At 40.7% G+C, this 53,766-nt stretch overlaps 2 protein-coding genes across 3 annotated transcripts; one reads left to right on the forward strand and one right to left on the reverse strand.

Annotated features, from left to right (window-relative positions):
- Positions 1–16,937: 16,937 nt before the first annotated feature.
- Positions 16,938–27,970, forward strand: C10H16orf46 (chromosome 10 C16orf46 homolog). Of its 2 annotated transcripts, none has more exons than XM_075187575.1 (3): positions 16,938–17,014; positions 24,943–25,155; positions 26,834–27,970. In XM_075187575.1, exons 2-3 carry the CDS (start codon positions 24,961–24,963, stop codon positions 27,800–27,802), a joined length of 1,164 nt encoding a protein of 387 aa, XP_075043676.1. In that variant the 5' UTR covers positions 16,938–17,014; positions 24,943–24,960; the 3' UTR covers positions 27,803–27,970. The 2 variants fall into 2 exon arrangements, with proteins under 2 accessions (XP_075043676.1, XP_075043675.1); XM_075187574.1 differs by lacking the exon at positions 16,938–17,014 and adding an exon at positions 17,025–17,096.
- A 4,835-nt stretch (positions 27,971–32,805) lies between these two features.
- ATMIN (ATM interactor) lies at positions 32,806–44,227 on the reverse strand. Its single transcript, XM_075188960.1, has 4 exons — positions 43,953–44,227; positions 37,352–37,477; positions 35,090–35,289; positions 32,806–34,966 (listed from the first exon to the last, which is right to left on the reverse strand). The coding sequence occupies exons 1-4, from the start codon at positions 44,148–44,150 to the stop codon at positions 33,196–33,198; spliced, it is 2,295 nt and encodes a 764-aa protein (XP_075045061.1). The 5' UTR covers positions 44,151–44,227; the 3' UTR covers positions 32,806–33,195.
- Positions 44,228–53,766: the final 9,539 nt, after the last annotated feature.

Genomic DNA, 53,766 nt, shown 5'->3' on the forward strand with positions numbered 1-53,766 from the left:
TATAGGATATGTGAATCTTTACACCTGCTCAAGGGGACATGAATGTGTTAATCTTGCAGGCATCACATCTCATTGCCATCAATGTTAAGCCAGGTTTTCTTAGCTCTCAAATCTCTTCTGTTTATCCAATTCCACATGAGTTTTATAGACCTACGCAGACTGAATACCCACTCCTCTAAGCATAAATATTTGTACTTAGCATTAGCAACCTGTTAGCATAAGGGAATTGCTCTGCTTTACAGAAAATTCCAATGCATGAATAAACTTATGTAACACTCAACGCAGCAGATTTTAAACATTAAGGCTACATATTTTTCCTTTTATCATTATACATAGGAAAGGTGGGGGGGAGGGGGGGGGGTACCGAAATCCAGGGTTTCATTTGGTGGCACAGGGGCAAACACAGGATTTTTAAGGGGGAACCCCAAAAAATAGAGAGAGAGCTGCTGCGCATGCGGCCGCGCATGCGCAGCAGCTCCATTTTGGCGATTATGTACTGTACTACTGTACAGCAGCCGCAGCGCTGTCAAAGAAGCACTGCCGCGGTCACTTCTGTGACAGCGCCGGGGCTGCTGTCGACACAGTGCTGCTGTGTAGGGGCAATGTTTAGTGTCCGTTCGTTCGCGGAGAGGAGGGGCTTCCCCTCTGCGTGCGCCCCTGGGGCACACCTCTCCTATGCTGGATGCACAGCCTGGTGTGGGTCCATATTGTCACACCCCCTTAGGATATACATACAACCCAAGCAGGGGGTGTGTGTGGCCCCGTTGTGGCCTGATATTTCTCCTGGCGGGTGTGTAAATACCATAGGTGCTGGTTTTTGTTTTTTACCACACACCCAGTCCAAGAGCTTGGAAAACCAGGTCCTTGGAAAGCGCATTGTCTCTCATAGGATCAGCACCCTCATCCTTTAAGTTACAGTCTTCTGCTGTGAGCATTCTGATGATTTGATTGGCTACAGATTGTGCTGTCCACACCCACTTCACAACTGAAGATATCTTAGATGAGCAGGATATGAAGTCTGAATGCAATAAGGTGCTCAAAACAAGCACATACACCTTCAAATTGTTTTCTTTTTCCTTTTTTTTTCTATGACGTCTAATGGAATCTATAGGGCTGCACAATAAGAGTAGTTTATTACTAATATGTGTAGTTTATTAGTTTGCTCTACTTGTGCACGACATAATAAAGTGTATACACATTTACAGGTAGTGGACAAAAATGGAAACACCTGGATAAATGAGGGACTCCAAGCATATTGAAAGCAGTGGCTTCCATACAGGTGTGAGCATTAATTAAGCAAATAACATCTTAGCATGGTCAGGGTCATGTATAAAAGTGTTATACACCCGGTGATGCCTGTAATTATGGCTAGCATGGCTGCAGGAAGAGACCTCTCTTGGAAAGAGTGGTGATTCTTGGGTGCATGTTTGGCAGAGTCTTCAATGCTAATATTTAACGATCAACGATGGCTAAGGTGATGTCAGCAGGGAAGTTTGCGGGATAAACATCAACAGCAAAGGACAACAGTAGGAGAAAGCAGATGCTACGGGATCCAGATATCAAAGCATCAGTTCAAAGTTCTTAGCAAAACAGGTGACTGTACAGCAACTGCCTGTAAACTTTAATCTGTGATGCAAGCACTTGATTTAATAAAAAAAAAATGATCCATTGAGAATCGGGATATCATAGTCTGGTTGCAGTGCATAAACCATTCATTACACCTAGTAATACACGTTTGTATGTTCAGTGATGCACGCAGCGCAGGCAGTGGAATACAAAGCAGAGTAGAAAGATGATATGGTCTGATGAATCATCTTTCACCATGTTCTCTACAAACAGATGAGTCCTATAGAATTCTAAAGAACTAAAGAACCCTACAGCACTGAGCTCTTATTTCCAACATGAAAGGCTGTGATGGTTCTGTAAAGTTGCATTATTATTATTATTATCTTTTATCTGTAAAGTGGCAACAAATTATGCCGAACTGTACATTGAGAGGATCATGGTACAAATAAATGACATACAACAACCTGAATCAAAAGGTAAAGATGACCCTGCTCAAACACGCTTACAATATAATGTGGGGTACACTTGATATATAAGGTAGAAGGATAACAATTGTAGCTGTTGAAGGGGATACATCTCCCTTGATTAATGCACTGTGCTAGATCCTGTCTCCAGGAAGTTGCACAGGTAAAGTGCTAGTTTGTGGATCTGAGCTGTTGGCGATTACTTGCACTGTGCTCGTACCTGGCTCCAGAGAGTTGATAACACAAGTCCAGTGCTATTTCCTGGCTCCAGGCAGTTGATAATCGCAGGCACTGTGCTAGTTCCTGAGTACAGGTACTTGATAATTAAAGGAACAGTGCTACAACCTGGCTCTGGCCTGTTGGTGATCAGAGGCACTATACCTGTTGATAATTACCCAGGTACAACATTAATTCATCGCTTTAGGCTGTTGTTAGCGATTAATGGCACTTTGCCAGTTCTTTGCTCCAGCCAGTTGATAACAACAGGTACAGCGGTAGTGCCTGGCTCTGGGCTGTCAGACGCCAATCTCAGCATTCCTCTTCCTGCTCGAGGATGGCTGCAGCGTCGGTGCTAGGGTCCTTGGCGCCCTAGGCACGCTGTGAAAATCGGCGCTCCCCCCTCCAGCACAGAAACCAGCGAAGCATAGAAGAATGGTCAGGTGATTCGGGTCAAACCAAGTGGACTAAGCGGTACCAAATCGAAAACCAGAGGAGACGTCAGGAACAAGCCAAGGTCAGAATTCATGGAGATAACAGCAGGGGTCAGGAACAAGCCATGGGTCAAAAGCAGGAGAAGAGCAATACACTGGAATGCTGGAGCAGAGGTAAGACTTGATACTCTGGCACCCTAAGGGTGCCAGAGAACTCTTTAAATAGCTGAGGACATAGTCACGTTATCGGCAGTGGTGACGTCACCCGCCGCCGCCGGGAACCAGGGTAGCATCCCGTTGCCTGGCAACAGGGCACGCATGCGCCCGAAGAGCCGGCCCGGCGGTCTGGAAGTTTGGCGTCTGGAGTGCGGCTAACCTCGAATTCCTCACCAAATTCAGTGGTCACAGGCGTAGGTCCAGTGGGTATCAAGGGTTCAAGGGTTTTCAAGAGCGAAATGTGAAAGGAGTTATGAACTCTTATGGAGGGCGGCAGGCGGAGCTTATAGGTGACCGGGTTGAGGACTTGTAAATTGGTGAATGGTCCAATAAACCTTTGTGCAAATTTCGTAGACGGAACTTTAACTTTCAAATTTTGCGTGGAAAGCCAAACTCTGTCTCCCACAAAGGGAGCATGGAACATCTTGTGACGACGATCAGCTGGCACCTTGTAACGGGAGGAGGATTCAAGGAGTTTGGCTCTTGTCTTTGTCCAAATGAGGGAGAAATCTCACACAACCGAATCTGTGACGGGAACAGCAGAAACGGGGTTAGGAAACAACGTGGGTAATAAAGGATCTTGACCGAATACTACAAAAAACGGTGAGACCCAGAGGACTCATGCACATGATAGTTGTGGGCGAACTTGGCCCAAGGCAGCAGAGAGCTCCAATTGGAAGGTTCATCGGATGAAAAACATCGTAAAAACAGTTCCAAATCCTGATTGATGCGTTCCGTCTGCCCGTTCGTCTGCGAGTGGTTCCCTGAAAAAAACTTTAGCTCAAAGCCCAAATTCTTACAGAATGATCTCCAAAAGGCAGATACAAACTGCACCCCCCATCAGACACATTGTCCAGTATCCCCACAGTAAATACAAAGCTTGTTCTTGAATCGCCTTTCTCTCTCCTCTGGAGAAAGGCCAGAGTGGCCAATTTGCATCAGTTCTTCCGAAGGGATGACTGGGTTTTGGAACTGAGGGGCTAGACGCGTAGCAGTGCGCCGTGACCGATCCTTCTCCAGAACATGTTCTCTAAACCGGAGATCGACTCAAATGCATAGAGAAATGAGGGAATCCAGATCTGAAGGGAGTTCCCTGGATGCCAGCTCGTCCTTAATTCAGACGGTGAGACCCTGTCAAAAGGTATCGACCAAAGCCTCGTTGTTTCGCTTCAGCTCAGACGCCGAAATGCAGAACTGCACAGCATATTGTCCTACAGGAAGGAGACCCTGTTGTAGGTTCAAAAGACTCGAAGCGGCCAAAGAAACTCATCCAGGCTCATCAAAAACCTTTCGAAAAGTCTCTATGAACCTAGTGGAATTCTGCAGAACATGATCATCACGCTCCCAAAGAGGCGAGGCCCAGGCCAAAGCTTGACCTGAGAGCAGGGAGATGATATAGGCTACCTTCGCCCTCTCAGAAGAGAAACTTTCAGCGTTTAGCTCAATTTGTATAGCACACCGGCTAAGGAGACCTCTACATTTCTTGGGGTCCTCATCATACTTTTCGGGAGCAGGGATCCGGATAGTCTTAGGAGTACCAGAGACCAGAGCAGAAGGGGAAACAGAAACCAGAGGTGGCGGAGTATAGGCCTGCGAGGAGGCTGCCAAGGAGTGCTGTAGAGTATCCAGATGAGAGACAACTGTTTGGAAACATTTCAGTAGCTGGTCCTGGTCCGTCTCATGTTGTTCAACCCGGCGAGCCAGATGGAGATGCAGATCCTGGGCAGAGGGTTCACCTGTACCGTTGGACATGGACAGAGTATACTGTCACACACAAGGGTGCTACTGCCTGCTGGTATTTGCGAAACTGAAACTGGGGGCGCAGAGTCCAATGCGCCCCTGGTCTTCACGAGGGACCCCCGAAAGAAGGTATGGACTTGGCCGCGAGGGACGCGCAGGTCGCGGTTCTCCAATACAGAAACCTGCGAAGCAGAGAAGAATGGTCAGGTGATTCGGGTCAAACCAAGTGGACTAAGCAGTACCAAATCAAAAACCAGAAGAACAAGCCAAGGTCAGAACCAGGGGTCAGCCAAAGGAATAGTCAGGAACAAGTCACGGGTCAATAACAGGAGAAGAGCAATACACTGGAACGCTAGAGCAGAGGTAAGACCTGATAATCTGGCACCCTAAGGATGCAAGAGGATTCTTTAAATAGCTGAGGACATATCACGTTATTGACGGCGGTGACGTCACCCGTCGCCGCCATTTACCAGGGTAACGTCCTGTTACCTAGCAATGGGGCACTCATGCGCCGAGAGCCGGCCCGGCCTACGGAAGTTCAGCAGCAACCAGACATAGTGGGAGTGGAAGCAGGCGACCATCCCAGAGGAGTAACGAAGGGACGGCGCCTTACAATTACCTTGGCTTCTGACCCAGACTCTGATTTTCTACCACGATGCCTCCTGGTATTGATCTTTGGCTCGCCTGACCACCCTTCGATTATCAATTCTCTACTTCACTGCCCGGCTGGTTTGATCCCGGACTGTCTGACTACTCTCTGTTCACCACTACTTCACATGGCGACTCTCTTGAAGAACCGCGACCTGCACGTCCCTTGCAGCGAAGAACATACCTCCTTGCGGTGGTCCCTGGTGAAAACCAGGGGCGCAATAGACTCCACACCTCCAAGTTCACTTTAGTAAATACCGGCAAGTAACCTCCATCCAGCATCCCTTTGTGACATGGGCAGTTGGTGATTACTATCATGGATTGGGTGAATCCATTCCTTTAGAGGGCACGATCAAAGAAAAGTGCTACTTAATGGTGTTGAGTGATCATATTCACCCCATGATGCAGCATTTTGTTTTAGACAGGAGGAGAGTCTTCCATGATGACAATACCTCTACCCACAGAGCATGTTTGATGAGCATGATAGTGATATTATCCATATGTCATGGCCTTTTCCTTCACCAGAGCTGAACCATACAAGCATGTATGGGAAATTGCGGCATGAAACCTTAGACAGCATTCTCTACCACTATAAACAAGGTGATATTTTAGTGACTTTCTTGGTGGAAAATGCCGCTGCATCCTTGCATGTAATTCCAGACATGGTATATACAGGCTGTACCGCACGCATTTCTCCACTATGTGTGTGCGTGTGTGTGTGTATGTGTTTTTTCTCCACCGTTTTACTATTTAAAACAAACAAACTTTGTATTAAACTTTATGTTAAAGAACCTACAATCCACTTACTTATTTTTATTATCATAATATAACCTATGATAATTAATAATATATATGTTTTTTTTATAAGAGCCTGTGACATATCAGCTTATGTTATAACATGTTAACACATACCCTATCATTAAGGGCACTGCACTGAGAGCGAATCTATATTTTACTAGACATGATAAAGCTTGGTGATAATGTCATGTGGTATAGAAACTTGGCTACAGCTACACTTGCCCACTCTCCTACATAGAGTGCTGCGCACTGGAGATCTAAGCTAGAAACTGCTACTAATGGTTCACATATATTCACTGGTTGGACGGAAACAGTGTAAGGGTCACTACATTGCGAATGTACTTACTTTAAGGCAATATATAGTATGTGGTTTGCTGCTTAGAAAAATGAGTATAATCATATCCTTAATCTAATTTATAGCTTGGCAATGCAGCAAACGGATTGCACCATATTCCATAAGGTGTTGGCTACAAAGCGGCACTATTTTTTTTGCTGTGTCTAAAAAATATTTAATCTTGAATGAGCTAAGAAGTATGGCATGTACTTACATTACACTAGGCTTCCACTGAGGAAGTTATTTATAGGAACACTAAGGAGCCTTTATATGGAAGAAGGAACAATCTCCACTTCTACGGCAATTAGATAAAGTACAGTGCAGATTGAATGTAGGTATATAGGTAGCATCACAAGATGTACACACAGCCTTACATAGCAAACGGCTACACGACATTACATAAATGTAATAGAAAATGTTAATATTTACAATCTTTATTAAATGGTAGCTATAAAAGGATTTGATCTACACCAATGATATGCTTCCCAATACATTTTACACACCTGTGACTAAGGACACGCACAGGAAAGAATGCATTATATACAGTGCTACACTCTAAAATGCTCATGGGAATAATTAACATTATTACCACTTCTTTTGGTTGACCGTAAAATTCACTGCAGACAACCAATTTTATTGCAACATTTCCATCTATCTTTTGAAAAAACAAAAGTCTGGCAGAATTATTTTGTAAGGGTCACTCAACCAACACTCTCCAACCTTTGTCCCGGGAGACAAATTAAATTCTCAGTCTAGCTTATATGTTCATGCAGAAATAATTATTCTAAATATATATTTATAGGTTTTATATACAGTTGGTTGCTTAGTAACCCTCTCCCTTGTGTATAGTTTGTGATATTTTTTTAACTCTATAGTAATAGGCTTATATCTAAGATTAGAAAAGGGTTTTAAATAATAAAAAAAAGCTTTCAGAGATATTTAAAGCATGTGGGCCCTGCGTCATTATGGAAAACAAATCATAAGAAGGAGTAACTTTGTACCTGGGCAAAACCATGTTGCATTGGAGGGGGGGTAAATTTAAAATGTGCGGACAGATTTATATTTGGGGTAGGGCGTGTCCTAGATCAACTTTAAATTTCAGTGTAAAAATAAATTAATCAAGTATTTGTGTTCTAGATGAAAAAACAGCCAGTATTTTCCTTACATGCAAAATAATAAACTAATTTGCACCCCTTGCATTGTAAAATGGTTTGTCCAGGAGCAAACTTACTTCTTTTTTTGCCTTGCTCTTCTTAATGATTTAGGCCCGTAATTTACTCCTCCTTGTGGGGAAGAGATGCATCACAAATAAATAAAATGAAATGGTCAGTGAAGTCCTGGGGTGAACAGGAGTAATTTAGTTGGCTCAGAAGATAGATAGATAGATAGATAGATAGATAGATAGATAGATAGATAGATAGAGTGAAGGAAGACAATGTTGTCAGTATGATTTGAACAGCTGTAGATCCTGGTGGTATTGTACTACAATCTCCTATTTAATGTACATTGTAGTGATGCTGTTTAGCTGGATCAGGTTAGGCTAACTGGCTTCCCATGAACTGGATTTGGCCCCACAAGGTTCTTTTGGTAACCTCCAGCTCCCTACCCCAACTGTTCCTGAGACCTTAAAAATATCTTTTGAATTAAATATTTTAATGGGATCATAAAACATACCGCACTCAGGGGACACTGGTTTACATTAGAGGTGTAAAACGTGGATCGAGTGAGGTCCTGGAATCTATTTTTGGGGTTACCTGGTTGTCAGATATGCACTACTTCTATTGTACAGCGCCCCCTGTAGGTTCCCAAGATGATAGCACACTGACATTAAGTACCAAATTTTAAAGAACAAATGTTGAGCACCACTAATACTAAGAGGGAAACAAAACAAGTGGAACCGGTCCATTCATTCATTCACTTGCTCTTTGCTGTTTGATCTGTGTCACCTTATCATTGAGACAGTCAACGCCAATGAGAGGATTGTCAAACTGTGCGGCGTGATCAACTATCCATTCATGAACAGCCCATACTGGCCTGGTTAGTATCTGAGCTCTAGTGCTGTCTATCTGCCTACAGCAACAACACTAAATAGTTTTCCTGGTTGTATCACAAGACAACAACAATATGATGTCACTTTTTGGCTTGAATGCTTTGTACCTCGAGCTATGTGACAGGAAAATCCACACTTCTCACTTTAACTGTTAAATATTTTGTTACTAGCACTGCTTGTAGTGGTTACCAAGGAGTCAGCTGGGAGGACAATAATGAATTGACTTTGTGCAGTGATTGAGCACTGAGTGAAGGTTATAGCTACATTGTATATTCCTGTGTTGTGCGGAGACAAGACGTCACTGCCGTTGTATTCTGCACAATGGCTGTAATGCAAAGAAAAAATTGACTGAAGAGTGTAACTGCATTTTACTGCAGGCAGATTAAAACAAACCTAATAATATCAGCTCAAGCATACAAACTCCATTAAAATGATCATAAAATCATAAACCTATAAAAATGCCTTATTTCTAATGTGCCCAAATCTTCAAAGTACAAATCAAATGAGTTACATTATTCATTTTTTTATATTGTCTATGCTTATTTATACTGAAAAGGGAACCTGTGTTCAGAGAAAAATCTAATTAAGATTAGTATATTAGTAGTTTTGTCTTTTATCAGCTTAATTTTAAATACCTTTTATTTGCATATGTGACCTTCAATAATAGGAAGAGGGGGAATATTAATGCTGTAAATTATTGAGTGTGATAATATAATTTTATCACAATGGCTATTAAAAGCGCACTATTTTCCCTTTGGCTTTATCGAATGCACATATTGAGAGATGAATGTATAATGATAGTCATTCTGTCGGAATTACTCTAGTCCCTGTAAAGGTCTTATTGCAAATATTAAGAGAGTAATGTATATTAATATTTATTATGTAGGAATTTATCATCATCTATTTATTTATATAGCGCCACTAATTCTGCAGTGCTGTACAGAGAATTCAATCACATCAGTCCCTGCCCCATTGGAGCTTACAGTCTAAATCCCCAACACACACACATACACACACACACACACAGAGAAAGAGCAATTTAATAGCAGCCAATTAACCTACCAGTATGTGTTTGGAGTGTGGGAGGAAACCAGAGGACCTGGAGGAAACCCACGCAAACACAGGAAGGCCAAAGTCAGGAATTGAACTCATGACCCCAGTGCTGTGAGGCAGAAGTGCTAACCACTAAGCCACCGTGTCGATATCCTTATCTCTTCCCAAAACCGTCAACTGTCAATCTTGTTCATGATAATACTAACAGTACAAGAGCTAATTAGTGTGCCCTATTAGCAGAAGGTGACTCTGACAACAGCGATGGCACGGCATAATGTCATTGGGGGCATGCCCTGTCCAAAACTATGACACAACCCCTAAGTTCTCTTGTAGCCTGTGCAGTGTGATTGTCTAAACCTATGTAAATCAAGGATTTCCTTTATGCCAGTTACAATTTTAAGGTTGGCATTCCTCTAAGGGGGTGCAGCTCTGGACATCTTTGAAGATAGACCATTGCATGCAAATAACAAACAATTTAGGGGAAATTGAAGTAAAACCAGGTGTAAATTAAAACTAACTGCACAGTATTGTGTTTTAATAGGAAGAATCATGTAAGTTCAGTACAATAACCGTGTATAGTAAGCATGAGCAGGTACAAGTTAACCATTCCTCTTTGAGATACAATGGGCCTGATTCATTAAGGAGAGTAAAGCAAGAACAAGGTGTAACTTTGCACCTTGGCAAAACCATGTTGCATTTGAGGGGGAGGTAAATTTAAAATGTGATGGCAGATTTATAGTTGCGGTAAGGCATGTTATGGACCAACTTTAAATTTCAGTGTACAAATAAAGCTATTGAGTATTTGTCTGCTACATGAAAAAGCAGCCTGAATTTTCTTTACGTGCAAAATAATAAACTGATTTCCCCCCCTTGCATTGTAACATGGTTTTGTCCAGGAGAAAATTTAGCCTTCTTTCTTTGCTCCCCTTAATGACTCAGGCCCATTGTATTTAGGCTTGTAAATACATTACTTAGGTGGTAAATCTTTTGCATGTTATTAAGTCGATGTAAGCTTACACGAAGCAGCACGGTGGCTCAGTGGTTAGCACTTCTGCCTCACAGCACTGGGGTCATAAGTTCGATTCCTGACCATGGCCTTATCTGTGTGGCCATGTTCTACCCTCAGGGAGAGCTGTACTAGAAGCACCCTAATGTGTCTCAGGCTACTCAGCCAGGGTTCATACAGGCAGCTATAACTGTGTCAATCACAATTACCTTGGGGTCAGAAAACAGAAGACAAATTCAGTCTGTGTTATATTATATTTTATTATGTTAAAACAGTTAGGCCACAACCTGCTTCATTTGACAGGTGCAGGAGATATAAAACAGACTATCAGACTATACAGACGTCTATGAAACACTGTTCTGCTGCTGCCTGACTTTTAACAGCTGTCGGAACAGAAAATCTGATTTGTGTGACACCTTGTAGGCAAGACACATGCATTTTAATGGACAGCAACACAAATAAAAAGCGCAGGATACAGTGTACCTGAAAAAAGCTCTTGTGTAACCAAAAGGATTGTATATATTTTTTTCTTATGTTAAATAAAGGAAAGGATTGAAAGAGGGAGCTGTGCCAAGTGCCAAAACGGGCAGCATATTGTTGGTTGTAAGCCGTAGACATGAATAGTGTGAATCCAGATGCTGCGCTTAATACCCAACCCTGCCCTCTCAGTCTTCTCCTGAGCCTTGAAAACACTGATCTGAATTTAACACAATAACTTCTTTAAAAATAGGCCAACATCACAGTGATCCCTGAAGACCCTGCTCAACTGAGCAGCGGCTTTGTATAGTGCATACCAGACTTGCATTGGCAATATTCAGATTCTAGTTTTTAGGTGTAACGCTTGCAAAACCTATGCAAAATAGTTCTGTCCGACTCGTCAGAAGAAAAGATTGTCTCTTAGCTAATGCACAATCAAGTTTCGAAACACTCTGCTGAACATTGTACAGTTTTGGATGTCAACGCGGGAAGAGACCATGGTAGCTATGAAAGACCCGATATCTCATTGGTAGCGTATAAGCAATGGTTAAAGTCCCAACATAGAATCTTGTACACATGTAGCTGATAAGCAATGGATAATGTCACAAGCTAGAATCTTGTTGTGACGATTATGCAGTATATGTAATTCCTAAGGTTGGGGTGAAGAGCCTGGAAGAAAAGGGTTTAAAATCATCTGCCTTAGAAAATAATGTGTGCATTTTCATGATGGGGTCTATCAAGACTGAAATGTCCTATATTTCTCAATTGTGTTCCCTCACACACCAGGTCTTAACTAGTAAGTAGTGACTCTGATTTTGTTTCCTATTTTATTTTCTGAAACTTATTTTTGCAATTTATTGTATGTCTTGTTATTAATTTTTGTAACTAAGCCTTGGAACCATTTTTTAGATTAAATACATTTAATCTAGTGTGTTCTGTGTGATTCTTTGTGAACTTACGAAGCCCATGGAGGCTCATGCTACATGTGTATATGATTTAAGTGTGAAACACTAATAAGTGGTTCTGGTGAATACAAGGACACCTTAATAAATCCTTTGTGGTGGCAGAAAAGGTGTATTCATTGCTAAGTGACTAAGGCGACGTCAGTCACAGTCAGCTGTTCAGATTGCTGTATCTGGGACAGGCTGGGCATTCGTGACACTTGTACACAGGTAGCTGATAAGCAATGGTTAATTTCCCAAGCTGGAATATTGTACACAGGTAACTGAGAAGTAATGGTTAATTTCCCAAGTTAGAATCTTGTACACAGGTAGGAAATAATGGGGGTCAGAGGTGTAGCCAAGTTCGGGCATACAAGCAGTGGGCCACCGATGGTCAGCAGACACACAGTTGTCAGAAGTGTAGTAAAGGTCTGATATGCAGGCAGCAGACAAAGGGGGTTCAGAGATATAGCGAAGGTCAGGTACACGAGTGGGTATGATGGATTCTGGTCTGAAAGACTCAATAATTTGCATTGTTGGATCCTTATATCCAGTGGCGGGCTGGCCCGGGGGGCAGGGGGGCAGCTGGGTTAGACGTCTATTGGGGCCGGGGGGTAGGCCGGCCGGCCGCCCCCCCGGATGCAAAAAACAGTTTCTCCCCCCCCGATGTCATCAGATGTGGCCGCGTCAGCGCACAGGCGGCCGCATCACATGACAGGGAATGCGGCCGCGTCAACAATGACGCGGCCGCATCCCCTGTAATATGATGCGGCCGCCTGTGTGCCCCCAGGCCATCCCTCTCCCAGCATGCGCCTGCTTATAGCCGCAGGTATACTTCCAGCACCTCTTTACACCCGACAGACCATGTGAATCACTATCCACAATCGTACAATTAAAAAAACGTTTAGTCCTTAGCAACTTTCGAGTCGCTTAGCCTTAGGAAAGCCTTAACAAAGGGCCTGGTCTCCATGCAATATACTGAAATTAAATACATGGAGTCAACTCGAAAGAAATGGCATAGGAAGCAGACCTGGGAAAGAACTGGATAATGAGGACTGGGAGGAAATGAGAGAAACCACAGACACCAGTTCCATTTGCATGAGAATAAAAGACAACGTCTATAAGCTATTGTATTTTTGGTATTACTTACCAGCTAGGCTACGCAGTATCAACCTTGACGTATCAGACAGATGCTGGAGTGGTTGCCATATAGGGTTATTTCTTTAGATTTCATGGCACTGTCCCAAGCTTTCAGCATTCTGGCTAGACATTAAAAACGTAATAAACATATTGATGTCTCCCTCTCTCCGGGTCTTTCTTCTCCCCTTAGGTATCCCATCTGTCATGTGACACCAAAATAAATGAATCCTACATATTATGGTGGTTGCCACTTGCCAGCTAGCGACGGATTGGAAGCAGTCTACTGCCTCTACAGTAGACAGTTCTTAACACAATATGGCACATCTATTGAATGGAGTTTATGACCAATGTCCTCAAAGACATTAACTAAAATTTGAGAGCTGTGGACATTGGGCCTGATTCATTAATCAAAGTAAGGCAAAAAAAAATGAGTATGTTTTCTCCTGAACAAAAACTATGTTACAATGCAAGAGGTGCAAATTAGTTTATTATTTTGCACATAAGATAAATACTGGCTGATTTTTCATGTAGCACAAATACTTGATAGCTTCATTTGTACACTGAAACTCCAAAGCAACATGTTTTTGCCAAAGTGCAAAGTTACTCATTTTTTTTTTTGCTTTACTTTCCTTAATGAATCAGGTCCATTGTGTTTCAATGCCCGCCTTCCATTCTCTTGATGACTTATCTCAAGAGTCGTCTTGGATCTCACCTCTTCACCTCTTTTTGGTCCCCTTATAGTGGTATGCCACACTGCTTCCTGTTTCCCCCTCCCTTGCCCTTCCAACCCTGTCCTTTCGTTTATCAAAATATTTACCAGCATAATCTTCTGCAATTCCTCTGAAACCTATTCACTGTCAATGACATTCTGATTGTGTTGACACATATTTCTTGGTATAACATACATAGCATAATACTGTATTTATACTGTATTGTTACTTGCTGATTCGTTACTAAATAAAGTCATTAAAAAACTACGCAAAAAGATCAACAGTTATGCATGACAATACCATTCCCAAAAGTATATTTTTCAATTGTCAACTATATTATATATTTTTACAGCTAAAATATGACATTCTCTTTGGCTTTTAACGATTTGTATTTTCACATAAACACATCCATGTTGATAATTTAAGTGTATATCGATTATGTCAATCACTATGGATTACTTGTCATATAGTCATAACAGAACTGGCTGCAAATATACCTTCGGGAGGACCCTGGGAAGTTCATGCACATTAATTTAATACTATTGATCTTTCTGATTTCTGTGTTTCATATATGAAGGTAATGAATTGAGTAAAATAGATGAAGTCAATAATTTGCCCTTACCACAGCAGCTTGTGGTTTCCTTATAAGCCCAGTCAACTGCATATTTCAATAACCTTGCTGAAGAATTTCTCATCCTCTTTATCTATCTATGCAGCTATTCGCTGTATAAGCAATTGTGAGCAATATCTTAACAGAGTTTAAATTCTAAAAAAAATGAGACTAAAATACCAAGCAAGTAAACGGCTGTTCTTCAGGATAATGTGGCTACTGTTATAAAAAGCCTAATATAAAATCTAGCTCATTTATATTTAGAACATAATCATTTCATCCACTGGGACTGTTACTTATCCTCGTCATATATTTAAAATGTTGGTAGTTACAAACTAGAACAAACAAATATTGCTCAGACTAACAGACAGGACATTTTTAGATGACATTAGTGCTATATCGTATTGGCAGCCACTTGTGAGCTTTCGAAAAAAAAATAAAAAAATCTCAATTTGACCTTTGGGACACTGTTTTATCCTTTCTTGTTGAAGGATGACTTCACAATAAACTAACAATGTAGTTTTGGATGGAGTGCCTAGATTAAAAAAGTTAAATTATATTTGGCTGTTTACGGATTCCACTGGAGTGCCGGCAGGGAGGGCTGTCAAATTTTATCCCGGGGGTCAAGACTCAACATTTTAAAGGACAAAAATGCAGGTGACCCAGTGACCTAGCCCAAGGTAGCCCACTAGGGGACCGGCCCTGGGCCTAGCCTGTCCTTGAGTGCCAGGGTCTTGCATGGCTGTAAATCCTACATAGTTCTATTCTCACCGGCCTGTTTCAGTAATGCCAAGTGTGTATTGATGTCCCAAAGGATAATATTACATACATGTATACTGTGTTATTGGTACATACATGTATACTGTGTTATTGGTACATACATGTATACTGTGTTATTGGTACATACATGTATACTGTTATTGGTACATACATGTATACTGTGTTATTGGTACATACATACATACATGTATACTGTGTTATTGGTACGCACATGTATACTGTGTTATTGGTACACACAAGTATACTGTGTTATTGGTACACACATGTATACTGTGTTATTGGTACACACATGTATACTGTGTTATTGGTACACACATGTATACTGTGTTATTGGTACATACATGTATACTGTGTTATTGGTACATACATGTATACTGTGTTATTGGTACATACAAGTATACTGTGTTATTGGTACATACATGTATACTGTGTTATTGGTACATACATGTATACTGTGTTATTGGTACATACATGTATACTGTGTTATTGGTACATACATGTATACTGTGTTATTGGTACACACATGTATACTGTGTTATTGGTACACACATGTATACTGTGTTATTGGTACACACATGTATACAGTGTTATTGGTACACACATGTATACTGTGTTATTGTTACATACATGTATACTGTGTTATTGGTACACACATGTATACTGTGTTATTGGTACATACAAGTATACTGTGTTATTGGTACATACATGTATACAGTGTTATTGGTACATACATGTATACTGTTTTATTGGTACATACATGTATACTGTGTTATTGGTACACACATGTATACTGTGTTATTGGTACACACATGAATACTGTGTTATTGGTACACACATGTATATAGTGTTATTGGTACATACATGTATACTGTGTTATTGGTACATACATGTATACAGTGTTATTGGTACATACATGTATACTGTGTTATTGGTACATACATGTATACTGTGTTATTGGTACATACAAGTATACTGTGTTATTGGTACATACATGTATACTGTGTTATTGGTACATACATGTATACTGTGTTATTGGTACACACATGTATACTGTGTTATTGGTACACACATGTATACTGTGTTATTGGTACACACATGTATACAGTGTTATTGGTACATACATGTATACTGTGTTATTGTTACATACATGTATACTGTGTTATTGGTACATACATGTATACTGTGTTATTGGTACATACAAGTATACTGTGTTATTGGTACATACATGTATACAGTGTTATTGGTACATACATGTATACTGTGTTATTGGTACATACAAGTATACTGTGTTATTGGTACATACATGTATACTGTGTTATTGGTACATACATGTATACTGAGTTATTGGTACATACATGTATATAGTGTTATTGGTACATACATGTATACTGTGTTATTGGAGCAAGGTAGAAACCATGTTTAAATACACAGAATCCGATAACAGTTACAATTAAAATGTAAGCTCTTCAGGAGAGGAAACTGCTTCCTCTGGTTAGTGCTGCATGCTTCTCTTACAGTCTGCATGTTGTACTTGTGTTTATTGGTGCATATATATATATATATACAACAATATAACATAGTGTGTGGGCAGCACACATACATGTACAATAACCCGTGTGCCCGCAGACAGTGCCCATTACACACTACATGTTACACACTGAGCGGCTGCGCTCAGATCAGGACCAAGGTCAGTAGCTCGGGCAGACGAGGACTGCGGTGTACACGTCACTTCCGCTGGAGGCCACGCCCAGCACACGTGCCGCAGTGTTACCCCTGGTAACGGCTGCGGTGTGTTTAGGGGCCGATGGAGGGAGCGGACCGGGACAGCTCGGTATGTGCGGGGCTACCACTGTGTGCTGTGGGACTACAGGTCCCAGCGTGACCGGCGTCTTATGGTTCCGCAAGAACTACAGGTTGCTTTCTTCTGATGGCGTGTATGTATGTATGTATGTATGTATGTATGTATGTATGTATGTGTATGTATGTGTGTATATATGTATTTATGTGTGTATATATGTATGTGTATGTATGTGTGTATATATGTATGTATTTATGTATGTATGTGTGTATGTATGTATGTACTTATGTGTACATGTGTGTATATTTATCTATGTGTATGTGTGTGTGTGTATGTATGTATATGCATGTATGTGTGTATGTATTTATGTATATGCATGTCTGTGTGTATTTATGTATGTGTGTATATATGTATTTTATGTATGTATGTATGTATGTGTGTATGTATATATGTATTGTATGTATATATGTATTTTATGTATGTATGTGTGTATGTATATATGTATTGTATGTATATATGTATTTTATGTATGTATGTATGTATGTATATATGTATTTTATGTATGTGTGTATGTATATATGTATTTTATGTGTGTGTGTGTGTGTGTATATATGTATGTATTTATGTATATGCATGTATGTGTGTATTTATGTATGTGTGTATATATGTATTTTATGTATGTATGTGTGTATGTATATATGTATTTTATGTATGTATGTGTGTATGTATATATGTATGTGTGTATGTATATATGTATTTTATGTATGTGTGTATGTATGTATGTATTTTATGTATGTGTGTATATATGTATGTATTTATGTATATGCATGTATGCGTGTATGTATGTATGTATGTATGTATGTGTGTGTGTCTATATATGTATATATGTGTGTATATATGTATGTATTTATGTATGTATATATGTGTGTATATATGTATGTATTTGTGTGTGTGTGTGTATGTATTTATGTATGTGTGTATTTATCTATGTGTGTGTGTATATGTATGTATGTGTGTGTGTGTGTGATCTGTAGACATACACACACGTCTTTATAATTATTTCTAAAGTAGAGTGTGTATATAAAGGTGTAACATTTATACGTTTGTTTATAAAGATAAACCACAGTTTATATACCCTTACATCTATTCTAGACATTACAGTTATTAAGCTCACATAAATATTTTACAGAGATGACTCAGTAACTGGACCTGTTTCATTGCTGGAGGACTTGTTAGATGACAAAGAGTACAGTGTTTTGAACACTAGGTTACACATTACAATAGTGTTGCAAATACAAATCATGTATTATTATGTTCATTAATTAAATGGGTGTTGTGATGTTGTAATAACTTTGTACAGTATGTTTAAAAATTGATACATACAATTGGATTTTAAGATCTAGTACTTATTAGCTTTGTTTAGGCCTGTAATAAACCAAAAGTGTGTTTAATTATTAAATATTTAATACATCTATTGTATCTTCTCAAAGAGACAAGAAAATAAGGTGGCAGAAGGGTATTTGGAAAATTGGCTATGTGACAATGCTGCTATTTATATAGCAATTTACACTATATCGGAGGCAAAACTTAAACTGTTGCATGAGGCATGTATACTCATATACACATTGTGTGTGTGTGTGTGTATATATATATATATATATATATATATATATATATATATATATATATATATATATATATATATATATATATATCCCAAAACAATAATATTTCCAGTTAGAACACAATACAAACGTCCTTTCTTTAGTACACATCTGAAGAAGGACCATAGTGTCACTCTGATTTAAAACACAATCCTAATTGAGTTTAACCACGTCTCTGTGTGCAGTTTATGTTTTCCTTCTATATAATATAATTTAAGTATTTGTGAAGGCGATCCTTGCAGACGCTAGCGCCAAAAGAAAATTCAGTTGATGAATTGTTGCTACAGGTGCGCACCATAATTTTATTATATTCTTAAGAAAATAGACATTTTAAAGTCAAACTCTACTCTTCTCAGGCACAATATTTCATAGCTTTTTAATGTGCAATGTTGATTCAGTAGAGAAAATAATCTGTAAAAAAGATATCATCATCAGCTATTTATATAGTGCTACTAATTCCGCAGCGCTGTACAGAGAACTCACTCACATCAGTCCCTGCCCCATTGGGGCTTACAGTCTAAATTCCGTAACATATACACATTGCATATTCTATAAAAAAAAATAATTCTGGTCTTAACTGTCGCCACTTATCAACGTCTACCTGGATAATGCTGACACAATCCAATTACTGACATTATTCATGAAATACATCTTTGTTAATATTGAAATTATTGGGACAACAGATTACATTCTGAGTAACTTTTCCCTCCAAGTTAGTTAACATTTTTGTAAAATACAAAGTGTAAAATATTGATTTAATTTAGTTTTTTCTTTTATGTTTCTACTTGTCTTTAAATCTTTAGCTGTGCATGAAAACTCATGCACAGCTAATGCATGCATTTGCAGTTATTTTAATGAATACTACTTTTAAATGTCAAACATGGGAGGCTTTAAGGAATGTGTGCTATAATCATGTGGATATAGCAACATTCAAGAAAATACACAGAGGGGATTTTCTGAAGTAGCGTAAGTCTACATGATTTATAGATTGCTATTCGAGGAACATTAGTGTAAAGTACAAGGCAGTGTCCTGTGTAATTATTTATTGAAACTGCTCTGTGTTCAGGTGGTAGAATGACCTTGATTTGCTCTTGAGTGTAGTCTGCTAGTCTCTTGTCTTATCCTCTGCTAATTAAACGTCATCGATTATAAGACTCTCTTTAAAGCTAATTGCCATTTTAAAATTACATTTCGCTTATTTGGTTGAGCTAATTGTTTATGTGTCTTTTGGAAGTAAAACACTTTAATACCATATTATCATTGTTTATTTTTTGGCACCAAAGACCAAATGAGCTACTGATTGGGTTATGGTTATGCCTCATTTTGTCACTGCTTAATTTAAGTTACTTAAGTATTTAGATCCAGAGTACAGCTGGGAATTTGTCGATCTTTCTCTGGGTGTTATGGAATATATACAAAGTGAGTTGCAGCTTCATATTCTTTGTCAATGTAAGGGACCAAACATAAGCATCACTGTTTGTATCAATTCCTAGTTAAATGTTGATTGTTTATTTGTGATCCTGCTTCTTTGACTGGATCATATAAGTACGACTTTCTTTTTTTTATGTTTACTTGTTGTAATCTACCCAATACATTTATTTTTAGGTTGGGTGGAGTTACTCTTTAATTGTTTTTTACCGAATGGTTCTATGGGGGCAAGTGGGAATGACCTCTGTATTTTAAATGTGGCTTTAATATGCATCAATTAACGGTACGGGCAGTTTCAGTTCCAATGAAAGTCACCAAAACATGGTAAAATGTGACTTAATTGGTTACTGAACGTACAGATTTGGCATATATTAGGTTTAAACTTGTTATCCAGTAATTCCAAGAAGCAGAATTGTGAGAAATGTAAATCACGGCTATAATGTCACAGACATACTTCTGAAGTACCCCCTTCTATAGGCACCATAAGGAGCACTGCTTTACTGTTTAATATGGTTGGAAATGTCAGGGGCAATGTGGGGAAAGAAAGGTGTCCTTTTTAAATATTTGTTATTATATTTTAGGCCTAAAGCCCCAAATGACAGAAAAATAGAAACTTGTTATCCAACACTCAACATATTTTTGTTTCATACAAATGGGCCAACTTCATGGACCTCAAACTGGTACAGACCCCTGCCCTGAACCAATAAAACTGCACCTCCCATTGACACCTCCATTAAAGTATTTTATCCTCATAATTTAAGGGAGGACAACTCTATGCTGCCATGAATGGATGCCTGGAAACTAACATTACAGTGAGTGTTTGATAATAATTATCTATTATTCTTGCATCCGTTATTAGGAAATAGCTCAGAGTACAGAGGGAAAATACACGTCAGGGCTTAGGTGCTGCATAATTAATTTTGATACAGCACCAGAGCATATCGCTTCTTTCCCAAAAGAACAATAACAAGAAGAAGCTACAACTCATTAATTTGCTGTTTTTCTGCCAACGTGCTTTACCACTCTTTTTCAATCTGGAATAGCAAATGGTCTGTCGGAAGTTGTCCAATCTGATGTTTTGCTTTCAGCATAAGGTTGCAGATAAAGTCCATACCATTCCTAAAAGGAGCCAGCGAAAATCCTGAAAGGTTCTCCTCTTTGTCATGTGACAAAGGCAAGACCTATAGCGGACTTTCTGCCTGAAGTCGTTAACTCTTATCATCTTACTCAAGAAATCATCCAACCTGCATGCTATGGTAGGATCCAGCGATGGCATGCTGGGTAAGATGAGTAAACTACTTCAGGTAGAAACTCTGTTATAGGTCTCATCTTTGTCACATGAGAAATCCTGGATCTCTGAAACTCTTCTAGCTGAAGCTACAACAGGCAGGAACACCACCTTAAAAGTTAGAATCCTAATATAGGCTTGATGAATTGGTTTTGAAGGATGTCCTACAGAGCGAAGGTAGGAAGAAACCTCTGATGCTCTCCTACCACAGAAACATGGAGGTAGGATTCTTGTACGCCTATAGTCAGCATCTAATCCTGATGTCATCATTTATTTCTATAGCGCCACTAATTCTGCAGCGCTGTACAGAGGATGTTTTTCATTCACATCAGTCCCTGCCCCGTTGGAGCTGACAGTCTAAATTCCTTAACACACAAACACAGACTAGGGTCAATTTTGATAGCAGCCAATTAACCTACCAGTATGTTTTTTGGAGGAAACTGGAGCACCCGGAAGAAACCCACGCAAACACAGGAAGAACATACAAACTCCACACAGATAAGGACATGGTTGGTAATTGAGCTCTTGACCCTAGCGCCTTGAGGCAGAGGTGCTAACCACTGAGCCATCGTGCTGCCCATCTGTTAAGTTCTATGATGGTTGCCAGGGATTCCATCTAAAACATCTTTACCTCCACTAACTGGTGCAGTTTCTTTGTTGTACTTTTTTGCTGTAGTCCCTTGTGTTCTCTTTGCCTCCTCTTCTCCCACAACTAAATGGATTGCCTCTTGTTCCAGTAACTGAATTCCCTATTGGAAGATGACCTTTTTTTCCCCCCTTGATTTTGGCACAAAACGGTTCCGTCTTCATCTTGTGAACATACCACAAGAGGAACTTACATCATTCCCAAGGCTTGTAATGGACTGGGCATGTATTTATGATCAAGGCTTTTCTGTGGGTCATATCTCTTATTTAATCCCAAAAGTTTTTTTGAAAATACTTCCCCCTACTGCTTAGTGTATCTATGACATTACATCATGTGATTTTGATTCGCTTTCTTCATAAGACTTCGCTAAAGTAAGTAACAAATACCTATTTATTCTGCAAAGCTGGAGATCCACAGGCGACCAGTCCATATCCTTAGACCTGTGACTCCTCTTGTAACCCTGGACAAAGAGAGAGCAAGAAGAAAGAAAAAGAAAAAAAAAAAAAAAAGACCAGAAATTACACTTTTTCCCTGGCCTGACTTAAGACAGTATTTGAAGTCTTACTTCCATCTGCTTAAAGCCGCTTAGAAAAAATGGAAACAAAAAAAACAGCTGAAAAACTAAAGCAATACGATGTAAAATACAAACATCTTTAATATATGAATATTAAAAAAAGCAATTCCATAAAAAAAATTAAGTGTGCACCTTTCAGAGAGATTTTGAAAAGGAGATAATGATTTGTAGGAGCTAAAAAAAAATAACAGACGCAAGCTTAAAAGGTACTAAACTTTCATACCAATATATGCCATCAAATACATTTACCTGAGTAAACTTATACATGACATATACTCAATGTCTAACTTGCATAGAAAAATAAATCCATTCTTCTTCAAGATATGCCATAAACATACTACATAAAAGTAAAAGGAGAAATCAGCCACACATTTAACTGGTCAGCAATAGGCACCATACAATGGCTTCCTTTAGAGAGGAATGACGGAATGAGGATGCTGTCAACAAATGTTCCAACACCTGGAAGCTCTACCCCTTACATCATCATTTATTTATATAGCGCCACTAATTCCGCAGCGCTGTACAGAGAGCTCACTCACATCAGTCCCTGCCCCATTGGGGCGTACAGTCAAAATTCCCTAACATACACATACACACAGACAGAGAGAGAGACTAGGGTCAATTTGATAGCAGCCAATTAACCTAGTACTAACCTAGTACTAGTACATAGGGAGCAAAGTATCCAGAGCACTTTGGTCATTCAGTATTAAGCACTTCCTGCCAGCAGGGTCCTCACATGCTAGAAAGGCCATGAGCCGAACTTATCACAGAAACTGGGAAATCCCAGCAATATGCTGCCATGATGGACGTCAGGAAAGTCCCAAGCATTCTGGAAATGGTTCCATGTACCTAATTTTTTTACATAATGCACATAATAACATCTCTTTATATGTTTGTATATTTCTATAGCCACTAAAAGGTGTTTATGCACCAACACCTATGTAAAAGATAAGGTGCCCTTCTCCCTATCCCAGAGGCTGCTACATGCAGCCGTGTTTTCCTGAGTCTCTGGATGAAAGGACTGGCAAATCAATTTTGTTCACCAACTTTAAATTGCGGCATAGGGGGGTGTGAGCACGAGGACCAATCACAAGCTGTAATTTCTTAATTGCAGCCTGCGATAGGTCATCCCAATCATCCTCCTCCCCTTTCCCTAGTTGTAAGAGAAACAGCTGGGGAGGGGGGGTATTAGTAAAATCTCTTACTAGCAGTTAAAGTAGCCTTATGAACTTGTTACATTTGTATTTGTTATTGGTTTGCCAAATGCCTAGTGCAATGTAATGTACCAAAAATATCAGTTTTTCTATGTCCCCACCAATCGGGAAAGAGCATAGAAAATGCTGCACACTGCTCTACTGTATGCAGATGAGCAAGTGTAATTGTCTTTTATATCTGGGCAATTCTGCAGCCATCTCGTAGACCATACGTTATGATATCTCAACACAATGGTAAACACTAATCCATTGATAAGTTTCACTTGTAATACCATGACTAACAGTGTGCAGCGGTTTTGTGAAACCGGCACTCGGAAGGCATTTTTTTTTAAACGCCAAGTGGCAGGTGGGTTAGTTTGACTAAGGCGGTACACCTATCAAACAGGTGTCATAAGGCGAGGTCAGGGAGGACAGAAACCTCCCGTGGAGCAGAAGGGGTTTTGTCTTTAATAAAATTTCCATTTGGAGAAAATGCCTTGAAAGTGCCGGGAATCAGAGGTTCTACGGTACCACTGCATAGTAAGTATACCCCTAAGTGTATAACCCATAGGTATCATTAGTTCTTCCATTTTGGCAGCAGTATATGTGGGCTTTTCAGACAAGTCCAGGTGACAATGTAACAAAAAGTGGAAAATGCAGGGTAACGTATGTAAACAGTCCTAACAAAACAATGAACAAAGTACATTAAGATAATTATTGGCTTGTCATCTCGCTGCATTAGAGCTGGCATGCAGGTACATACTGGAAAACCGGTTACGGTGGAATCTCAAACATTGCTATACTGGGGTACTGCACTCGGTCTTACCAGAAGACCTAACAGAGTGTCCTGCAGGGTTGTTGAACACAGGAGTAAGAAGGGAATTGTTGGAGATTTGGTCGACCACTTGTGATATTGTAGTATTACAAACTAGTTGTAAAAAGTATCACTGTTCAGTGAACTTCCAGTTGTGATACTGAGCTGACATGTGCAATGATCTAGGAGAAAGAGCTTCTCATTTCTCAATGGACTCTCAAAGGTCTAGAACATCAGATTAATACACATTTACAACTCTGGTGATTGTGATCATTGTTTCATGTAGAATTTCTACTTATGTTTGATATTCTGGTCTTGGTTTATTCATTTTATTTTCTTCTTTATATATTGCAGGTGTAATTTAGCACAATAATGGCTATTCAAGACAATGATTTACAGTTAGAAAACTTGCAAGAACTAGAGAAATTCCCGCAGAAAAGTTGCTCTGCAGATGAAGGGAAACGGGAGAAGGATCTGACTGACGCGCTGGCCGAGATCAGCGAGAAGGTGATTGAAGATGATCAGAAGTCGACTGAGTGGTTGATAAGGACGGGATGGGAAGAAGCTGTGAGTAGTTACTTAATATTTATCATCTAGGTCACTGTTCAAATGCAGCCTAAGGTCTTATGTACACCAGGGGGTATATTTACTAAACTGCGGGTTTGAAAAAGTGGAGATGTTGCCTATAGCAACCAATCAGATTCTAGTTGTCATTTTGTAGAGTGCACTAAATAAATGACAGCTAGAATCTGATTGGTTGCTATAGGCAACATCTCCACTTTATCAAACCCGCAGTTTAGTAAATCTAGCCCCAGGTGTGTTCAGTGTAAAAATATAGAAGTATGTCCTGCACCGTACACAGAGTTGTTTCTATGTTGTCTTCTTTCAAGTTTGTATTCTGTACTTCAAAATAGCATGAATAATCCATACTTGTCAACTTTGGCAGTATGATCTCTGGGAGGAGGGGGCTCCTTCATGGGGCGTGGCCACATGGATAGCGTTTTTAGCCCCACCCCCTGTCAAACTTAATCAGTATCAGCCAATCACAGGGGCAGGGGGACAAGTTTAGCTCTGCACCCACCCGCTTCACCAACGAAGAGGGCACAATGCTGGAGGTTTCCCAGCTCTCCCGGGAGTCTCCTGGACGTTCCGGGAGAGTGGCTAACTATGGAATCATCCCTGATGGAAAAAGCTCTCGTGTATCTCGGCTACAAGTCAAAAAGGACTGAACATAATATTGCAGCCTCCACAAAGCTTCCTGCTGGCGATTTGCTGTGTTGGAGGGAGGGGAAGAGAAAGTAACAGGATAATAATTCTTTAGTGTGACACTAATGGATCTGTCTGGCAGGCTCTTTTCAAGATAATTTGTCTAATGCCTTTCGTAACATATCTGGAAATTGTATCCTATTTTGCTTTATAACAGCCAAAGAAATAACATGATCTGGGGTATTGTTATTAACTTTTATTTATACAGGTCCATCATATTACTTATATCATTTCATTATAATAATGCCAAAGCAATAAAAAAAAATAAAAAAAGAGAAAAAAAGTGCACAAGACACTGTGAAACTTATTAGGGTAATTAAACGAACAATTCCAATTATGGCTAAAAGTAATTACCCCCTTTGCAGCGAACATAGCAAAAAAAACAAATAAAAAAAAATCTGTGTGTCCTTGGTTAAAAGCCCAACCACATAAACTGTCTGTGTGTCTATAAACCTAAAATACAAGTTGGCTTATATACTAGAGCTCCTAATAACATTTACAAAAAAATACAAGTAAAATATTCTATTGATATTTGAGAAAGATTGATTATTCTGAGATTTACTTTCATTTTTGGGTGCTGCTTATCTAAAGAAACCTAAATTCTAAGTTTAGTGGTCCTTTAAATTGAAGGTGTACAGTGTGTATTGAATTTGGATGCCATGTGTAATGGTTATTTTTCATTTCACCGCAGTGGAGCCAACCATATTGTTGGCTAAACCACTATGCATGAGATTGTAGCCTATCCGTTCAGTAGGTACTAGTGTCACGAGAGCGGCGTTTCCTGGCCAGAAGACGCTGGGTCCTAGTGAATGGACAGGAAATGGTTTGTCTATAAAATATTTGCATCCACTGTCTTTATGCGACAGGTGCATATTAATCATTTAATGTGAATAAAGACTGTGGGATCTACGGGTTTCTTTTGTATGTCTTATTAAAGTATGCATTGAAGGTTAATTCTTTGTGACTTTTGGGTTTGCAGGTATGTGGGTGGGGTCCAGTTTCTGCAGCAGCCTGTCTGCACCCCCAAAAGAAACCAAAGAAGCTTAAGCAAGGAGGCTCCACAGACTGTGTTCTATGTCTTGATATCAATTTTCTGCCAGAGAGTAAAGACGAGACGCCGGAAACAAAATCCACATCACACACGAACCATAAGGAGAAATCAATGACCAAGCATAGCCCTGCTGATAACATTGTACCCCCTACAGAGGATGACTTGGATTCTAGGTTTACAGATCACTGCCCTTCCACCGCCATGGTCTCCAAAACACAAAGCTACTGTGTCAAAGATTCCTCTGCAGAGATGTCCATTAGAGAACAAAGACAGAACAAGGAGAGGAATTCACAAAGGAGCTTGTCTCAGTTCACAGGAGCCCTTCCAATATGTACAAACTGTTACAATACAAAGGAGTCACTGATGTTTGGCTCACCTGTGTTACTGCCACCGCTCAAAGCATCACCTGGAAACGGTCATACGGAGCAGCTGGCAAGAAGAAGAGCGTTTCTTGTCCAGCAGCTGGAAAAGTTTCCTTCTGGCCAAGTTAACAACAACATAGACCCCAGGGCAGAGAGGAGACTTCTGGAAGCTGTAAGTGAACTTCCACAGGAGCAGTTAAGAGTGCCAGAGTCACTTTCCTATATCCCATCTTGTATTCCAAGAACACCCTTGGGAAGCTCTGAACGTCTCCAGTGGCAGTGCTCATTTCTAGCCCAGAAGTCTAATTCAGCCAATACTAACTCTGTAAAACAGAGCAATAACCCAGTCTCTGTAGGCTTTCTCCACACTAGGACAATGCAGAACAAGCGCAACGTCCAGCAGGATGTAAGACCTCTTAATGATGCTAAAGGTAGAAGAGCAAAATCAGGCACTGTCCCGCTGCACAGGAACACTGTATTGCCTTCCCTCACTATCAAGCGGGTGGAAATACCAGAGAGAATTAAATTGTGCTAAACTACACTTATACCTTTTTGTGACAGTTGTCCAATAAATGTAATCCACACTGCTTTGGCAAAACCTAATTAAATGGTTTTGGATGACCGTATTTTTGTAAACAACTACCTCCATTGTTATAGTATGTGTATTAACACTGTGCCAATAAACCCAGTGTATGAAACTGAAGCCTTTACACATTCGGTTTCTACTGGCATCTATTCAGCTGCTAATCTACAATGTTAAATATACTGATTTATGGCCATTTATTAGGGTAATGATTGTTACACTGGCTCCCTTTCTCCTATAGGATCCATTTCAAAATCTCCAACCTCATTTCTCTCCATACCTGCTCTGATCTGCCATTTACGGCCCCCTCACCACCCCACCGATTAGCTCTTCACCCTCTCGCCTCCAAGACTCCTCCTGTGGTCAGGTCAGTTGATCAGGAAAAATGTAAAATTCAGGACCATATGCTTCCTTTGATCTCAATACATATGGTTCCCAAAACTTAAACAGCAGTAGCTTTTTTTTGTAGGTATATCATCTATCTGGCACCTAGGTCTAGCCTTGTTCTTCACTGCATGTACCAATACTAAAAGAATGGCTTTAACCCACTGCAGATACAGCAGACTTGCTAGAAATCTTTAGACTGAATAAGACATTTCTGTTCAAACCTGGCTTGATGAGTTATGTTTTGTGGATTCCTCCCACTACTATCTGGTGTTTATCCCCTCCATTCCACTGAAATCACCCTTGCAAAGGTCACAAACCATCTTCTCTGCCAAACATAAGGGTCACTTCTCCTTGCTCATCTTTTTGGACCTCTTTGCATTTTTGACCACCCTGTCCTTCTCTACTCTATTCGCCTCTGTGGTGCTCGTCTTGTTTGCCTCCATCTCTGTTTACCTCAGACTCTTCCTCTCCCTCCAGCCTTCGTGGTCTCTCAAGCCTCTATATCCTTGGCCCTCCTCTCTTTTCTCTGTACACCTCCTCCCATGGTGAACTTATAACTTATCAGCTCCTTTGGCCTCCAGTAACACCCAAATTTACTTCTAATCCCTTGACCTCTTCCCCTCCCCTCTTGCATGTTCAACCGTCTGCCCATGGATGTCCCAGTGTTTTCTCAATCTCAACATGTCCAAAACCGAACTCATAGTCTCCCATTTTTCGTTGGCAACATTTTGCTCTTTTCTGTTTCTCAAGTCCACTGCTTGGACCTCTTCCTCAAATCCTCCCCCACCTGCAGTCCCTCTCCCAGTCCTGCTATTTCCACCTTTGTTACATCAGATCCTGCCTCACTCTGGTCCCCTCTGGTCATCTCTCTCCACAACTACTGCAACCTCTCTGACCCCCTTCACCACACTTCTGTACATCCTCAACACTTTCTTAATTTGCTTCTAATCTATATTTTACTAGCAGTTGTGCATTGTTTGGTGATTTATACTGGTAGATAATTGCAAAAAGAAAGAGCACAACAAAGAAACGTTTTGTCGTATAAGAGCAGCATTAAAAGACATATTGAGAGTGCTCCTTATCCGTTTTCCAAACATTCTTAACACTGCTACTCTGGCTTACTTTCCCCCATAGGATATCAAACTCTTCCCCTACATCTCCAACCTAATTTTTTTTCCACACCCCTCCACTTTGCCTGCTGCCTCCCCTCGCCACTGATGACCTCTTCACACTACAGCCGCTAAGACATCGCCACATCTATGCAAATCACTCCCCCCACCAATCAGACTGTCCACCAGCCACTAATTATTCTAACGCTCTGTAAAAGCTCCTGTTTCCACCAAAACCTACCACTCCCCCTCCCCTCTAGATTGTAAGCTCTTACAGGCAGAGATCTAGATCCTTGTTTTCCTGCCTACCCCCATCCTGTGCACCATTTTCACTCACCTCCTGCCTACGTCACCTCTTATTGCCCCCTATGCACTATATGTTGCGCTTATGCTTCACACATTTGTCTCATGCTGGCTAACTTCAGGGTGTTTCCTTGTGCCTGTTCTTCTATGTAATCACTGTTGTTTATATTCCCCTATGTGGCGCCTTTTAAATAAACTAATAATAATAAGGATTACAGGATCAATTCACCCGTATATGTTTGGTGTAGGATGAATTGGAATCATCCACATTCTAGGGGTGGCCCTAGGGGAAACATATGGGTATACTTATCTAGAGTAAATCCCAGCATAGTACAGTTCTTGCCTGATCAATGCATGCATATCAGTAATTCCCCGCATAAAGTGACAGCTTGGTATCACATCCAGCATTAGATGGATGCATTTTACAAGCACTATAGAAGTGGAAACAAAAATAAGCTAAACATACAGCAATCGGACATGATGTGTCATAGACTAACTGAAAAATAAGAGTGTTCATTGGGTTCCTATTTTTAGGACTCTAATTTTATTTTTCCCCAATAATCTGACCGGTGTCACATGGGGGTTGCTGGGGGGTCCCAACATGAAAACTATCTATCTAAACTGCACAAGAACTTGAAAGCCACCCAGGGGTAGCAAAGTACTACTGAAGTCATTAGAGGTCCCATCAAAGTAATCTTTTCGTCTCTCGGACCCGCCTCATATTATGTGAGATGAGGCCTCAGATGGTTTTTCAAAACTATTTATGCGCTTTACATACATGAGCCTGAATATATGCTCAGTGCAAATTATAAGCATATTTAATGGATTTAAACTACCCCCTCTAACTCCTCTATGGCTATATTCCAGCAGACCTTCACAACTTGTAGCATCCCTAAATTTCATCACTCTTGCCACGAGTCCAAGCCTCCAAGACTGTGTGCGGAATGAGGGTTATTATACAATGTTAAGGGTTTTTGGGAGGAGATATGCGACTTATGGTATAGGTTAATAATCAAACCCACTGGAGTTTTATTTACTAGTACGCTTAGCAGTATCAACCAGACATTTGCTTTTATTGTCCAACTGGTCAACACTAATGTCTTATTGGTTGCTATGGGTTACAGCATTTTTTGCACCTGTCAGTAAATAACCCCCAAAATGTCTGTAGCCTAGCAACAAAATAAAACCTTCAAGCCCCGATAACACCACCTTTATAAAAGGCAGGAAAATGCATGCAGTATGAAAGTACACATTTAGCTCTTACTATTTGCATAGGAAACATAGAAAATAGTGTATTCCCAAAATACCACTTTCAAACAGAGTAATGCAAACTTTTTTGGAGAAGTCTTTTCTTTTTTAATTAAGAATGAGAACTTCAGTGGAAACAGACACTAATAGATTGTGTGGGAGACAGTTCTTGTGTTAAAGCAAACCGAGGAAAACTGCAAGACAAGAACTTACGGAGAAACGATGGTCTGCTGTCATCTAGGTAACAATTGCATACATTTACTTTTGGTATTCAAGATTAAAATACATTTAATTGATATGTAAAGTGTATTTTAAGGCTCACTGCTATAAGTGTAATTAACAAAAACTTCTAGTAATCAGAAGTGCCTCACAGATTAGTGAGGTCACTAGTTTCTTGTGACTTAATAGTGGTTCAGCCCTCAAAATGTCTGCGATCAGTATACTTTAAGCCAAACTTCTCTATGGTTTGCAGTTCTCCTTCAAACCAAGTTGAGCATAGTCTGTCTCTGAAGTCCACTGCCTGGGAGTCATCCTAGACCCCTCCGTCTCCTTCACCCCCCATATTCAAGCCATCTCCAAATCCTGACACTTTCACCTCTGGAACATTTCCAGGGTCCATCCCGTTCTCACCCTGGAAGCAACCAAAACTCATTCACTCCCTCAATGTCTTTCCTGGAACACTGTATCCTGCCCCTCTGGCTTCTGCCTCACCTCTCTTCAGTCAACCTCTTCTGCTCCTCTCTGCCAGTCACTATACACCAGTCTCTTACAGAATCAATTCCCTACCACCTACATCTGAACCGCAGTTCTACCCCATCCTTTCTGCCAATGACTACCACTCCTAATTAATTTGCTATCACCTCTACTCTCCCACTCAGTGCCACCATAATTGTCTACCCATTCTCTCTAGGATGTATGCTCTCACAACCAGGAGCATTTTTGCATGATCTTCTTTGACCATTACACATTCAGTCCTCCGCACCTCAAGGCCTGCTTTTCAAACCCATATTCATCCTGGATACAGGCCTACTTCACAAGAGTACTGCTGATCATCTATGCCGTCTTGATCTGCAATACTACGTTCTCTTGATTTCTACCTACTGGTCTCTGTAACTATAATGTAATTATATATTTATTTATTTTTATAGAGGTCTACGTATTGTGAATTACTGCAAATGTCTACTCTGAAACCACACTGTAGACCAGTGGATTGGAAACTCTTTCAGTTCAAGGCACCATTAGGGCCTCCATAATTTTTTCAAAGCACCCCTAAACCAAAGTAATTACCAAGTTGTTCCCCACCTTGCTTACCACTGGCCCTGGCTGAGCACCCCAAGAAGCCTAGGCACACAATTTGGGAACCACTGCTGTAGACCATTTTTGGAAAATTCTAAAAATAAAAAAAAAAATAGTTAACTTCTAGTGATCAGAAGTGGCTCACAACAGTGATGTCACTAGTTTCTAGTGAATGAATAGTGGCGTAGCCCACAAAATGGTTGGCCCCCGATGTGCATATGTGATGAATATACTTTAAACCCAACTTTGGTTAGCACTGGGGTCATGAGTTCAATTCCCGACCATGGCCTTATCTATGAGGAGTTTGTATGTTCTCCCCGTGTTTGCGTGGGTTTCCTCCTGGTGCTCCGGTTTCCTCCCACACTCCAAACACATACTAGTAGGTTAATTGGCTGCTATCAAATTGAGCGTAGTCTATGTATGTTAGGGAATTTAGACTGTAAGCCCCAATGGGGCAGGGACTGATGGCGAGTTCTCTGTGCAGCGCTATATAAATAAATGGTGATAGTATCTTCATGGTGATAGTATCTTCATGCTTTAACAGGATCTAGTACTCGTTATATTTAAAAATGTATAAATACATGTTTGAAAAAAAAAGAATAAAGCCAAACATTTTACAGTCAGACACTCTTTATAGTCACAGTATAAATAATTTACAATGGAAACCAAATAAATAAAGCGCTTTTCTAGGTGTTATAGCCAATATACAAAATAGACCAAACTTCTACAATTGTGTTGCACAGAAAGACATGCAATTCAGATTTACTGCAATTTAAAATAGGTTTGTAAAGCTCATTACACTGCAGCAGTTTATCTATGTCATGTTTAGGAAGGCCGTGTGGCTGTCAAAACATTTGATAAACGCTACAATTTAGTAGAGACGTAGCAAGGTTTGTTCTTGCAGAATACATTAAGACATGCAGGGACAAACCAATAAATAGAAGGGGGGGGACGGGACGTTCATTCACCGCTATCGGCATGATTCGTTTTGAGGTGCGTAGTTCAGTTGTCAGATTTTTCAGAGGAGAACAAAGAGAACCTCTCCTCACAAGTCTGAGTTTCAACTGAGCTGAACTGAGACTCCATTGTATTCCACGCCAGATCCGCAAGTAGGAAGTCATCCATTGCAGTCTGTGTCTCGTTGCTCGTAAGGAATAAACTTCCCAGCGTTTCAAAGCAGCTGTCCGTAGTCTGTGTTTCAGCACTGTTCTGTTGTACTTGACCCTCCAGGGGAGGGCAGGACATATCTTTGCTGGTTGATGCTCCATTTGAGTGGCTCTCTGCATCGGACGAGTCCGTGCTAATCGAAAAGCTGGACTGTTTTAGGATATTACCCAGACGCAAGTGAGAGTTATTGTCCAGAAAGAAATTCAGGTCTGTCTGCGTCTGAGTATCGAACATTTCCATGCCAAGAAGGTTAGAGTTTCCTTTGTTGGAGAAACAATGGGTCGAGTCCTCAGAAAATAAAAAGTCTGTTTGTGTTTCAATATCCAGATATTCAGAATTAAGGTTACCCAATACGCTCTGTTCTGTTTGAGTCTGGATGTTTGATGCAGAAAAGAACTCTTCTATGTCAAAATCGATGCTGGGGTTGGGGTTACAATTAGATGACAGATTGCCATCTCCCCCAGACAACAGGCTTCGATTATCCATTGATTGGCCAGACAGATTATCAGATAGGATTTTTTCAAGGTCACTCAAAAGTTCCATCGTCTGAGTCTGGTTATCAGTCATGTTTTGTGATGGGAATGTCCCATTTTGTGTATTGAAATCCTCTTCCCTTATTTCCTTGATGTCATCAGTGTCCAGCAGGTTTTGACCTAAGTTTCCAGAAATATAACTGTTTTCTGCCTGGCCCGTTTGTGTAGATACAGTGTAAAAAGAGTTAGTGTCACCGAAGATATTATCGCACATGACGGACTGGTCCACCAGCAGAGTGTTGTCTCTTGACAAAGAGATAGTGTTTGTTTGAGTTTCCCGAGAAACTCCACAAGTTACACAAGGATCGACAGAGTCCTCCGACAGAGATCTCAGGGGCAACGCAGAACTTTTCTGAAGCGTTTGAGTCTCTACGCTGATGGGCAGGGACATCTGGGCACTGAACGACAAGTCCGTTTGGGAACAAGAGGATACATAAGAGTCATTGGTAGGCCAGGGGTTGCTTGGTAATATATTAGACGCAAAGTACGATAAGTCGGTCTGAACATCAGAGGTGATTCTGGTCTTCATAGGCAAGCTGCTCACTTCCATGTTGGAGTCAGTGGGCTGCAATTTCTCCATGTTGACTTGCACATACGAATTTACAGATCCTAGTGAACTGTACCCTTCGTTTCTAGCTTGAGAGAGGTTATTAGGTAAGGTGGTCGCAGTGTCCACACTCGTGAGAACTGTGCCATCATAGTGAGGTACTATTTGCAGTGTACTCATGACCGATCCTCGGTTATTAAGTGCCATGACCATAGGTTTCATAGGACATTCAGAAGATGAAACTAGGACAGGCAGATGGGCCAGTTGCATTACCGGTAACTTAATTAGAGTTAGCTTAGGCTTTGGTAACAGGAGTTTTTGTGCTTGATATGGCTGCAGAGGAGCGCTCTCTGCAACATAGGAACCGATGTACATTTCACTTGTAGGTAGTGCCTTTAACTCTGCCATCTGCTGGTCAGGCGCAGCAATTGCCGCAGACAGATCGTGGGAGAAAGTCCTCTCCTCGCACCCAAATTTCTGGTTTTGCTTTGATGCTTCAATTTTTCTTTTCTTTACGGGTGGGTCTCTGCAAGGAAAGGAGAAGTTACATCCACGTCTTGTCACTCAATAGGCCAGACTAGTATCTAGAAAATTAACCTGAAATCAGTTTAAAATGGGACATGAAAGGAAAGTGATTTAAATGTTTCACCTGTGCTCAATGGGTATCTCGTGCCCCATTCTATGGGTGTGTGACAAGAGCGCTGTTCTGCTGGCATAAGGACACCCACACGTGCACTTGAACGTCTTTCCACAATACCCCACATGCCGCTTTAAGTCCCACTCTGTGCCATAGGAGTTCCCGCATTTGTCACACTTGTGTTTCTTCTCTGCATGCATTTTCATGAAGTGCTGAAATACACAAGAGAACTGTTAAACACAACACCAGCCACAAGTCATCTAGCAGCAGATTACTGCTCATCAGGTCCTTACATGTCTGAGGAGGGACGCAGACACTGGTAGAGCTGTAATGAATTTTAAAGTGGATGTAAGCCCCAACATGTACGGTTAGTATTCATAACATACTGGACTAGCTTGGCATGTTGTATTAATCTGTCTGCCAGGGACAATTTTGTTTTGTTTTTTAGATCGCTTCAAATTATACCACAGTCCATATTGGATCTGTCTCACTCCTAGTAACTGGGGGAAACTAAGAACATGTGCAACGGAGCGATTACCACCCATCTCTATGCCCACTGACCAGTCACATCGTGGCAACTGGTACTTTACAGATGGTTTCTGTTGTGGTAGCTGCACATTACCCACGTGACAACCACACAATAGTAAATCTACATTCTGTTGTGCTGACTTTAATTTAACTGACATTTATGCACCAAACGATCTCCAGGAGGGTGCTAACCCCCATCTCCCAAATTTGGTCCACCCTTTTATTCCTGGTTGTTTTTCACCCATGTGTAGTTTACACATATTTTACGTAACAAAAATAAAGTATACATTCTGTACCCCTAAAAGGGCAATTTGATTAGATATTGCAGTAAAAAAAATAAAAAAACCCATGAAAGTGAAAATGACACACCCCCTAAATTTGTCTTGTCATTAAGGTATGTAATATCTCCGGTCATCAAGGGGTTAATCAGTACATGAGAACCTGCATGTGATTTCGCGTTTGCATCAATAGGGGCTCTGGCTATGATTATTAACAATCTTTCACTCACTGGAATATGTTTCCATCTCGTATGATGTGTGTTTCTAATTAACTGTAAGTACTACCGGGCTTATTACACACTAGCCTGAAGACAGACGACCTAGCGTGATTCTAATCTGTTTAACCCATAAAAAGAAAAGACCAAAAAAAAAAAAACCAAAACACAACTCTGGTTCTTTCCAAAACAGCCATCTGTGCACCAGTGTTGATAAAGGCCGCCCTGTATGTGCGGTGGACGTACAGCCCACTGAAAAGTTAAGGGTTTTTGCAGGGAAAGCAAAATTGTGGCACCTATGGCAAAGATATTTGCACATTTCAGTCTTTGGGTAACAAATAATGGGATGACATTGCAAGGATCATACGGACGTTACACTATATAGATTTTATTAATTTCAGAAAAGGTGAAAACATTTCAGCTCTAATTTTAATATATTATATAATGCTGCCTGACATCATTTTAATTTGCATGCATATAAAGATTGGATTCTACATCATAAAAACTGACCGGCCATACAATGCGATATTTTTCATCCAATTTAATGCATTGACACCAAATAGAATTTGGTCATTCCAAAGAGTGGAGATAAGGGGGTATATTTACTAGACTGTGTATTTGAAAAAGTGGAGTTGTTGCCTATAGCAACCAATCAGATTCTAGCTGTCATTTTGTAGAATGTACTAAATAAATTGTCTATAGCAACCAATCGGATTCTAGTTAATCATTTATTTAGTACATTCTACAAAATGACAGCTAGAATCTGATTGGTTGCTATAGGCAACAACTCCACTTTTTCAAACACACAGTTTAGTAAATATACCCAAGGTGCGCAGATGAATTAGCAGTCACATATAATGTATATTAGACTGAAGAGGTGGATTATTTGCAGACCAAAGCTGCCATATTTGTGTGTTACACGGTCCTACTAGCAGCTGCATAAGCTACAGTATTTTTTTTTACTTTTAAAGACATTTGTTACTGCTTTCCATGTTCAACAAACAATGGAGCCGAGCATTATTACCATGCCATTTTTTTCTCCTGTCATAGTGCTCCCAGTTTGACAACATTGATTGACCCAAGATCACAAAACTGATGCAGGACTATTACTTAGCCGCAAATATTTGAGTGAGCCATTGACATCATTTCTTCTTAGTAGACCCACAATACCCCAGTGTGTCAAATATACCTTTTAGGATGAAGTTCTCCTTGAAGGGTAAAAGAAAACATAAAAGTGGCACAGAATACAATACCTGTTTTACACGAGAGAACTGTGAAAAAGGTCGGTTAGTTCCCCTTGGGCAGCCTTCTATAGGACAGCAGTACAGCTTCGGTGAGCCCTTTAAGTCTTTCCGTAATGTGGGGTTGGTTATGCCGTCCTGCAGAGAGAAACGGCTTTAGTATAAGTACAGACAGGTCGAACACAATAACACATTAAATGAATTCTTGAAGCTGGAACAAATTACTCAGTGACCAGATATTGTACAGTTTAGCCTTGTATGCGACATACAAATATAAATAGGACGATGCTGCACTTGATTACGGCCTTTTTCTGAGGTGTACAGAACCAAAGCAGTTCTGAATGCACAAATTTCTTAGCTGGAAACGGATGGGTAGTGTCAATCACATGACCACAGCCTTAAAGGTGAAAATAATATGTATATTACAAGTGAGGAAGGCTGTCATCCCTACTTTCTGTGTAAGCCAATATAAGAACAGAAGGTATTTCTGTAAATACAGTTGTTGACCTTCTCCAACCAGTTTCTGAAGGTCATATTTACTATACAGCAGTGTGGAAAAGTCAACACCACAATAGCCTCTTTGACTAAACTAGCAACTTAAATATACAGGGTGAACACACCCAAACCATATCACATTTCATTAATAAAGCAGACTGTACATGTATACAAACCCTTTTAAATGCAACATTATCACCGTATCATGATCTGAGAAATTGTGATGGTCTCTGTAGACTCACACCGCACACAGAAGCTCATTACTACAATACAGTATTTAGTGGTGTTGTTCAATACATGCCATAAAGTGTGGGAGAAAAATATAATGAGCAAATCACAAGGGGGAATGCATGGTAATTCATATAGCTATGTACTTGCATAAGAAAAAGGCTTTTCATGAATAATACAGTAATTGGTCATCTACCACAAGCTGAATGGAAAATACATTCTATTTAAAAGTGGGAAGACACATGGGAAGACGGTATTTGTATTAATTAACAAGGTGGCTTTCATCTACTACAATTATGTCATTATCTGTTTGTCCTGTGCACGTGGGCAACAGTGGAAACCAGCTGTCAATCATGTCACATTACGGTTCCTTGACATTATTCGTTCACTAAAGCAAAACAGCGTATTGAGAACACTGTACTATTAAGGACAGAGCTTTGCTTCTGCATCTGTCCGCCCAAAGCTTGTGTTACTGCGTGTTAAAGCATGCTCTTGCTATAAAAAGATCCTGTATAAGGTATTATCTAGCGAAGGAGGCATTTAATGTAAGAAATACAGGTATGGGATCCATTATACAGAATGCATGGGGTGTTTTGCAATTCGGAACATCATGCCCAATATATACTAAATGACATTTAACAATTGCCCTTGTGTTATCCCATATTGCCTCTGGCACCCCCGTCAGTGGGTTCCTCAGTGACTGCAGGAAGAGACCCCGATCATGCGTGTATAAAACCACTGAGCAGACGTTATTTACTTTCTGGATGACATGTTTCCAGATAAGAGATCCACAGAAGGTTGCGATAAAGGGACACTGATCAAAATTGTGTAATTTCTTCTTTATGTAGAAAACTCAGCTTTGAGTAGGAAAAAATGCAGGAAGCTGTGACACGTGTGTGTGTTATCATTTTTATGCACCATCAATGGGCCGCCAAACAGGTAGCTGTGTTATCATTAACTACTTATCATAAGAACTATTGGGCCGAGTGACTAGCGACATCACCACCATGTGAGACCCTGGAGAGGTACAAGAGTGTTCTAGTGACAGCGGACTTGTGCACACAGATTATAAACTAATACATCAGGCATACAAAGATCAACAGAGGCGGTACATTTATGGATATTTCTACCAGTAATTTCTTCTTCTCCATTGTGAATATACTGTAATAAACACCTGCAACAAGAATTAGGGGCATACTCAATTAGCCACGTTACTCGCAAAAGTAACTCAGCGTTAAAAGTATTACCGGTATTACGGTAATTCTAACCTGGATTCCAGCTCGCAGCTCCCTGAGCTGCGAGCAGAAAGTCGGAGTTAAAGGTACCGTAATAGTCGTAATTACGCGCACTATTACCGTAATAACGGTAATAGTGCGCAAGCCACGTTACTTTTAACAGTAACGTAGCCAATTGAATATGCCCCTTAGTGGTTCCCTCAATGCACTGCTACACAGAAATAGCAATCAAAGGTACAAATGTCCAAAGTTGTCTCTTTAAGACTTTGTTTTTATAGCAGTGTATTGTAAGAGATAAAGGACACTACACCTGGATGGATAATGTGCAAAGCTGCTTCAGCAATGCAGCACAAAGGTGCTGGAAAGTGCACTTAATTGCTGTCAGCTAAAACATCACAATATATTTATCATAAATTCTATTTACAACTCTAGTAGTACAGATCAGATGATAAAGCACAACACTACCATGTGAAGTCAACCGCATTATCCCTTCTTCAGCAGAACTTTTCAAAACACTGCAAATGGCTAAAGGAGACTCCAAGGGGTCAATACACAGATAGGTTAGCATCCAAAACACAACCTAAATCTGACAGATTGTGTTATGGACATCACATGCAAGAATCTGCATCGGTTACGGCTTGTTCACCCATATCTGCTTGAAAAAAATATAGGATGAAGTGTTTGTTAAGGGCTTGCTTCTACCACTGTATTATATACCGCATAGAGAGGTGTTAGAAGGCAGCATGCCATATTTATCATTCATTAAAACAAGTTACCTATGTAGAAAATATATTAAGGGCACATAGCAGTCTTAAAATAAGAACAAGAACGGTTTTCAAGCAATATTCTACATTTCTCTTGTAAAACCACTGGCTACAAAGAGCACACAAATGTACGTAGGATGCACAAACATGTAATACTAGAAGAGGTAACATTGTACTGTGTAATAAACTTGCTTCCTTACAAAACCTATATATTTATCCAGATGGTTCATATTGTACAGTTACCTTACATTAGTGGGTTCAGGACTGAACGCATAACAGACATTTATAAATACACTGCAAGCTCAGTGTGTTTGTAGCCTCAGGGAAAGAGCAAACTTAAAACCACTAATAAATTGAAATTGACTTTCATAAGATTTAACAACTTGAGTGTCTGGAGAAAGGTTCTGTTTAAGTTATAGACCTAAATTACCACTTGATCCAAAACAAACGACATCTTGCACAATTACATTGTCAGACGTGGGCAAGATACTGATCCGTTATCAGCTAAAACAGGCTCCCATAAATATTTTTCTGAACTCAATTGGAGCTGTAGAATCTACTCAAATGGCACATCTGAGAGTGCAGCTGGGAACCAGCCATTCAGCTCTAGGGACCGTCTTGTGTTTGGGTCACCACCAATCAGCTGTGCATTGAATGAAATTCCCACCCAATCACAGTTTTAACTGAAATAATTCGGGTGTCACTTTAAAAGCTCCTGAAACCTTTATTTATATACCCTTGGAAATATTTCTAATACCTTTACATCAAGTAACATTTCCTTTTTAAGGGTTACTGCCAATTACATTGAAAACATCTGTACAGTTACCTCAAAAGGTGCAATCAATGTGTCAGTGTATGAAATATTAGTGTGCTGACTTCTTGAATTGAAGAATCCAGCAGTGAGCTTGAGATTAAAGAACCAGCACAAAGTGTATACAAAAGGCATATATATAAAGCAGCCTGTCATTGTTCCGGATATATTATTGTTGTACAATATATAGTTTATTATTGTCTATGTAGCTGGCAAAAATAAATAAATTAGAAGGGCACCTTAATATGTTTATGCACTACACTCTCTCTCCCAAAAAAGACTTCCTTCATCTAGCACAGCAGGGGAGCACATACCACTCTGAATAAATGATCTCTCCTATATAGTAAGCATAGACATCATCAACTTATCCAAAACAACTATTTATTTTACTCCTTCTGCTTTTGTATGGAGCTGTCACTAAGCAGGTCTGACCACATGACAATGCCCACCAATTAGGGTGGTTCCTTGCATTATGTTATTTGTAGAGGGCATGGCCAGGATATGACTGCAAGATTTTGGAATACCCATCTGGACAGATCAGAATCAGCTCATATTTCCACGGTCACTGCAGCTAAAAGGAGTCATTTTTTGCTCCAAGTGGGTCTACGCTGATCCGAAGGGTGAAATAGCATCACTAGGGGGTGCAAGGAGAAATGACTGAAATATGTGCTGACAAACTCACATTTACAGGGAGAGGCTGGATAAGAGCTTTGTTTTCTTCACAATAAAGCTACGCAGTTATAAACGATAACCCTGCATCTTCCAGATCTGGCACTCCTGGAAATGTGGTTATCCCCCTGGTGCACTACAAGGCCAAGAAAGCCATCCTGGCAGCACAACACTTGACCAAAAACAAAGATAGGCAACACTAATGAGACATGAATGTGTATATATATTTTCTTGCCTTTATTGAGGAGGGTATATATCCCAGGGTTCAATGTTTTAGGCAAAACACAGGACTCTTTATCAAGTGCCATAGGACTTTGGGAAAACTGCCTATCATCATTTATTTATATAGCGCCAACATATTCTGTAGCGCTTTACAACTGGGGGCAAACAGTAATAAACAAGCTGGGTAAAACAGACAGAAGAAGGCTCTGCTCACAATCTATGGCACAATGGGCGTTGGATTACATAAGGTTAAGTCTACATATTGCATTTTGATCCAGCCAAATTGCAAAGGTAAAAAAAAAACAAAAAACAAAATCTCCACATCTGCTTACAATTCTTCAACTCGGGACTTCCCTTTCTGGATAGACAGATACACACGCATATACGTAAACACACACCTACTTCTTTAAGCACCTATTAACGAAGGTACTGTGGGCCTATTACTATTCTGTTACCAGGTTGGTGAAGGACACACTGGGCATCTTCCGCTGTGACTGGAGACAACAGGTTTACCTGTACATTATAACGTGAGGAGCAGTTCTGATACACACTTCAACCCTGCTCCTTTATTTGGCTTCAGCCCTCTCTCCCTGCTCTAGCACCCCATACATCCATAACAAATTCATTAATTCTCTTTCGAATTATGTTCTTGAAATGTAAAGTTAGCATATTAGCAATACATTACTGCTATGCTTTTAATAAAGTCTGAAGACAAAACGCATTGAGGACTTTTCTGCTGGACCTCCATATACTCACTGGGGCCTTCTCTTTCCTACTGGATTTATTTGGAGGAACAGAGATCAGCTTTACTGTTGCTTAGTGATGTGCGGGCATTGGACATTTTTACCATTATTCCCGTTCTATTGAAGCTATTTATTCTGGCAGCTGTTTCTGTTTAAATGTCCCTCTTTAGTCTATTTCTGGTACACATATTGATAAGAACCCTCCATGTTATGCTTCAAGCATAGAACATACTACACCATAGCACCTCTCTTTTTGCGTTTCAGCCGCTTCTAAAACCTGCTGCTCATTGTTCAATAGATAAAGAGACTGTTTTGTGATCTCCCGCAGTCCATCTTTACCTCAGATAAGCTTCAAAATTTTGTGTTATTGGTACGCGGCTTTAATGTTAATATTATTTAAATTTTGGATGTTATTTGATACACTATGGGGCAGATTCATTTCCCATTACACAGGCCACGCATTTTAACAGTTACTACGGTAATTATAACGCAGATTTTTGCTCGCAGAGCTGCAAGCAAAAATCAGCGCTGAAATTACCATAGTAACGGTAATAATGCGCGGCACGGTGGATAAGTAGTTAGCACTTCTGCCTCACAGCACTGGGGTCATGAGTTCAATTCCTGACCATGGTCTTATCTGTGTGGAGTTTGTATGTTCTTCCAGTGTTTGCGGAGATTTCCAAAAAAACGTACTGGTAGGTTAATTGGCTGTTCTCTGTACAGCGCTGCAGAATTCGTGGCGTTCTATAAATAAATGGTGATGATGATGATCTATTACCATAGTGACGGTGATAGTGCAAGGTATTGAATCTGCCCGACGTATGATTTCTGCACTTGCAAATAAGTACTAAGGAGAAGAAGCACCCCAATGTATGTTTTATTATCTATTAGTGTTCACCATGTTGGTTAAGAAATGCACTAGAATATATATATATATATATATATATATATATATATATATATATATATATATATATATATATATATATATATTTTGCTTTTTAATGAATAGTGCAAAACACCAGAATGCACATCAGAGATCATGGGCACAATAGAAAGCGACTCACCAAGCCTGAAAATACCAGTATGGTATGTCTGATCTACTTCTCACCCTCACCTGGCCATGTCATTCTCTTACAATTTAACCCTCCCCTCCCAAAAAATCAGGAATTTCACTATTCTATTTGTGAACCTGTCACCCAGCATGGCAACACAGCATTTTTACATAGTGGTAACCATGGATTCACAATGCCAACCACATGCCTCCAGATCACCACCTTATCCATTCATTTACACCAGTCAACCCAGAATGTGATGCATCCTACCTTACCATTTAAGGTCGGACTCAATCTCCCTACATCAAATCCTCCATTTTGTGCAATTCCAGTATTTACTAATAACACCCCTGCAGGATTACAATCTTGGTACGTCCCATATTTCTCTCACCTGCACTCCGTGGGACTTCACCAAGTGCATGTTGAGTGCGGGTGGGTTAGGGAGAACTTTACCGCATCCTTTCACCGTGCACAGTATGTTGGTGCGGACCTCCCGGGACAGCTCGCTCACGGACGGCTTCACAACCTCCCAGTGCTCGCAGGAGTACAGCGCCCGCACCCTGGCACCGCTGCCACCACGGGCGGCCATGGCACCGCAGCACCGGCACCGTACACACAGCCGGCGTGCACCTGACCCCACCCCCTCCCTGTTCGCTGCAAAAGCTACTTCCGGGGGAGGTACAAAGGAGCAAAACAATATCGTAATTGGCCGAATTTTTATTTATTTGCATAAGTGGGCGTTGTTCCTGCATGGGCGGGGCTACGCGAACGCTGTATTGTTGTTGGTGTGAAGAGTCCTTCGTCTTGTGCGAAATAACCTTCCGCGTAGTGTTACACCTGACAAATAGTTCCATTGCCAACACTGGTGCATCATGTCAATAGACTTTAATTTAAACGTTATGACACGTATTTACATATACTGCAACGTGTTAGTGTAGTTTAATAACACACTATTATTATTTATGTGTTTTTAAATGAAAGAAGACAGCTCTGCAACATACATGATATAATTGCAGCAGAGAGATATTTATTTTCATAAAATATATGGACGCTTGCTATGAATGAACAGACGCTGTTCTTGCACTGAGGTGCATTCATCTGCATAACACATTTTCTAAAACTCACCACAAAATTAGGAGTACTATTCCATACCCCTCAACATGCAAGTGGGCGTGACCATAGCACAATGGGTATAGCCACGCCCCCAAAGAGCTGTCAGAGCACTAGGCTGCTCATTACCTAGGCTTTCCCCCAGCATTCCCAGAACGGACAAACATGTTTCCAGGTGGGACAGCGGGACAGAGCCCTAAATTCGAGACTGTCCTGCTAAAATGGGGACAGTTGGGAGATATGCTATTCCCACAAATAAAATCCTGCAATTTATTAATACTTAGTAACATAAAAAGACACATAGAGGTCTATTTATTAATCTGCAAATCACAGACTGTTATTTACTAGTGTCGAACTGGGGGGCCGGGGTATCCACCGTTAGGCACCGACCCTGACCTCTCCCCTCTTCGCTGGTGGGGGGGGGGGGGGAGCGGGTAACTTAAAAAAAAGAAAATTGAAAACAATAAATAAATACTGACGTGACCACGTCTGCTCAGTTCGCACTGAATGTCAGGGGTGACGTCATCATGCCCGACGTTCAGTGAGGAGCGAAGCAGAGAGGAGTCGGCAAGAAGACAGAAAAGAAGAAGAGATGAAAGAAGCCAATAGAAAAGGTAAGTGAAGGAACAGAAGAAAGGGGGAGAGAGCTGCTGCGCATGCACCCGCGCATGCGCAGCAGCTCCGTTTCTTCAGCTCTGTCCTATACAGCAGCTGCGGCGCTGTCTAAGAAGCGTCCGCGGCGGTGCTGTATACACTACAGCACCACCGCGGACGCTTCTTTGACAGCGCCACGGCTGCTGTATAGGACAGTGGCCACTTAGTTAGCACGGGGGGGTTTTCTAGAGACTCAGAAACCCCCCCTGCGAGCGCCACTGAGGGGGCACAGTAATGTGTGTGTGATGGCACAGCGGGCTTCTGGCAATGTAATGTGGGATGAAGGTCGGGCAATGTAATTTTATAGTGGGGACTATTAATTTAAGAGGGGTGGTTTGGGGGCTATTAATTGAATGTGGGGCTGAGTTTGAGGAGCATGAGGTCTATTTATTAAATGTGAATATGAATTATTTAATGGCAGTGACGGTTTCAGGAAATAGGTATATTTATTATACGTAAATGCTATTAATTTATTGCTGGGGCTGTCTAGAGGGAGGAAAATAGGTTTATTTACTAATGGGAATACTATTACTTTCATGTTGGGGCTGGAGGAAGGCCTAAGTATTAATTGTGGGTCCTATTGATTTAACGCCGGGGCTGGTTGGAATTTTCCCGCCCCCTTTCCGACTTCTAAGGCTGCCGGCGGCTGCACAGTATGTGCAGGTCCGTTCAGCAGTGGCAGTGTGCTGTCCCGCTGCTCTGATTGTGTTTAAAACACAATCAGAGCAGCCGGGCAGCACACTGTCACTGCTGAACGGACCTGCACAGTGAGCAGCTGTCGGCAGCAAGCCCCTGGATCCGCCCCCCTGGATCCGCCACTGAGTCCGACACTGCTATTTATTATGTTGGGGCTACTCAGTGAGACGGGTTCTGATGACATAAGCATACCTCTCAATATGTCTGACCCCGGCAGCAGGTCAGCGGGGCGTGGCCGTATATGCAGCTCTAAGATTCCCACTACATACCTCCTTTCCCCCAATATTCCCACCTGTGGGACAAACCTGTCCCCATTGCGTGACAGAACCCTAAAATAAGGACAGTTGGGTGGTATTAATTAATACAATTAATAAATAGGCTTATCCCCCCAACCTGAGCTGAAATTAAATAGCATTTTTATTTAATAAATAGGCATATTTTCCCCAACCAGCTCCGACATTACATTAATAGCAGTCACTTTTACTAAATAGGTCTATTTCTCTCCAACTTTCCATGACATTATATTAATAGCAATCACATTTAATAAATAGGCCAATTTCCACTGATGAGCCCCGACATCTTCAATTTGAAATTGACTCCCAAATAAATTATAATTGTCACAGAGACCCGCCTCATTCAGGCTCCATGATCTAATAACTTATCAAATAATCAAACAGTGAAACATTATATCACCTCTATTTTGTCAGGAAACCTCTCCTGACCACCTTTACCAGGGGCGCACGGAGGATTTTGTTTCCCCTCCACCCCAAAAAAAAAAAAAGCGAGAGAGCTCAATTTCGGCAGCACTGTACTATACAGCAGCTGCGGTGCTGTCAAAGAAGTGCCACGGACGCTTCTTTGACAGCGCCGCGGCTGCTGTATAGTACAGTGCCGCTATGTAGGGCACTTTTTTAGTGGAGGGGTTTCTGGAGACCCAGAAACCCCCCCCCCTGCGTGCGCCCCTGTTTCCCTGTCACAAACTGCACTCTGCACACTTGTGACTTGGAAGGTTACTGTAAGGTGACACAAAAATTTCCAGCTCCCAATCTTGCACTTACCCAATCCTAAGGTTGCAGGTCTAACTAGTCCCTTCCCCAACACAGACACATGCTTCCATCCCCCTCCTCTGTCACCATCTACGCAACAGGCCCATAGAAAACTTATGACTTAATTACCCAATAGCGCACACTCTGGGTGTGCTCTATTGGGTAATTTAAAGGATTATTTTAAGGGTTGCACAGCCATCAACCTCTTCTAAACAGGCAGTGAATTCATGTAGAGCAGTAAGGACAACACTTGATACATTTTAGATTTAATATACAAAAAATGTACAATGCTAACAGGTTATAAAAACAATTAATAACAGATGACATAACATACCACAAAACAAATAAAATAAACAGAAGAAAGAGTATAAACATAGATATGTGTTGTATAATCTGCATCAAGGAAAATTGGCTTGGAGATGGGCAGTTTATCAATGTTGATTGATTTCCCAAAAGTCTTACAATATCTTGTAAGGAGTCTCATCTTTTAAAGACACTTTGTCACCTTCCCCCTCCTACAGGGGTTGGTCTCCAGGGGAGGCCTGTGACATAATTTTACAAGCACAATTTACATCTTCCCTGTTTAATTCCCAATGATAAAATGCAACATATGTTTTCATAAATAAATCCAATATAAAATCACCAATCTACAGATACCAAACAGACATAGATCAAGTGGATTAGTTAAGTTGATACTCATTAGTCTATTAGCCTCTAACTGCCTAATAGACATAAAGACATTGCATGGATGGCTATTCAGAGGGGTCTGCCTCTCAGGACATTCACGCACTCCCGAAACTTGTGCAGATATGTTTACTGCCCCTTTTGTATCACCAGATGGGAAACAGCACAGCGTATTTTTTGGGACTGCCCCGCTGCACACGTACTGCTTGATGCCTTGATACACAAACTTAAGTGTGCACAGGATTTGCCTTTCATACCATTCGGTATTTTATGGATTATTTCCTGGGACCCACACTATTGGGGCAATCCAGGAGGCCTGGCGCCTTATGAACTACTTTAAGGACGCTATGTGAGAAGGGAGAAGATGGCCCTCCAGGATTGACGCAGGCTAATCTACAGCCTGCTAAGCGACTATAACACCATGGACAGTCCTGAGGAAGAGGAAGATGATTAATTTTTTGTCTTCCTCTTCTCCTTCTCCCCCTATGTGTCTGTTTATTCAATAAAGCCTTGGGCTTCTGTCTTCCCCTTCCTTACCCCCTCCAACCCATTCCACCATCACTGTTTGAAGTTCTATTGAATGTCATACGTTAATTTATGTTCCCTTCCCTATATTTGTGTCTGTCTCAATAAAGCTTCGGGCTTGTGACTTCCCCACCCTACCCCTCTCACCTACCGTCCCCTCACATCCATTGCTTTTTTGAATATGTTATATTGTTTAAGTTTGCATGGTTAGTGTAGTACTCAATATATAGTGTAGGATGTCATATCTTATACTTTACTAAATGTAGGAATGATTATGTTTCACAGGATTCTGCGTACACTTGAATGTAATGTATTGTGTGTTTTTTGTACCTTTATACAAATAAAGTTACTTTTTCAATAAAAAATTGAGTTGATACTCATTTCCTTTCATTACCTGCATGACAGACAGCTTTATTCAATGTATAGGTTGTCCTTCATCACACTATTTACGAATTTGTGGTTGATCACTAATTATATTGATTATGCGTGGTATTTTGAAAACTGAATTATATTTGCCTATTTAAAATATAGCAAGCTATGGTCACAGAGCCCATGTCTCTTTGTGTAAGAGCCCCCTGCTGGGATGGTTCCCTAAAATCTCTTTAGGTGCCAAAAACCACTCTTATAGCAGGACATAGTTCACCCCATGAGGTCTTTGAAGCTGTTCAGTTCCCCCTAAAGGTGACAATCATCATCATCATTATCTATTTATATAGCCCCACTAATTCCACTGGGCTGTACAGACAATGTTATCTTGTAGTTCTTGGATCTGCAGGGCCACATTGAGTTAGGTCATTAACCCTATGAGACCACAGCTTTGCTTTGAAGTCATTTGCATTACACCCTGGCTTACAGAGAAAAACAAATTATAAATGGATTCACTTGATATACAGTATTTACAATGCAGTCCCTTATGATCAGGATTTTTTCACCACAGTAATGTTATGGGTTAATCCTTATAACTGTAATTCCTCCCTTTTCACTACAATAACGAATAACAGTTTTCCAGAAAGAGGAGGAGGGGAGACCAAGAAAGAACATGAGAAATAAATAATGGTGCATTATAATATATACAAAGCGCACCATCAGTTGACTTGTCTAAGCAAATACCACCCTGTGGACTCAAACAGCTTCAAAATGTCAGCTTGTAGAGTTTCATCTAGAGGTTCAATAAATAATCCCCATTTTTTTATGGCATTTTTTAACACCTTTTTATATATCTGGAAACGTGGCTCTCCTGTCTAGATAAAGTATGTCCAGAAAATCAGTCTTCAATGTACCCAAGATTGGAGGAGCAGGGGATGTCTATTGCCTTAGGATGAATTGCTTTGCAATGGTCACGATTACTGTCAGTACAGGAAACCTGTCTGAGGATGCCAATTCAGGCTTAGCAAACAGAAGGGCTTCTAGGTTTTCTGTTATTCGTATTCTAAAGCGGTTATTAATAAAGTCTGTAACTGTAACAATACTTACCCCTCCACGCTCCCCCGCCGCTCCGTCGGACCCGGAAGCCGCACTTCCGGGTTCGGCGGTCACGTGACCTCCAGACCTAGGGCGGGGAATTCAAACAGGGGCTCACTATAAAATATCGCTCTGACACTTTAGGGGTGTCAGAGCAACTTACCTGTTCTTGGCTCCTGATTCCTGTTCCTCCTTGTGCCTGCTCCCTGTATGTTTTGACTTCCTGTGTACCGAACCGGCTTGCTGACCTTTCTGGATTCCGTTTCACCTGTGTACCGACCCGGCTTGCTGACCACCCTGATTGCCTGTGCTCCTGATCCGGATTGTCTCACGTTCCTCTCTCTACTTGCTTATCTGCCATACCTGTGTACCGACCCGGCTAGCTGGCTACTCATCTGTTCTGGTGACCCGTGTATCGACCCGGTTTGATTGACTTCGAGATTGCCTTCTGATTCTGTCTGCATTACCATCCCGTGTACTGACCCGGCCTGTCCGACTACCCTCATCCTGCTCCTACTCCGCTGTACTACATCTTGGGGTAAACCTGAGGGCCGTGACCTGCAACTCCTGGCAGCAAAGCTTGCGGCGGTTTTTGGTGAACACAGGGGAGATCGTTAGACTCCGCACCTCAGGTAAGCCAGCGCTAATCAAGATTAGTAGTGTTATCCAGTAATCCGTTACAGTAACCTTGCACCAGAATTTGTTGAATTCTCTACAATTCCAATAGTTATGTAATTGTGTCTGCTTGTTGCGTCTTGCATTTTGGGCACAGCCCTGTCTCCCCCTCTACCATATACATACGCCTAATGCCAGTTTAGTTTTGCACCTTCCCAGACGGATACCGCAGAACTCTCTATCGTCTCTCAAAGCAGCTGCTAGCAGTTCTAGAGCTATAGCGAACAGTACTGGAGAGAGTTGGCACCCTTGTCTCCTGCTTCTCACCACTGCAAACAGAGATAAAATGTATAATTAGCCAATACTTATGTATTGGGGGATGTATAAAAGGTTCTTAAGATATTTATATAGTGCCTGGAAACCTGTTCAGAAAGTCTTAAACGGGTGATCACAAGGTCAAAGGCCTTTTCTGCATTAAGAGAGAGTATTGTTTTCCATGGTTTCTAAACTCACTGATTTTCCACCGGCCACCCCCTTCCTTATGAGGTCACCACACCAAGTACAAGAATATACTTATATTTATGCCTTTGCAACACACCTGCCACTCAGAATTTCTTAAAAGTGACAAATTCTTTCTTTGGTACATGCTAGAAATATAATTTTACGTTCAATAAAGATAAATGTCCCGCATATGTGCACAAGAAATGTTATATTATTAGCTACAATATACAGGAAGATACTTGATTGCTAGAAATTCCTTATGAACTTAGCATCTAAGTTTGATGTATGTCATAGACCTATTTGCACTAATTACAATTGCATACAGAGATGGTGTCAGCTATGCATTATGGAGAATATTGCTTTGATGTATTCCATCTCCCATAGGAATATACACATGCTCTGGGATGATCATAGCAGCTGGTTTGCCATAAAATAAACCTTATGGTGGAGACACTGAGTCTAGTTTAATATGACACCCTCTGCTAAGTAGCAGGATATAGGCCAAGGAGACAGCAAATGGACAAGGTCAACAGTTAAATTAAACCCTTCTGTACTTGCACAAAGGGAGTTCACATGTTAAAACCATTATATCTGGGGGAATAATTTATAATTCCATATTTTATTTTAGCCCTTTCTGACTGTCATAATTCATGACGTCTATAATAATGACTAGCAGTGACACTGAAAGAGGGGTGATTGATGGGGCACTTTGGGAAGGAATTTAGGTGTCCAAGACGCCACAACTTCTAATGTTCCACGAGGCGTCTAAGAGGATGACAACACTGAACTCCAAAGGAAAATATCAGTAAAATGCAACAGTGGGCAAAAGAGCTTACTGTAGGACTGTGATATCCGTGCATTAATTGGCAGTGCAAGGGAAATCAGGCAAGCAAGTGAAGAATAATTGGCTGCAAATTTTAACCTGTAGCTATAGCAAACAGTTTAATAAAAGAACTGATGGGTAAGAAGGGAATCATAGTTAGGTTGTGATACATCAATTGCTTATCACACCTGGCAATGCCTGTTTGTGAGTTTAGTGAGCAGAGGCAATTGACTGCCAAGCATGGGAGGAAGTTGATATGGTCGGTCGAATCCAATAGTGAAGGGTTCTGGTAGTTCCAAAATTCGCAGTGCATTTTCCTGGCATGGTTTGGATTCAGTTATTGCCTTGAATGAATGAATGAATGGTCAATGCTAATCACTACTTAATGGTTCTGAGTGATTATGTTCAGACCATATTGCAGGGATGTCTTCCAGGACAACAATGTCCCCACCCAGAGAGCATGTGTGGTCACCCAGTGGTTTGATGAACATGATACTGTTATTATTAATGTGTAATGCAATTCTCAGGCATCTGAATCCAATAGAGCATGGAATATGGAATAGTCTACACAGCATTTTTGACCACCGTGAACCAGGCATCAGTAGATGGACTTTCTTGGAAAAGAATGGCGCTGCATCCCTTCTGTATCATTTCAGACTAATGTAGATACAATCACACTGAATATACAGGCAGTATGTGTTGTCCCATTACCCTTTTATGCGACTATATATCAGTGTTTACAATTTTTTTGCCCACTATCTGTAGGCTTATGGAGCAAGGTGATGGCCTTAGCAGAGCAGCAGATAAAGGGAAGGAGTTGGAGAAATGAGGACTTCCAGAGTAGGAGCATCAATGTGTCTACTGTTGCAGAACTGTACAAAGGGAGGTTTCTTTATGCAAAGTGAGATTATTTAAACAAGATTAAGGGGCTCATGTTGCACTTTAGTGGAGAAGCGCATTTCTAGGTGCAAATGTTCTCTAGTTCTCATGTCTACTTTCAGTCATAACTGAGGCTAAACTGGACAGTATTGTAGGAGACAACCACAAAGGATTAACTTAATGAAAAGGGTGGTTGTAAAGTGGTAAGAGGTAGGACCTGTGTAGTGTGCATCCAGTGTGCTTAGCAGGTGAGGCATTGTGAATGCATTGACTTGCTTATACTCTTAGCATTTGACCTAACCCGATGTCCATTATCCCCCTGCTTTAGTGGGAATCAGCAGACACTCTGGGTTATCAAACTTAAATATCCACTTAAATCTCCGAAAACAGAGGTTTTTCGGGGATTAACCGCAAAATTCAGATTTATGATCACAGCATCGCAGCAGATATCATAGATATCTGCTGCTTTGCATCTCTCTTCGTTTTACTGAGCACTCCCCATAACAGTGTATGAGGAGTGCTCAGTAACGCTATGTACCAATTAAGTTTTCAATCATGTTAATGTACGTCAGCTGAAGCTGGTGTACATTAACATAATTGAAGACTTTGAAGACCAGAGCAGAGCTGCACAGCGCATGTGTGGAGGCATCAGGTGATCCCTCCCTGTCTCATGACTCACCTTCTTGCAGTCCAAGATCTCTGTGCACATGCCCGAGGTTTTCAGTCGGCGCATGCGCACAGGGTTTGAAAGGAGGAAACATCATAGGAGTCAGCACTGCATGGGAGAAGAAGAGAAATGGCAAGTGAAAGTTAAATTTTGCACTTAACAGGAACAGCAGTTTTTTTGAAACTGCTGTCCGTGTGAAGGTTTTTTTATAAATATGAAAGATAGCTCAATCCTTATCTATGCGATGAGGATTGAAAACTATCTTTCATATTATGTGTTATGAACATAGAGAACTTACAGTTATTTATAAGGGTTAACCCATCACATAATTGTGGGGAATAAGGCCTAAATCATAACTGCAGTGTAATTATGGTATATCAAATGAATCCATTGATAAGTTGAGCTACTAAAGTGTAAAATGTGAAATCAGAAAGTCTGTTGTGTGTGTATTCAGTGACTCTGCACATCCCCATGTTAGAAGATAGCAGTGTCGCCTGTGGCAGCTTCAAAGAGCCCCTGCTGTGAGCTATATCCTGACATAAGT

The sequence above is a fragment of the Mixophyes fleayi genome, chromosome 10, assembly GCF_038048845.1.
Source record: "Mixophyes fleayi isolate aMixFle1 chromosome 10, aMixFle1.hap1, whole genome shotgun sequence".
In the NCBI taxonomy this organism is placed as follows: Eukaryota; Metazoa; Chordata; class Amphibia; order Anura; family Limnodynastidae; genus Mixophyes; species Mixophyes fleayi.

Bases quoted from the DNA above. Each gene is read 5' to 3' on its own strand.
- C10H16orf46 (XM_075187575.1), top strand. From the start codon at position 24,961: ATGGCTATTCAAGACAATGATTTACAGTTAGAAAACTTGCAAGAACTA. The intron at 25,156-26,833 runs GTGAGTAGTTAC...TTGGGTTTGCAG, and splicing joins GGACGGGATGGGAAGAAGCT to GTATGTGGGTGGGGTCCAGT.
- ATMIN (XM_075188960.1), bottom strand. From the start codon at position 44,150: ATGGCCGCCCGTGGTGGCAGCGGTGCCAGGGTGCGGGCGCTGTACTCC. The intron at 37,478-43,952 runs GTGAGAGAAATA...TTCTCTCTGCAG, and splicing joins TGAAGTCCCACGGAGTGCAG to GACGGCATAACCAACCCCAC. The intron at 35,290-37,351 runs GTATTGTATTCT...TGTGTATTTCAG, and splicing joins AGTTCTCTCGTGTAAAACAG to CACTTCATGAAAATGCATGC.